General features: G+C 38.2%; 1 protein-coding gene across 3 annotated transcripts; it reads left to right on the top strand.

Annotated features, from left to right (window-relative positions):
* The first annotated feature begins 6,941 nt into the window (after nt 1-6,941).
* Nucleotides 6,942-55,192, top strand: EMB (embigin). 3 transcript variants are annotated; one of them, XM_031003500.3, is made up of 10 exons: nt 6,942-7,012; nt 7,218-7,250; nt 21,952-22,035; nt 40,025-40,211; nt 40,444-40,532; nt 45,560-45,687; nt 47,950-48,226; nt 49,072-49,105; nt 51,481-51,535; nt 52,104-55,192. In XM_031003500.3, the coding sequence occupies exons 3-10, from the start codon at nt 21,987-21,989 to the stop codon at nt 52,119-52,121; spliced, it is 837 nt and encodes a 278-aa protein (XP_030859360.2). In that variant the 5' UTR covers nt 6,942-7,012; nt 7,218-7,250; nt 21,952-21,986; the 3' UTR covers nt 52,122-55,192. The 3 variants fall into 3 exon arrangements, with proteins under 3 accessions (XP_030859360.2, XP_030859361.2, XP_030859358.2); XM_031003501.3 differs by having other exon boundaries at nt 6,944-7,097; XM_031003498.3 differs by lacking the exons at nt 6,942-7,012; nt 7,218-7,250 and adding an exon at nt 8,547-9,149.
* The last annotated feature ends 16,897 nt before the right edge of the window (nt 55,193-72,089 follow it).

Consider the following 72,089-nt stretch of genomic DNA (forward strand, 5'->3'; position numbering starts at 1 on the left):
ATTACCATCCGAGGAATCCTGGGACAGCCTGTAACCAGGTATTTCTCCCACCTCCTCAGTTCTAATTGGGAGAATTTGCTACAGATGGTAAGTATGCTTATCTAATCCTACATGCCCATGCTGCAATATGGAAAGAAAGGGAGTTCCTAACTTCTGGGGGAGCCCCATTAAATACCACAAGGAAATCATGGAGTTATTGCACACAGTGCAAAAACCCAAGGAGGTGGTAGTCTTACACTGCTGAAGCCATCAAAAAGGGGAAGGAGAGGGGAGAGCAGCAGCATAAGCAGCTGGCAGAGGCAGGCAAAGACCAGCAGAAAGGAAAGAGAGAGACAGAAAGTCAGAGACAGAGGAAGAGACAAAGAGGGAGTCAGAAAGAGAGAAAGAGAGAGACAAAGAAGAAGTCAAAGAGAAAGAGAGATGGAAGTAGTAAAGAAAAAACAGTATATCCTATTCCTTTAAAAGCCAGGGTAAATTTTAAACCTATAATTGATAATTGAAGGTCTTCTCCATAACCCTATAACACTCCAAACCACCTTGTTGTCAGTGTAAACAAGGGTGTAGCCCAAAAACACTGAGGCCACTGACAACCCATAGCCTTCCTATCAAAACTGTAGCTTTCCTATAAAAACATCCTTAACCCAGCAGGTTTCCTAATAGGGGATCTAAATCTTAATTAATTACCATACAAAGGTCCTACCAGACCTAGGAAGTACTCCCTTCGAGACGGGATGATAGATGTTTCCTCCCGGGAGATTAAGGGAAAAAGACACAATGGGTATTCAGTAGGTGATAAGGAAACTCTTGTAGAAGCAGAATTAGGAAAATTGCCTAATAATTGGTCTGCTCAAACGTGCCAGTTGTTTGCACTCAGCCAAACCTTAAAGTACTTACAGAATCAGGAAGGAGCCATCTATACCAATTCTAAGTTAATATGGATGGAACGAGTTCTTAGTGTGTGGTAGTAGGATAATACATGTTACACTGTTAACTTTTAGCAAACTGTACTTTTGTTGAAAACTTTGTAAGTTTGGGATTTCAATTATTCTTTGCTATTAATCTCAAAGGATTTCTCAGACAGTTTGCAAAAAATAACAAAATCTATCCTTACTCTACAATCCCAAATAGACTCTGGTAGCAGTGACTCTCCAAAACCGCCGAGGCCTAGACCTCCTCACTGCTGAGAAAGGAGGACTCAGCACTTTCTTAGGGGAAGACTGTTGTTTTTACACTAACCAGTCAGGGATAGTACAAAATGCCGCCTGGCATTTACAGGAAAAGGCATTTTAAATCAGACAATGCCTTTCAAACTCTTATACCAAACTCTGGAGTTGGGCAATGTGGCTTCTCCCATTTCTAGGTCCTGTTTCAGCCATCTTGCTATTACTCACCTTCCGGCCATGTGTTTTTAACCTCCTTGTCAAATTTGTTTCCTCCAGGATCCATGCCATCAAGCTATAGAGGTCTTACAAATGGAACCCTAAATGAGCTCAACTAACAACTTCTACTGAGGACCCCTGGATCAATTCACTGGCCCTTTGGCTGGCCTAGAGAGTTCCCCTCTGGAGGACACTACCACTGCTGGGCCCCTTCTTTCCCTCTATCCAGCAAGAAGTAGTAAAGTGGTCATAGCACAATTCCCACAGCAGTTAGGGTGTCCTATTTAGAGGCGGGATTGACAGATGAAGCCAGCTGGGCTTCTGGGTCAGGTGGGGACTTGGAGAACTCTTCTGTCTAGCTAGTGGGTTGTAAATGCACCAGTCAGCATTCTGTAAAAATGGACCAATCAGTGCTCTGTAAAATGGACCAATCAGCACTCTGTAAAATGGACCAATCAGCAGGACATAGGCGGGGCCAAATAAGGGAATAAAAGCTGGCCACCAGAGCCAGCAGCAGCAACCTGCTTGGGTCCCCTTCCATGCTGTGGAAGCTTTATTCTTTCATTCTTCATAATAAATCTTGCTGCTGCTCACTCTTTGGGTCCACACTACCTTTATGAGCTGTAACACCACAAGGCTCTGTGGTTTCATTCCAGAAGTCAGCGAGACCACAAACCCACCAGAAGGAACAAACTCTGGATATGCCACCTTTAAGGGCTATAACACTCACTGCGAGGTCTGCGGCTTCATTCTTGAAGTCAGTGAGACCAAGAATCCACCAGAAGGAATAAATTCCGGAAACAAACTCAGAATACTCTGATACTATAATTGTAGTGTGCAATCCACTTATAACTCTAATATGAAGCCTCAAAAAGCAAATCTATCAAAAACAATAATAGCTACAGAAACCTGTTAAGAGATAGGTAATATAAAAATATGTAAAGTCAATTAAAATTCAAAATGAGAGAGAAATGAAGTTAAAATGTGGAAGTTTCATTTTTTGTTTGTTTCTATTCTTTGTGATCTAAGATAAATTGTCATCTCTTTAAAATAACTTGTTATATCTACAAGATTTTTTGTAAACCTCATAGTAACCATAATGCAAAAACCTATAATAGATTCACAAAAATTAAAAAGCAGCAAATTAAAACATACTACTACAGAAAATCACTTAACCACAAAAGAAGAGAGTGAGAAAAGAAGAAAAGAAGAGAGGAGTTTCAAAATACCACAAAATAAGCAACATAATGGCAGTAGCAATTCCCTACTTATCAATAATAATACTGGATTTAAATGGACTCAATTTTCCAATTAAAAGGCATAGAGTGGCTGCATGGATAAACAAACAATACCTAACTACATGCTGCCTATAAGAAACCCACTTCACCTCTAAAGATATAGATAGACTGAAAGTGAAGGGGTGAAAAAAGATATTGCATGCAACTGGAAACTAAAAGAGAGTGGGAGTAACTATACTTATATTAGAGGAAATAGACTACAAATGAAAGATTGTAAAAAGAGATAAAGAAGGTTACTACATAATGATAAAAAGGTCAATTCAGCAAGAAAATGTAACCGTTATATACATCTGTGCACCAACACTGATAGATTTATACAAATATAACTATAAAAAACTGATTAAAGTAATTGAACAAAACATTAATAAGGATAATCTATGTCATGGATTGGAAGAATTAATATTGCTAAAATGACAATACTATCCAAAGCAATTTACAGATTTAATGCAATCCTTATTAAAAGACCAATGCCATTATTCACAGAAATAGGACAAATGCTAAAATTTATATGAAACCAGAAAGACCCTGAAGACCCAAAGCAATTCTGAGCAAAATAAGAAAAAAACAAAAAAAGCTGGAGGCATCACATTACCTGACTTCAAAATTTACTGCAGTTATAATAACCAAAGATTCACAATATTAAAGACATGGAATCTATCAAAATGCCCATCAATGGTAGAATGGATAAAGAAAATGTTGTACATATACACCATGGAATACTATGCAGCCATAAAAAGGAACAAGATCATATCCTTTGTAGGGACATAGACAGAGCTGGAAGCTGTTATCCTCAGCAAACGAATGCAGGGACAGAAAACCAAACACCACATATTCTCACCTGAATGAGCTGAATGATGAGACCACATGGACACATACTTGGCCTGTTGGGGGTGGGGTGTTGCAGGAAGGAAAGCATCAGGAAGAATAGCTAATGCATGCTCAGCTTAATACCTAGGTGATGGGATGATCTGTGAAGCAACCACGGTGGCGCACATTTACCTACATAAGAAACCTGAATATTCTGCACATGTACCCTGGAACTTAAAACAAAAATTAAACATTAAAAAAAAAAGCTATAGTAACCAAATTAGCATAGAACTGGCAAGAAAACAGACACATAGACCAATGAAACAGAATAGAGAACCCAGGTATAAATCGATGCATTGACAACCAACTCATCTTCAACAACAGCACCAAGAGCATACAACAGGAAAAGGAGAGTCTGTTTAATAAATGGTGCTGGGAAAACTGGGTAATTACATGTAGAAGGATGAAACTAGACCCCTATATCTCACCATACACAAAAACAAAATTAAAATGGATGAAAGGTTTAAATCTAATACCTGGAACTATGACTATGAAACAATTAGATGAAAACTTTGGGGAAGTGTTCCAGGACGTTAGTTTGAGCAATGACATTTTGTGTAAGACCTCTAAAGCACAGGCAACCAAGAAAGAATAGACAAATGGCATTGAATCAGGCTAAAAAGCTTCTGCACAGCAAAGGAAACAATCAACAATGATTTAAGGTCCTGTATGGGGGATTTGTTAAAGTATAATCAAAATGGAGGCAACAGTATATTCTTAGGTCAACCACTCATAGCCACATAACCAAAATTTAAGCTATCCTGATTTCTCTGAAATGCAATTTCTAATGATTAACAAAAGTTAAGCTTTCCTTTCTTGTTAGTATGATGAAATTTAACCAATTTGTTACAGATAAATAAGTTTATACAACTCTACTTGCCCAAAAAGGAATATGTTTTTAATAGCCAGTCACAGTAGAGGTCAATGCACTTCCTCATTGATGCTTTATAAGCTGCACTGTAACTCTCATGTCAAGTTTCTTACTACTTTTGATTTGAAGTCTTCCGGTTTGTGAACTATTCTTCTGTATGTATAATAAATCTTCATATTCCTTTTTTACTTGACCTGACTTTATTTTTATGGGGTCCTCCATGGCGTTTGGGTTTCTCACAGTGTGGCAGTCTCAGGATAATACTGTAGTACTTTTCACTAGGCAGCTGTCTTCCATGAGCAAGATCTCCAAGAGAAAGGAAGTGGAAGCTCTTGTGGTCTGGAAGAGAAAGCTCACACAATCTCTCTCTCTCTCTTTTTTTTTTTTTTTTTTGAGACAGTCTTGCTCTGTTGCCCTGGCTGGAATGCAGTGGTGCGATGTTGGCTTACCGCAAGCTCTGCCTCCTGGGTTCAAGCAATTCTCCTGACTTAGCTTCCCAAGTACCTGGGATTACAGGCATGCGCCACCATGCCCAGCTAATTTTTTTTTTTTTTTTTTGCATTTTTAGTAGAGACGGGGTTTCACCATATTGGCCAGGCTGGTCTCGAGCTCCTGACCTTGTGATCTGCCTGCCTCAGCCTCCCAAAGTGCTGGAATTACAGGCGTGAGCCACCACGCCTGGCCAGCCCACACAGTATCTCTTCAGCAATATTCAGTCGGTTAGGGGAGTCACAGAGCCCACCCAACTCAAGGGGAGAAAACAAAGGACCCTTATTTCCCCTTTATACGCTTCATGATGAGAGTATCAAAGTGCTTGTTGCAATATTTATTTCACCAAGGAGGAAAAGGTCAATTTGGACCAGAAAGGTCAGAAAAAGATTCCCCCTTCTGGGTATCTCCAATTCTTCTATCCCTGGTTCACCTCAGAGTATTGCAGTTCTGAGAACCAGTGCATTCTGGATTCATTGTAGAACTTTGATTCTCTACTTGACTGTATGTCAGAATCACCAGAGAGCTTGAAAAATCCTGATACCTGGATCTTTTCCTGCAAAACTCTGGTTCATTTGACTTGGGGTTCAGTGTGGGCATTAAGGAGTTTCATCAGCTCTCCATGTAGCTTTAAATGTGATTTTAAGCTGGTTAAAAACCACAGCTTTAAAATGATATGGCCTAGACAGTGCACTGTTAGGTAAATACTTATTCCATAGGCATCAGGGTTAAGTTGATATGCAGAGAAGATCTCTAAAGAGAAAAAAAAAAAAGGTAGGAAACAAATGAAAGTGGAATAAATGAAGGTGTAAATCATTAAGATGAATGGGGGAGGGGATGTCGCTCTATGTATATGGTATAAGTTCTGCTCTTTTAGCTCCACTTAAGCTAAAATTGTGGAATAATGTACAAGACAAAAGTTATGAAGTTAGCATCGAATTTAAGCCAGAATTAAAAATTGTCAGGCACTCTCAGCTTGTTTTCTAGATTCGGTATTGATCTCTGCGAAATTCAGTTTTTTCTTTGCCAAAGGATATTGTGAGGTTTACTGGATATTTTTGACCTAGATGTATAGACCTACATACTTGGACACACGTTGTCTGTTAACCTAAGACTTTGAGTCAAATTTTAATAAGAATAGTTATAAATGTATAGCCCTATGAGTTAGCATTTTTTTAGTTCCAGCTGAAAAAAGAAAAAAGAATTGTCTAGGACATTTTTCTCCCTTCTGGGTATCCCCATTTCTTCTATCCCTGAGTTGCAATCCACTAATATTATTATTTATTTGATGCTCAATTTGTCCCAGATTTGTCCAGTGGGAACCCCTTTAAATGTCCTTAAAGGTAAAAACTGCTAGCATGTTCTACTGAGATAGGGACTAACAATGTCAGACATATGTGGGTGCTTGAATAGTATTTGCTTCAAAAATATTTATTACTAGAAAGCTGCTGTGTTTGGGGTGAGAGGTTAGTAGGGAAGGGGGTTCATAAAGGGAATGCAAAAGCCACGTCCTCTGGAAGTTAAAAGGATCATTTTAAATGATTCTACTGCAAACATTTTTCAAAAGATAAACATGACCCATTTCTCCAATTTGTGTCATGTAATAGTAATAATGATATTTAAATACTCCCACTGATATATCCTTTACAAAGATATATGTCTTATTTAATCAAAAAAACCTTAAAAGAGTCCCTGTACCTAATTTTATTCCAGGACTCAAACTGTGTCAGCATGTCATTCAGTGCCAATCAGACATTGAGATGCATAGGCTATGCTGTCAGTAGTTCTGAACTTTCATAGACATTTCCAATTAGCTCGGAGAGACAACTGGATATTGTGTTTAAGCACCGTGTTTAAGAAAACAGGCACTGGATGGACCAATGCCAAATTTCCTGCTCTGCTGCTTAACTAAGTATGTGTAATTACTTGGGCAATTACTTGGGCAATTACTTAAGCCAAGCCCCAATTTCTTCATCTTGAGCCCAGAAGGTCAAGGCTGCAGTGAGCCGTGAATGTGCCTCCACCCTCCAGCCTGAGCGACAGAGTGAGAATTCCCCAGGAGTGCAGAGGTTCTCAGAACTGCAATACTCTGAGATGAATTTTGAAAGGTGAATCAGGGATAGAAAAAATTATATAGGGAAGGCAGTCAATAAGCTGGTTTTAAAGGATATGGAGCATTTGAAAAAGTGGAATGTACGTAAGGCTGGAAATATCAAATATCTAAATATAGAACAGGAACAGTGATGAAAAGACTTTCAAAATGCTTAGCAAAATGAGAATTATATTTCTTTCTCAACTTTTTTGTTCCAACAGCAAAAGCAACAGTGGGGATCAGCATCAACTTGGGTAAGTAAGTTTTTCTGGTCATAAATAGGCTGATTCAACTGAAAAAAATATTTCTTTAAGAAGGGTGAATTTGTGTCTAAGGATTTTATGAGACGAACTGGGAAAAGTCAGTCAGTTTAGTTTGAGGTGAGAAGTGCTTACTGTTGACACTCTACCTAATTATAGGGAAATGTGTGCAGTTAGTCCTGAGACCAGATGCAGGGTTGAAAGAAAGAGGTGTGATGTAGCAGCCATTGATTAGGCAATTTGGGTTTAGCAAGCCCAGTCAATGCCCTCAGAGGGTCAACGGTGTATAAGATTTAGTCCTTGAAGGCATCTTTTAAAGTTTCATTCAAAAGATTTTAATCATTGTGACCATAATTTTCTGAGAAGAGGCTTTTCTGAGATTTGTCATTTACGGATAAACAGTTGTCTAATTGGTATGTGTGTGTGTGTACATGTGTGCATGCGTGCATTTGTGCATGTGTGCCTATCTAGCCTCTTTTGAACACAATGACTGGCACCTGCTAGATAATATTGTTGCATGAATTGTATTATTCATATTATCTCACTGCCAATTTGAAGAATCTACATTGTTTCCAAAGTTTTGTGCATATAATACTAAACCAGAAACGACGTGTTTTAGTAATACGTATCAATTACAAATTAACCATTCCTGCCTGGAATAAACACAGGTTTTGTTAAATAGCTCAATTTTCAAAATTTGTCTCATGTTATTTCCAATCCTTTTTTTTTTTTAACGCTGATATATTTTGAATTTACGAATGTGAAAGCTGAACTTCAAAAAAATAAAGGGAGAGGAAACACAGCTCGTGAAAAATTTTTAAAATATCTTTTAATGCGTTATAACATCCTGGAGAAAAATCAAATCAATGTGTTTCAATGTTACAATATAGATTTCTCCTCCCCTCCCGGATAAAGCACTAATTTATTTAATTTGGTTCAGAGCACTAAATATTCCAAGCTACAGCCTTGTGGGTAAGAGCATTATCTTAAAGAGTGTTCGGATTTAACAAAGGTCAATGTCTTATGCAGTTTATATAGTATCTACTCTCAGTAGCTTTTGCTTCTTGAGCTCTAGGTGGCTCCTCAGAAGCTGTTAGGCTTAACAAACAAAAATAAAGTAAAATCAGACACGGTATGGGGCCTTGGGACTCTAAAACCTTCATCCGGAGAAAATCAGTTAAGCCCTCAGAGACTAGAAGAGAGAATGTGTGTGATTGGTAGGCAAAGCAAAGAAAGATTAACACAAGTTGTCTGGCAGCTGGATAAAACCTTACACCTGCGCAAAAATAAGCCTCCCTCGTAAGAAAGCCCAAAGATGTCCGGGGTCCGGGAGGAGAAAAGTGTCTCTCATCTGTCCCATCAAAGCAAATTAGTGAAACCTGCCTCAGGTGAAGTGCAAAGGCCAGTCTGTAAGCAGAGTTTCAACCTCTCTCCACGAGATTGGCTAGACATCACCTGCCCAAGCTCTCTCCCGACCTGCTAGAGCCGAGAGGGCGGAGGCCGGAGAGGCTGCAGCCGGAAAGTAGCACCGCACATCCGGGAACGCCAGCAGCCGGCTGAGGGCTGCATAATTGATGGAGGGCCGGGCGCGGTAAGAGCGTCTCTGGGGAGTAGGGCAAGGCGGCCGGGCCCCTCCCATTCCGCCTTTTCTTCAGCGTCCTGCCCGCGGCACTGGCTGCGAGCGCCGGGCCACCTGCGAGTGTGCGCAGGGACTCTGGACACCCGCGGCAGCGAGCTGAGGGAGCAGTCTCCACGAGGACCCAGGCGGACCCTCTGGCGCCATGCGCGCCCTCCCTGGCCTGCTGGAGGCCAGGGCGCGTACGCCCCGGCTGCTCCTCCTCCAGTGCCTTCTCGCTGCCGCGCGCCCAAGCTCGGCGGACGGCAGTGCCCCAGGTGTGATGGGTACAGGGTCCAGGGTAGGGAGGGCGGAGGGTGCGCGAGGCTCGGGTCCCCGCGGGCAGAGGGCATCGCCGGCGCGCTGGGCAAGGGTGGCGGGGAGAGGCGCGGGGATGCTGGTAAGGGCGGGTGGGAGAGTCGGCGGCGGCCTCCCATTGGCTACGTTTGTGTCACCTAAGCTGAACCCTGGAACTGCTGCGGCTCGCGTTCCTGCGCTCTTTGGGGCGAGTCTTGAACAAACAGCGCCCCGAGTCAGGCGCGTAGGTAACAGGGCAGAGTCTGGTTTTTCCTAGGAAGACGGCAGTGGGGTGTGTGGGTGGTTGCAGGGACCAGCTAGCGACTTGGCTTGGGCAAATGTGGCATGAATTTTGAAAGCCACATTTCCCCAAGGCCTACTCCCTTTTCTTGATTCGAGAGTAAGGCTCTAGTATCACCTCCTTCCCTCCTCTTGGCAGGTGGGTTGGCTTTGAGGATTTTTTTTTTTCTTTTTTTTTTGAGACGGAGTTTTACTCTTGTTGCCCAGGCTGGAGTGCAATGGCGTGATCTCGGCTCACCGCAACCTCCTTCTCCCGGGTTCAAGCGATTCTCCTCTGTCAGCCTCCAGAGTAGCTGGGATTACAGGCATGTGCCACCACGCCCGGCTAATTTTATATTTTTAGTAGAGATTGGGCTTCTCCACATTGGTCAGTCTGGTCTCGAACTCCCAACCTCAGGTGATCCGCCCGCTTCGGCCTCCCAAAGTGCTGGGATTACAGGCGTGAGCCACCTCACCTTGCCGAGGATGTTTTTTTAGAGCTGAGTAGGGGAAAAAACATCATAACCAACTAGCCAACCAAAGATCCACAACTTACAGGATAACGTGTGTGTATCTTCATTTTACACCGTGGTCTTTGAAAACAAAATGTGTGTGTGCATGTGTGTGTGTGCATGTGTGAGATTTTTGCTTGTTGTTTTATTAAGACACTTTGACAGAGGGATTACGTGCAAAACATTAACAAAGCCAACACGAAAGTTGCCATTTTACCTTCACCTGTTTATAATTACTTTTCATATTGAAAGGATTCCATCCAACCTATTGCAAGTTTCTGTGTCATAAATGTTAGCAGCCAGTAAGGGTAATAAAAGACCACCTCTCAAGCTGGTAAATATTGGCCACCAGTAACTAAAATTGGGACATTATTCTGCAAAAAGTTTTCAAACTCTCATGGGAATTTATTTTCATGGGCTTGTAATATGTGGAATTTTTGTAACACACCATAGAGAACGAAGGATAATCAAAAGGTAAGACTATTAATTTTTATAAATGCCTTTTAAAATGTCTAGTTGTTAACAACTTGGACAGAACATCTTGGGTTGCTTCGCAAATTTCCTTGTGCCACATCTCTTTTCCATAATACCACTTATAAAGAATTGTCCAGGCCTGTAATCCCAGCACTTTTGGGCACTGAGGTGGGAGGATGGCTGGAATCCAGGAGTTCAAGACCACCCTGGGCAACATAGCAAGGTCCCTTCTTTATTAAAAAAAAAAAAAAATTAAAAGTGCGGTTGTGGTGATGTACACCAGTAGTCCCAGGTGCTTGGGATGCCAAGGCAGAAAGATTGCTTCGGTCCAAAGTTTGAGGCTGCAGTGAGCTATGATGGTGATGGTGCCACTAAGCTCCAGCCTGGGTGACAGTGCAAAACTGTCTCAAAAAAAAAAGAAAGAAAGAAAAAGAAACAGAATCGTCCAGGACATTTTTCCCCCTTCTGGGTATCTCCAATTCTTCTATCCCTGGTTCACCTCGGAGTATTGCAGTTCTGAGAACCAGTGCATTCTGGATTCATTGTAGAACTTTGATTCTCTACTTGACTGTATGTCAGAATCACCAGAGAGCTTGAAAAATCCTGATACTTGGATCTTTTCCTGCAAAACTCTGGTTCATTTGGCTTGGGATTCAGTGTGGACATTAAGGAGTTTCATCAGCTCTCCATGTAGCTTTAAATGTGATTTTAAGCTGGTTAAAAACCACAGCTTTAAAATGATATGGCCTAGACAGTGCACTGTTAGGTAAATACTTATTCCATAGGCCTCAGGGTTAAGTTGATATGCAGAGAAGATCTCTAAAGAGAAAAAAAAAAAAAAAAGGTAGGAAACAAATGAAAGTGGAATAAATGAAGGTGTAAATCATTAAGATGAATGGGGAGGGGATGTCACTCTATGTATATGGTATAAGTTCTGCTTTTTTAGCTCCACGTAAGCTAAAATTGTGGAATAATGTACAAGACAAAAGTTATGAAGTTAGCATCGAATTTAAGCCAGAATTAAAAATTGTCAGGCACTCTCAGCTTGTTTTCTAGATTCGGTATTGATCCCTGCGAAATTCAGTTTTCTCTTTGCCAAAGGATATTGTGAGGTTTACTGGATATTTTTGACCTAGATGTATAGACCTACATACTTGGACACAGGTTGTCTGTTAACCTAAGACTTTGAGTCAAAGTTTAATAATAAGAATAGTTATAAATGTATAGCCCTATGAGTTAGCATTTTTTTAGTTCCAGCTGAAAAAAGAAAAAAAGAATTGTCTAGGACATTTTTCTCCCTTCTGGGTATCCCCAATTCTTCTATCCCTGATTAACCTTTCAAAATTCATCTCAGAGTATTGCAGTTCTGAGAACCTCTGCACTCCTGGGGAATTCTCACTCTGTCGCTCAGGCAGGAGAGCAGAGGCACATTCACGGCTCACTGCAGCCTTGACCTTCTGGGCTCAAGATGAAGAAATTGGGGCTTGGCTTAAGTAATTGCCCAAGTAATTGCCCAAGTAATTACACATACTTAGTTAAGCAGCAGAGCAGGAAATTTGGCATTGGTCCATCCAGTGCCTGTTTTCTTAAACACGGTGCTTAAACACAATATCCAGTTGTCTCTCCGAGCTAATTGGAAATGTCTATGAAAGTTCAGAACTACTGACAGCATAGCCTATGCATCTCAATGTCTGATTGGCACTGAATGACATGCTGACACAGTTTGAGTCCTGGAATAAAATTAGGTACAGGGACTCTTTTAAGGTTTTTTTGATTAAATAAGACATATATCTTTGTAAAGGATATATCAGTGGGAGTATTTAAATATCATTATTACTATTACATGACACAAATTGGAGAAATGGGTCATGTTTATCTTTTGAAAAATGTTTGCAGTAGAATCATTTAAAATGATCCTTTTAACTTCCAGAGGACGTGGCTTTTGCATTCCCTTTATGAACCCCCTTCCCTACTAACCTCTCACCCCAAACACAGCAGCTTTCTAGTAATAAATATTTTTGAAGCAAATACTATTCAAGCACCCACATATGTCTGACATTGTTAGTCCCTATCTCAGTAGAACATGCTAGCAGTTTTTACCTTTAAGGACATTTAAAGGGGTTCCCACTGGACAAATCTGGGACAAATTGAGCATCAAATAAATAATAATATTAGTGGATTGCAACTTATTTAATAATATGGGAATTCATGAGTACCAACTGATGTAAATTTAAAAAGGAGTCAATGAAAAGTTTGATGGGGTACAAAGTATTAAAGATTCAAAGTAACTCTTCAGAATGTGCTTATTAATATCAAGGGAAAAAGTAACTTTATGGTGGAGAAGCTTGGCAGACAGCACTTTGATCAAATGATCAAAGACCAAAATCTGTTTAAATGGAACAGATTAACTATAAGCCTACCTTTATTTATTTATTCATTCATTCATTCATTTAATTTTTGAGACAGGGTCTCACTCTGTCACTCAGGCTGGAGTACCGAGGCACACTCATCGCTCAGGGCAGCCTTGACCTTCTGGGCTCAAGAGATCCTCCCACTTCAGCCTCCCACATGGCTGGGACTACAGGCATATGCCACCACATCTGGCTAATTTTTGTATTTTTTGTAGAGATGGGGTTTCACTACGTTGCCTAGGCTGGCCTTGAACTCCTAGGCTCAAGCGATCTTCCTGCCTCAGCCTCCCAAAGTGTTGGGATTATAGGCGAGAGCTACTGTGCCCAGCCTAAGCCTACTTTTAATAGTGATGTTTCTGATGCATGAACATTTTTACCCTAAATTTATCATCACAAAAAAATTATATGTTTATAACATTTGTTAAGAATTAGGGCAACTGACTCTTCCTCATCTTCTGTCACCCTTGTTCCCTTCCCTCCTCCCTCTCATCTTTCCCTCCATAGGTCCTATAGTTATTTGGTGGGGAAGAGCAAGGAGACATCCTCACTAAGTGGGTGGAGCCCAAGGGGCCCAGATCAGGATATCTGAGGCTGACCCTGGTAAGGATGGCATCAGGCAGGAGGGCAGCCTGGTGTGGAGTATTAGGGCCTGAGCACAGTGAATGGGTGCTCCTGCAGCGGGCAGCTTGACACAGGATCCCAGAGTTGAGCAAGTTAACAAGGCTTTTGTGCAGGAGCAGCAGATGGGTGATGTTTGATCCCAAACAAGATGTGGAGGAAAGTATGTAGGAGGGTCAGACCAGCGATGGAGGTTGGAGCCTGAGTGGGTAAGGAGACATCTCTGTGGGGACAGGTGTGGCAGTGGCAATGACAGTTTAGCAGTATACAGGGTGATTGATCAAATAATTAAATCTAGGAAAGATAATAGGATCTAGGTTTTTCACTAGAGAAGAATGAAATAAAGATAGAGAAAAAGTAGAATGTACCCTGTGGTGTTGGATTGCAGTTGGCAGTATCCATGGGAATCCATGACATTAAATCCCTATCTCTTTACTTAAGTCTATATAGGTATATACCTTTAAACAAGTATATGTGTAAATATATGTATGATGAATACGTATCATGCATATCATATACATAAATGTATATGATATACATTATAAGTTGTATGTGTATATGAATATGTGCACATGTATTCTTAGCAGTGATTTCCAGTAGTGATGAGTATACTTAGCACCCAGATCTTGGGTTCTAAATACCATTCTTTACTAATAGTAACCAAGGCTTCTTGGAGAAATAGCTGATTTCAGGGCTAGTGTGGGAAAGTAGCAGATAAACCTAGAACATCTTGTGCCAGAAAGCAATGGAGTGCTCAAAGGATAATGAGTCATGTCAAAAAGATACAGGAGCCAATATGAAGGGGTTCCCACTGGACAAATGTGGGACAAAATTGAGCATCAAAATAAATAATATTAGTGGATTGTAACCCATTTAATAATATGGGGATTCATGAGTACCAACTGATGCAAATTAAAAAATAAATCAACGAAAACTTTGATGGGGTACAAAGTACTAAAGATTCAAAGTAACTCTTCAGAATATGCTTACTAATATCAAGGGAAAAAGAGTAACTTTATAGTGGAGAAGCTTGGCAGACAGCACTTTGATCAAATGATCAAAGACCAAAAAAATGGTGTGCCATCTGAGACAATCTGGTGAGAAGAGCACAGCATCACTTCTATGATCTTCCTGCCAAAGGTGCCTACCTCACATATAATCATATTACAGCAGAACTGTCTTGGAATTTTAAAAAGTGTCAAGGTTATGGAAAAGTCAGAAGAGACTGTCACAGTTCCAGAGTGAAGCCACATTAGAGAGAAGTGATAGCCAATGGCAATGTGTGATTCTGAGCTGGAACCTTTTGCTACCAAGTGCATTATAGGGACTTTTTTTTGAAACTTAGATGGGGTGTGGGGATGAGATGGTGCTTCATATATATTCATTTCTTGATTTTAATGGTTGTATTGTGATGGTATGGGGAATGTCCTTTGTAGGAAATTGATGGTAATGTTTTAGTGGGACATGAAGCATCAGGTCAGAAACTTACTCTTACATGGTTCAGAGGGGAAAATGTTCTGTTCTTGAATGTTTCTGCTACTTTGAGATTGTTTGAAAAGAAACAAAAATAATTAGTTTACCTGAGAAAGCTTCAGTTTACGTAGGCATTAAACTAAAACAGTAGTTGAGAAATCTGTTAATGTTCTTAGGTATCATTTTCCAAAGGTGTATATGCCCTCCAACAGAAACAAATCACATATGTTGAGGCTGTTTGTTCTAAAGTGTAATCTTTTCACATTAACTTTGTACAGCTGGTCTCACATATTGCACAATATAAGGTGAACGTTAGAAATTAACAACTTATGACATATATGCTGATGTAGGAGAACAAACCTCACAACACTTTGCTAAAAATAAACTCTACTCCTAATAAAAATTGCCGCTATTTAAACATAGAAGATCTCAAATAATGTTAGAATAGAAATTATGAATGTTACTTTTAAAGAGTTGTTACTCTTTTCTTTGAAAATAGCATTTTCCTGGCATTTTTGAAGTTATTGAGGTAATTGTACTAATGTGTCCCCAATCCCAAACCTGAAGCTTTTAATAGCCTTGCAATTATATACTTCTGAGAACCTGAAAGGGAATTTAGATACCTCGTTTGATTGATCTTGAAGCCCAAAGTGCTTTTGTAACTTAGCCAAAAGCAATGAGATAGCTAATAACTATAACTGTTTTCCTGGCTTGCATTTCAGCGTCCATCCAGCATGTGGTTTTTCTTCATAAAAAGTCCTCAAAATAAGCCCCTGGCAGGAGGGTGTTCTTGGGAGGGAAGGGTGGCAAAAAATGTTCACACTTTAAAAATGTCTGCACCTAAACTGTGCAGAACAGGAATTTAGGGCCACAGGGCCATTGGAAGATTATTAAGAATGATCACATTGAAGAATCAGGATTGCTGATGTATCTGTTCAAAATCAAGGTTTTCAACTTTGGTACTGTTGGCATTTTCCGCTGGATAATTCTTTGTCGTGGCAAGCTGTTATCCTAAAATGTTTAGCAGTATCCCTGGCCTCTACATATGTGGTGGGTGAATTGTACACCCCAAAAAGATATGTTTAATCCCTGATCTTTGGTACCTGTGAAAGTGACCTTATTTGGGAGTAGGGTCTTTGCATATGTAATGAACTAAAATAAGGTCATACTAAATTAGAGTAAGCCCTAAACCTAATGACTGTGGTCTTTATAAAAAAAGGAGAAGGAGATTTGAACAGAGACAGAGACATATACAGAGGGAAGATCATCATGTGAAGACAGAGGCAGGTGTTGGACTAATGCAGCTACCACCAGCCAAGGAATGCCAAGGTTGCCAGCAACTCCCAGATGCTAGGCAGAGGCAAGGAAGGATTCTTCACTCAAGAGTTCAGAGGAGGAAAGTCCTGCCAACACCTTGATTTCAGTCTCCTGGCCTCCAGAACTATGAAAGAATACATTTTTGTTGTTTTTGCCACCAAATTTGTAGTCATTTGTTATGACACCTAATTTGTGGTAATTTGTTATGGAAACTTATATAACCTACTAAATAAATGTAGTAATCTTCCCCCAATTGTGACAAGCAAAATGCTTTCAGACATTGCCAAATGTCTCCTGTGGGGCAAAACTACCCTCAGTTGAGAGCCACTGAACAAAATCCCAACTCTTATTGAATAGACTAACAATTGAAACATTTAACAAATCTACAGTCTTTAGAAAGAATAGAAATCTTAGTTATTAACTTTCAGGGTTTTATTTTTTAATGTTTTTATTTGGCATAAGTTACTGTTAAAGTATCTTAGTGACCCATGTAGAGGTGATTTGAAACAGAATTTTTACGTTGCCCTTTGAAATGTATATTATTGCCAAAATTATATATTTTTAAAAAGATCAATTTATTTCCATTCCTATACCATCTGGTTTTTAAAATAGTTTTACAAGACTGGTAAAAGTGTGCATTGTACTTGTCAGTAGGCCTTAAAAAAAAAAAAACCTTGTCTGTAAAGGCTTCTTGTCCAATAGCTTCCATACTATGCAGAAAATATCAAGAGTTCAAGAGTTCTCTGTGGAGTATTATCTGTCTCTGACTTAGAAAGTCTGACTTATAAATGTTCCCATCAGGATTACTATAATTTTTTCGTTTTTTTTTTGGAGACAGAGTCTCACTCTGTCATCCAGGCTGGAGTGCAGTGATGCGATCTCAGCTCACTGCAACCTCCGACTGCTGGGTTCAAGCAATTCTCCTGTCTCAGCCTCCCAAGTTGCTGGGACCACAGGCACATGCCACCATGCCTGGCTAATTTTTTGTATTTTTAGTAGAGACGGGGTTTCACCATGCTGGCCAGGCTGGTCTCGAACTCCTGACCTCATTATCTGCCTGCCTCAGCCTCCCAAAGTGCTGAGATTAGAAGCGTGAGCCACCGCGCCTGGCCCTGATAACTAGAATTTTTTGACAAGCTTTTTTATTTTATTTTATTTTATTTTTTACTTGTTTTTCTTCTTTTTTGGATGAATCTCTCTGGAGTATAATTTCCAGGACTCAGAGATGCCTTATTTCCTTTTTCCTCTTTCTGCTGCATTTATGGACAGGGGATAGGGCTACTCTGCTCCTAAAACCCATAATTCTCCATGTGTTGTGTATAATCAGTATTTTACTTAGTAATTAGGTATTTTAAAGCTAAGTTTTAACCATATCATGGCTTAAGTGGCCTTTACAATTTGGCATGGGATCACATGGTTATATATAATATTGCTTCCATGAAGAAATATATTCTTATTTCCAAATCTGTATTTTATGAATAATATGTAATATTCATTCCTATCAGTGTTTCTGTAATCGGGTTGCACATTTATAATGCTGTATATCAGAATGTTAAAATTAAGTACTGCATGTTGATAGCAATCAGTATAGAGATGAGAAAGATAAAGAATAATATTTATTCTAATAGTAGTTGTTTCTTACACTTCTTTCTTAATGAAGTTCAGACCCTTCCAAGATTTTAACATATAATAAAGGGATTTTGGGGGCTTTAGAGAGAATGTTTATTCTTAATCAGAGATGTAGTTGCATTTATTTCCTGATTTAAAAAAGCAAATCTTAAGACCCAATGCAGTTTTCTAGTGTTACTTATTTTTCTTCCCAACTTACTTCAATTAAATGAAGTCCTCAAAATGAAATATGTGAAAATGTTACCTTAATACCTTTAAGTAGAATTATAGCATGTTTATTTCACTTGAAAGTGTTAATAGAATAAATTATATGCCCTTCTAGCAACACATTTTAAAATATAATATGTGAAAAACATTTAAGTAGAGACCATTTTGCTATTTCACAGAAAATTATAACAGGTGAAAATTAAGATGTTACTCACTTCTTTGATGCAGTAGTCTCATGCCTCAACTGCCCTGCAAAGACAGAAAAAAGTCTTTTAATCTCTTGAGCAACTATTTGATGTTACTGTTTCATGTTGATATTTTTGTCTCTACCTGTAAAAGAATGCTATATGGAAATTTTCCAGCAATGATTAAGAAAGGGTGAGTTTGATAACTTGAGAAATGCATGTTATGATCTTGGCATCATCACTCATATTTATACAACTTTTCTGATCCTCATTTTTTTTCCCTATCAGATGAGGTTTACAGTGGAGACATATTTTCAAAGCACTGAGCTGGGCATATGGCGTTTTGAAACCCTAAGTAACAGTCAGTGACAGAATTTGGATTAAGACCCCAAATTCCTTCCTCTCCATTTTATACTTCTTTTTGTGACTCAGCCTAATCCTTTTAGGGAAGTATTCAAACCACATCTGCCTGAGTCTCCTGCCAATTTCCTTTAAACCCCAATGTTAGCTGAATCAGCCTCCTGCCAGCTGTCCTCCAACTGAAAGCAATAAGGTTTACATTCTCACTTTTTTGGTTAAAGAAATCTTGCCTAAACAAAGAACTTCTTTTACTGTCCTAATACCTTCTGCAAGTTGCCCTGCTTTTCCACTTAAGGCATTTCTGTATATTGCCTCTTTAAGGGACTTTTCCCAAGGCAAAAGCCACACAGCAGTTACACGTGTTCTTTTGCACTTGGCACTTTTTCCGTGGAACCTGAAGCTTGACCAAGGTTAATGCCTTAAAGGGAATATGAAGTTAAGGTACTGGTGGTGTTTGGTTTATGGATGTCTGATTGTATTTTTAATATGTAAGCCAGCAATTGTAAATGGCCTCAATAGCTAGTATATTCTGGAAATACCCAGACTTCCCTACCTCTGGAAACTTGGTGTTTCCTTCCTTTCCTATCCTTCAACTGTCATCAGCTTAGATTCTGCTAAAGCCAAACTTAGACTCATTTTCTCTCCTTGTTCTAACACAGGTCCCTGTTGAGCCCATCCATGACAAGTCCTAGTGATCAGTAAGGGAGAATAGCCCCAGCATTGGAGCTCATCTTCCTGGAATTATCTTCACCCTCCTTCCACCTCCAGGCTCAGGCTTCATACTGTAGCTCATGTGCCAATTTGTATAAAATATACTGGCTATAGTCAGTTATATACTGACTATAACTGTAACTATATATACACTTATATATTAATGCATAGTTATATACTGTGCATTAATGGGTGCTGCTCGAAATTTTAATGACTCTCAATCTCAAATTATGGGCCCAAACCCCTACTATTATGATCCACATAGCCCTTTAAGGACCGAGTTTGCCCAGCTTCATATTCTCCATCAGTACCAAGTGTGCATGAGATACTGTGTATATTCACTTACTTAAGTGGAATAGGAATAAAAATGACAGAAAGCATTTTTTCTTTAGTTTATGTCACTCTTATTGTTACTGATACTGTGAACCATAATAATAAATGATGCTGGAAATCTCAAAAAGGTTATGGGCTTGTTTCAGGGATAAAGAGTATAATAAGAACCCTTAAGATTGTATTCTGCTGTACAGTGGGGTATCCCTGGGGAGGAAAGCAAAGATATCAAAGCTTACGTTTTGCAGGCTTCACAGAACAGATGATATGGTAGAATAGTGGTTTCCTTCTCATCCACCCCCACCTGGCTTCCTGTCCATAAGTGAATACCATCTGCCTTGATCTTCCTGAAATATTTTGTCTTTAATATAACCTCTAAGTATGCTAGCCCCAAGAACGGAAACAAGGAATTTTCATTAGGAAAATAACATTTATGGGAGCCTTTCTTTTAAGCAGTGTGTACATGTGTGTTTGTGTGTGTGTGTGTGTGTGTGTGTGTGTGTGTGTGTGTGTGAGAGAGAGAGAGAGAGAGAAAGAGAGTTGGGGAGGGTGGGAGGGAAGAGGAAGAGAGAAAAGGGGTGAAAAGACAGAGAAGGAGGGTGATGGGAGGAGAGGGAGAATGGGAGAATATGGGTACGAATATGAATGAATGAGTGAATGAATGAATGAATGAATACTAGATGTGACTGGAGGAAAGGTTTTGTATACTTGATAGCCCAGTGAGAAACTCAGGACATATTTTCCTATATAATCATTGTGAGAGGGTGGTCTGATTTAATATGTTATTTAAGGACTTTTTTTCTTTTTTTAAAAATTATAAGTTCTGAGATACATGTGCAGAATGTGCAGGTTTGTTACGTAGGTATACATGTGCCATGGTGGTTTAGAAAGTGCATTAAACTTCTAAAGCTGTTTTAGAAGTGATTAAACCTTTGGAACACAGCCTATTGGAGAGTTAGGTTCTGCTAGGTACATTATTTTACTAGGCGATATTGTAAAAGCAATGTTCTAAAGCTAAAGTAACAAAAGTGATCACTAACTTTGATAACATTTTTCATACATATAAGAAAATGAAAGAACTGGAAATCTAATCTTGTACTAGAAATAACTTTCTGAGCAGATTATTTTTAAAAAGTGTAATAAAAATGGCTCAGGTTTCATTTAAATTGAATGGGATTTAATTTAAATAATGCAGCCAAGTTTACAATAATAAGCCTTTTTTTCCCCCTTCTCTGACTTCTTTGATATATTTGAGTAGTTTCCTGGAAGGTAAGGTCTGGTACTCTAAAATAAAAGGAACAGTAGGCCATGTTGTTGGCCAGGTGTGGTGGCTCATGCCTGTAATCCCAGTACTTCGGGAGGCGGAGGCGGGCGGATCACGAGGTTAAGAGATTGAGACCATCCTGGCCAACATGGTGAAACCCCGTCTCTACTAAAAACACAAAAATTAGCTGGGCGTGGTGGCGGGCGCCTGTAGTCCCAGCTACTCGGGAGGCTGAGGCAGGAGAATTGCTTGAACCGGGGAGGCTGAGGTTGCAGAGATCCGAGACCATGCCCCTGCACTCCAGCCTGGGCAACAGAGTGAGACTCCCATCTCAAAAAAAATAAAAATAACAATAAGAAAAAATAAATAAAGTAACTTCGAGGAGAGTGAGAGAGGTGGAAATAGAAACCTTGTTTCTTTAATGAAAGTTTTCAAAAGGAGAGAGAAGTGACAGAGGCAGAGGAAACTGAAAGTCAGGTGTTAGAGGGCATGCCTCTTGGTAACCGTAGCTAGAAAACAAATAGCAACCCAAACTGGCCCGTCAGCCATTTTATCTTCTCTGTTCCCTGGTGCCCAATGCTATCTATTTTGTTTTTTTAATTCTCTTTATTAAGGTCTGCCTGTCGCTCTTCTTTCATTTTCTCTCTCTGCCTCTTCATATCTTTCCATTTTCTGGCTGTCTCATCTGATTCCTTGGTATCTTCAGTTTATTTATGTTTTGTAAAGAAACTATAATAGTAGAATAAAAATGGAAGGCGTTATTTAAAAAAAGCCATCTGATGTAAGTCAGTAGGGATTTTTAGGTTAAAAAAGAAAAAAAGATCAGAATTTTTTTCACATTTAATAGCCTAATATATCTCTAAATGTCTTTGAAGTATGTAAGACTTTGAGCTTCCTGAAAACACAGTTTTTCATTAATAGTTCACAACAGTGTTTTAGCTGTTTCAAAGTAGTTTTTAGATAGTCATTTACTCTTGATAAGAGTGTGTAATCATGTGTTCTTTCTCTTATAGATTTGCCTTTTACAAGTCCACCTCTCAGAGAAGAAATGATGGCAAATAACTTTTCCTTGGAGAGTCATAACATATCACTCACTGGTAAATGTATCATGTTTCAAATAATGCAATTCGAAAAAAAGGGTTTAAGCAATTTTTCTTAAACAAAGCTACTGCTTTTTGCTTTGTGAAGTGGTAATCCCTGTTCCTGGCCTGGTGGGAAAACATACCAGTAGTGAGCTGGGAATCTAATGTGGTGAGGACGTTTTACTGGGGGCGCACAAAGGAGGAAAATATTCCAGACATGCCAAGGCTAAGAATGGCTCCCCAGAAAATGGATACCAGAGAAAAGGGAGAATCAATTTTGATTTGCAGATACTTTTATGTTTTCATTAATTCTTGCTGGTACATCCATTACATCACTCTAGGTCAAGAAGAGAATTTGTTTATCTGTTGGAAAACCTTTAGCCAGAGAAATTAAAGATGATATCAAATGAGTCACTGTGCTAAGGAGAAGCAAGCAAGGAACTCCAAAATTAAACCCAGCCCTGCTTTCTCTGCTTTTCCTTTCACAGTTTTGGATTCCATGTTTCCAAAGTAATCTTAGTCTTTTAAATTCCTAAGAGTCATTAATCTGTTTTAGGAACAATATTAAAATTGTATAATTAGAATTTAAAACATCACAAACCTATTATTAAATCAATAGTTAGAATTTTCCAAATACACATCTAGTGTTTAACTGTCCTCTAGTCTTATGAACTGTTTCTCTGTTTCTAATATGAATAGAAGGTGTGTGTGCATGTGTGTGTGTGTGTGTGCAGCTGTGTGTTTCCCAATCTGATAACAATGGAATGTTTGCATTGAGCTTTTTGGGGGAGCATTTTTTGACTTTGTGCAGCTTTTGTTTGTTCCCAAATGTCCCCATTCCAATGTATGGAGTTCATTCTTGTAAAAAATAATTATTATAACTTTCCTATGTTCTTTTACTTTTTGCAAGTTCTAGTTGTTGGTTGCCTCTGTTAAGATGAAATGTTTCTTTAAGAGACTCATGTGAGAAAGCAATTTGCACATTCTTTAACCAGCCTGGCAATGTTAGCAGCAGGGCACCGCTTACTCAACCAGTACAGCTGGGGCCTGGAAACGAAACCGTCAATGCTCAGGGCAGGAGCAAAAAATGGACTTTTTAATTGTTATCAGGCTGGTTATTTACTTACTTAACCTGTTTGGAGAGTTTAACTCCTATTCTTTTATTCTAAATAGTGCTATTTAAAGCTGTATTCCCACTGTTACAAAGAGACTAATTGTTTGCAATTATCCATTACTTACCTCTGCTTTGGCTTGATTAAACTTTAGTCTGTCTTTTTTCTTCCTTACAGACCCCTGAAACGTGGCTTGCCCTAAGTATGAGCAAGCATTAAAATGAAGAACATCTTGAGAATTGGCTGACTGCAGCCCGATCATGCTGTCTGTGTACACTGTTTCATTTGCCCAGTTTCCCTAAGAAAGTTCCTGCTTTACTGCTTATCTCTCACCATATTAAAAAAGAGCCTTTCTGTTTACTTTTGGGATGCTTGCAGATCTTAAGTTTGGAGCTTTTCCTCTATTGCAATAGTCTTTTTAAAAAAAATGTCTTCAGTCTGGGCAGGGTGGCTCACATCTGTAATCCCAGCACTTTGAGAGGCCAAGGTGGGTGGATCACTTGAGGTCAGGAGTTCAAGACCAGCCTGGCCAACATGGCAAAACCCTGTCTCTACTACAAATACAAAAATTAGCTGGGGATGGTTGTGGACACCTGTAGTCCCAGCTACTTGGGAGGCTGAGGCAGGAGAATCACTTGAACCCAGGAGTTGGAGGTTTCAGTGAGCCGAAGTTGAGCCACTGCACTCCAGCCTGGGGGACAGAGTGAGACTCTGTCAAATAATAATAATAATATAATAATAATAATAATAATAATAATGTCTTCATTTAACTTTGGATTTGTTTTTGACAAAAGATTTGTCATTGATTTAGAAACATTAGATCTCAGAGTTGGGCACTGAATGGTTACATTTCCATGTAGGTTGTTGCTCTAGTACCTTCCCATCAAAAAGTTTGGTCTTAGAAACTACCTTTGCTGAAATACAGAATTTAAATTTGAAGATATATTTATAATTTTTAGTGTCAATTTAAAATAAAAATATCGAGATGAATCTCTAAACAAAATGTTTTATTTGGTAGAACAGAATTGGAGTTCAGGGCATACGCAGAGAGTGGAATGGTCTTCAGTATGACTGAAAACCAAAGAGAAGTTTAGACGTTTTATTAGAGAGAAATGTTATATATTGTTTTGGAAGAAAACTCATTAGCACTAGCAAAGTTTTTGGGAGCTAATAAGTTCTGACTGGTGAGTGATGGTTGTGGGTAAATTAGTCTTAGAGTCATGGCGGTTTGTTTCAGAAGCTGCTAGGTAAAACTGGTCTTAAAGTTATACCAGGTCATTTCAGCAGCTAGCTTGCAGTATTAGCCCCGGGCAGGTGCTTTGTGTCCCAAGTGTTTTTTTTTTTTTTTTTCCTTTTTTACTGGGTCTCTGGACTCTAATTTAGTTGAAAATGACAAGATAACTCCAATTGCTGATTATCAATTTTTACCTTATGAACCATAGACTTTCTTCTTACTGCTGTTAAGATTTTTAACCTACTATTAGTAAATGGAGTGTTTTCATATTTTCATAACATTGATATGTATCAATATTGATTTTATCATTATTCATTGTTGTCTAGAAACAATACTTATAACATTTCTATGTTGTTACTTATTATTTTCTCTTTCCCTCTGGCCATTGTGGAAGTTAATCTCTCTGTTAGGATAAAATGTATCTTGTAGAGAGATTCAAATACAATACGTTAATTGTAAATTTTGGACCAGAAAGATTTTGGTCTGGCTCTTGACATACATACTTATCCAAAGATTCTCGAGACTGGAAAACATATGGATTCTTGTGCCTGGGAGAATGAAAACATGGCTTTTGATTCATAAAAGCTTACTTATTTAATATTTTTAAAATATTGCTAATTATTAACAAACTCATGATGTTGACTATGTACCATGTTTGTATTTCTAAGTAACTTAATTCTTATAACAGCTCAATGAGGTGGGTACTATTACTATTTGTAATTTGCAGGTGAGGAAAGAGAGGCACAAAGAGGCGAAGTGAACTGACCAGGATCACAGTTCCTGAGTTGGAGCTTATGGTTTTAAATGCAGGCAGCTTGGTGCCCAGTCTGTGCTATTAGCCATTATGCTTTGCAGCCTTTCTTTCTGGGCATAATGCCCAGTTACTTGTTTCTTTTAACAGCATTATTAAATCAAGTATATTTATTTTTAGAAGAATGACATTAGTTTTGAAATGATGTAGTAAACAATGAAAATAAAGCTATTTTCTAGGTTTATTGCTATTTCTAGGTTTATTTAGTAATAAAGCTATTGCTTTAGAAGTTGCATTTGCTGCCTGCAATCCCAGCACTTTGGGAGGCCGAGGCAGGCAGATCACCTGAGGCCAGGAGTTCGAGACCAGCCTGGCCAACATAGCAAAACCCCGTCTCTGCCAAAAATACAAAAATTAGCCAAGTGTGGTGGCGGGCACCTGTATTCCCTTCGACCTGGGAGGCTGAGGCAGGAGAATCACTTGAACCTGGGAGGCGGAGGTTGCAGCGAGCCGAGATTGTGCCACTGCACTCCAGCCTGGGTGACAGAGCAAGAGTCCATCTCCCCTGCCCCCCCAGAAATAAAGAAATTGCACTTGCTTAATCATAAATTTGTGAAAGTAATTGACTTGACTGAAACTAAAAGTATTTTTTCTGCTCTCAGAGGTTTTAAAACAGATCTTTTGGTAATGGACTATTTTTATATCACTGTACTTAATTTTCCAATGTCCATAGTATTTGGAATTCATTGTATTGTTTGTATTACCACAATATATTTTTATTTTTGTTTTTCTCCTCTCTGCGTATTAGTGTTTAGTTGCTCAATCAGTGTGTTATAGTTTAACAGAAGAGATTGAAATAAAAATAAACAGCTGACAGTTTCCTTGACCAACTTGTTAACATTGGAATCACCTCTCCTGTGTTGACCCAATGGCACATTTTATTTACATGTAGAGATGTGAGCAGCTGTCCCACAAGGTCCTTGTGAGCCAAGGAGTTAATATAGGCAGACATTAGAGGTGCAGATGTGCAAATTAAGGCACAGTGTAAGATTCGGGAAGATTAGTCAAGATAAGGAAAAACAACCACATTGTCTAAATCTCGGCCAGCAAGAGGTCTAGGTTAGGACCACTCAGATTCTAGGGGCAGGTGATTGAGAAGATTGAGAAGAAGAAAAGAAGTGAAAATACTTTATTGCAGAAAAGATTCTAGCATGACTCCAATGCTGCAAATGTTAGGATATTTTTTCAGAGGTACTCATCAAACTTGATATGTAGACTGTTGATGCACAGAGAAAAAAACTGAGACCTAACATTCATAGAGAGTCAGAGAAAGCGAAGATGGAAGAGGGATCTACCCATAGCAACACAAGTGGCAGTGGCTGCGATCAACTTTTGTTCTATATCAGTTTTTTTTTTGTTTTTGTTTATATTAACAGAAGTATTGATGTTTGGGGCTGGATGATTCTTGGTTATAGGAGGTTGTTTGCAGAATTGTAGGTTGTTTAACACCATTCCTAGCCATTACCCACTAGATGTGAGTAACACCTGCTAAGTTATGACAGCTGGATATGTCTCCAGATATTGTCAAACATTCCCTGGGGGACAAAATTTTCCCCATTTGAAAATTATCCCCACTGTTCTATACATTAAAAATGAGAGTCCTGCATGTTTCCCATCCCCTTATCTTGGGAATACACATGATTTAATAATCTTTTGATTAACATTTAGTAAAGAATCTCACCATAAAGTTAGATGATGGTGCTGAATCACAGGCACAGGACCTCACACTCTGTAAGTGGGACCTGTCTCTTCCCTCCCTCCTACTGGTGTTCAAATCCTTCCTCTCTCTAAGAATGGAGCCAAGATCCCATCTTCAATAAAGCACATATCAGAGAAGCGCATATGTTCCTGCTTCTCTGATATGTATTTACTGTATTTTTGTTAATTTTTAATTCTGTAAGTAAAAATGAGTTGTTTTGAAAATATTAAACATTATTTTCAGCATTAGAGTAAATTAGAAAATCTGAAAACCCTCCTGCCACACCTACGAGTATCTAAAATACAGTAAACTTTTTTTAAATGTATAGCAATGTACACAAAAGTAAAGAAGTTTCTACTGATCAAAATTGGTGATCAGGGCATGAAACCCGTTAACTGATAATTGTGTTAGGTTTCCTGTGTTTGTTGCCAAGATATTTGAGTTTTAAGAGCTACAAAAATATAAAAAACAAGGCCTTGAGTTCATGCAAGGAGGAGAGTTGGAACTGAAAACCTGCAGAAAACTATCCTTCCTAGGCTGTAAATATAGGGAAAGGTTTGATTTAGGCAAGAAAATCAGCCGACAGCACAAAATGTCAAGTTGGCTTCTTTCTTTTAAAGTTTTGTTAGGCATTTAAACCAAAAGATTCCCAGTGTTTTCTGCCAATTAAAAATAATATGAATAAAAATAATTTTTTTAAACCTGCAAATCCCCAAAGATTTCCCTTATTATTTAAAGACGTGGGCCTGTCCTCAACACAGTTTAAATTGCAAATTTACATTACCTGCATTATACTGTACAGGAGCCTCCGAGCTGAGAAGTAACACAAAAATGACCCTGGCAGGTAGTACTTCCACAGGAAAGCAGTGAAAAACCCTCTGTGGAAGAATGCATTGTCCATCCTGGTGACATAATCCCTGCTGTTACATGTCTCAACATGTCACAAAACAAAAATATAAAAAGCAAGCACACAGTCCCTAACAGAGCTAAGGAGCAGTAGGATTAGACATTCCAGAGCTTCAGATTATAGAAATACTAGGTAGAGAAATAAATATCAAAAACATGAGAATGAATATTATACTGTTTTTTAAAAAGACAAAGCAGGTTCAAAAAATATCCAAATAGAACTTCAGGAGGTGAAATAAAAAATGTGACTGATGAGTTTCAAGTCTCATTGAATTACCCACCATTTCTGTCTCTCTTCTCTTCTCCTCTTTTCCAATGGTATACGCTGTTCAATGTGTTTCTTTCCCATGCTGTGTATGTGTGTGTGTGTGTATGTGTGCATCCATAAAAACTAGTATTGTTTGTTTTCTTTAGTTTTAGTGCTGTTAGTCCATATGTATTCTGAAAATTGATTTTTGTCATTCAACATTAGTTTTTGGAGATCTAGTCATATTGCATATGAATCTAGCTTTTATTTTTTTTAACTTGTATGCACAGTATAAATACACCAGCTTACTTAGACATTTTTTTCCTAATGGACCCTAGTTGGCTAATTTTTTTTTGTTATAAACCATGTAGCAAGGGATACCCTACATATATCTCTCTGGGCATAATTGTGAATGTTTCTCTAGGATAAATACCACAAAGTAGAGTTGCTCAGTTAGAAATTATGTACATCTTTATTTTAACATATACTTCCAGATTGGCCTTCAAAACATCTTGACAGTTGGCCCCTTCCCCTGACCCACATACTAGGCTTATATTTTATTTTTTGAATTAATTTAAATGAGGTAGGCATAAATTTTGGATACTGAATTTTTACTTTTTATAGAAGTTGCGAATATTTTTTCCCACTTTAAACTTTTATGTGGTGTTTTTTAGTTGTGAATATGTTTCATTATATTTCCTCCTATTATTTGCATACTTTTCCACCTTTCACTTTTTAACCCATTTATGATATAGTTTTATGTTTTGTGTGTGAGAAGGAACTAATTGTATGGTTATTATTTTGTACTGTTAGCCAGCGTCTCAACTCTCTTAACTGAATAGTTCTCCTTTTCCTGATAGCTTTGAAATAGCACTCTAATCATATTTCAGTTCCCAAACTCTGTTCTGTTTCTCTACTGTTACATTGTTTTACAAAGTTATTAAAGTACTTCCCAAAGTTAGAAGTACATTTTACTTTGCAACCTGATGCACCAACTGCATGTTCACACACATATGAAACAAAATATTCATCGAATAACACCTACACATAATAGGCTTGTTATACTCTGATAATTTCTCTTTTACTCCAATCCATTAAAAAACAAATCTGTTGATAACTATTAAATTGATTTCCTGATTCACTAATAGATTTTTGCTTGCAGTCTAAAAAGTTTTGCCTATTTCATTAATTTCTTGGTATTTTATGGCATAATTAACATGTTAGTATTATTTTTGAAAACATATCTTTTTATCTGTTCTTTTTAAAAAAACATTTTCTTTCTTGGACTTTCATTCTTTCACATGCACTTCTTTTTTTTAAATTATACTTTAAGTTTTAGGGTACATGTGCACAACGTGCAGATTTGTTACATATGTATACATGTGCCATGTTGGTGTGCTGCACCCATTAACTCGTCATTTAACATTAGGTATATCTCCTAATGCTATCCCTCCCCCCTCCCCCTACCCCACAACGGGCCCTGGTGTGTGATGTTCCCCTTTCTGTGTCCATGTGTTCTCATTGTTCAGTTCCCACCTATGAGTGAGAACATGTGGTGTTTGGTTTTTTGTCCTTGAGATGGTTTGCTGAGAATGATGGTTTCCAGCTTCATCCACGTCCCTACAAAGGACATGAACTCATCCTTTTTTATGGCTGCATAGTATTCCATGGTGTATATGTGCCACATTTTCTTAATCCAGTCTATCATTGTTGGGCATTTGGGTTGGTTCCAAGTCTTTGCTATTGTGAATAGTGCCGAAATAAACATACGTGTGCATGTATCTTTATAGAAGCATGATTGATAATCCTTTGGGTATATACCCAGTAATGGGATGGCTGGGTCAAATGGTATTTCTAGTTCTAGATCCCTGAGGAATCGCCACACCGACTTCCACAATGGTTGAACTAGTTTACAGTCCCACCAACAGTGTAAAAGTGTTCCTATTTCTCCACATCCTCTCCAGCACCTGTTGTTTCTTGACTTTTTAATGATCGCCATTCTAAGTGGTGTGAGATGGTATCTCATTGTGGTTTTGATTTGCATTTCTCTGATGGCCAGTGATGATGAGCATTTTTTCATGTGTCTTTTGGCTGCATAAATGTCTTCTTTTGAGAAGTGTCTATTCATGTCCTTTGCCCACTTTTTGATGGTTGCATTTCTTAAAATTGGGTTCTGTAAAAAATACTCTTGGAATTTGACTGATTCTTCACCCACTCTGTAGATTTATTTTGGGGAAAATTAATGTTTTTATACTATTGCCGTCTGTGATTTAGATCTCATTTGATTTGCAGTATCTGTTGTAGTTAAACTTAATTGTAGATATTTGTGTTTGAGTTATATGTCCCCTGCTAGATTAGTAATTTTAAATCCCCTGTATATCACATATAGCATATAAAAGTGCTAAACAAATTTGTTTTGGCCAATGGATGAGTCAACTGTGTGAGACAAGAACTTCTTATGCATTTCTTGCATATCCCGTAAAGTACTTTCTGCCTAGAATTCCTCATATAAATCATGAGGCAGAATTTTAATATGCTTGAACCTTCAGTCTAAGGGAAAGTGCCTTATCTGTCTAAAGAAGTGATTCATGTTTTAAGTACTATATTCCGGGAGCTACAACCACTTCAACAAAAATTTATTGAAAGCCTGGTTTACAGTGGTGAACATGGCAGACTTCCCTTTCTGCCCTCCTCCCCTGATGTCATACAGTGTATGTTTCAGTGGGAAAGGCAATGGATAAGTAAGTAAACAAATTAATATGAAAGGTGAAACCGGACAGTGCCAAATGCTAGGAAGTATATAAAGGAAGTGTGATAGAGAGAGTCTGTTGTTAGTAGTGTTGTAAGGTTAGAGGAGCCCTTTCTGCAAAGGAGGCATGTGACCTGAGACAATCAGTCACTTGGGGTGTGTACAAAATGCATGTACTGACTCCCTGAGTGTCTGCATGGTTAGCACCTTAGAAGTTGATACCATGAGACATAAACCATTGTAAGACTAAATATCAAGGATGGGCATCAGGGTGTAAACACCTGCAGTTTGGAGAAATTCATTACCAAGGTAGCAGGCCATGCTTTCAGTTTACATTAGGTATTTATGAGCCCTTATCTTGATCTGGTGTGTACTGAGGCTTGTGTTTACCTCTCCTTTGATGAAATCCAGTTACTTTTATTGTATTTTATTTTTTAAATTCTGGGGTACATGTGCCAGATGTACAGGTTTGTTACATAGGTAAACGTGTGCCATGGTGGTTTGCTGCACCTATCAATCCATCACCTAGACAGTAAGCCCAGCATGCATTAGCTCTTTTCCCTAATGCTCTGCACCCCCTGCCCTCCATCGACAAGCCCCTATGTGTGTTGTTCCCCTCCCTGTGTCCATGTGTTCTAATTGTTCAGCTCCCACTTATAAGTGAGAACATGCGGTATTTGGTTTTCTGTTCCTGTGTTAGTTTGCTGAGGATAATGACTTCCAGCTTTGTCCATGTCCCTGCAAAGGACATGATCTTGTTCCTTTTTGTGGCTGCATAGTGTTCCATGGTGTATATGCACCACTTTTCTTTATCCAGTCTATCATTGATGGGCATTTGGGTTAATTCTATGTCTTTGCTGTTGTGAATAGTGCTGCAATGAACATACGTGTGCATGTGTCACTTTTAAATCCTTTGTTCCATGTGATGTAACCATGATGGGGAAAGGAGATGAAGGGATGAAGAGGCCAATCTTGAATGCTTTCAACACCCTCTCCAGTCTTCACTAATTGTAGCAACATTTTTTATCAGTTTTATACAGTTATCTCTGTGTGTGTGTGTGTGTGTGTGTGTGTGTGTGTGTGTGTGTGTGTGTATGTAGGTGGGGGTTCTGTTTAAGTTTTCCTGTGATTTATTTCTGAAACAATTCTGCTACTGAAATAATTTTGAAATCCATTAGAATAATCCATTTCAAAATTTAAATGGTTCTTGTACTGGGGAATCAAATGATATGACATTGTCATTTGCTGTTCCTTTCTTCCATTATATTGAAGTGGATATGTGCAAAATGGTTCAAAATAAATGAAAGCTTTTTATCAAGGTAGAGAAGGCAGAAATTAGATATAAAGATTGGAGGCAAGTTGTTATGGCTTGAGATGATTTTGATTTGTAAATGTAGAAGAGATGGAAAAAATACTAAAGTGTGATTTATAGCTACAAGAACAAAAGGGCAGGACTGGCCATGGAGGGGAGCATACAGGGCCAGGGACTGGCTGATCTGAGTCCTGGACTGCTACCTCAGCCTGGATCTTGTCCCCTGTGTAACCTCAGGTATTGTCTTTCAAATGTGCTGAACTGGTACTATGATTACCACTTTGCAGAATTCATTCTGGGGACCAAATATTATCATATGTTCTAGATATTTGTGAGCTGCCAAGTGACATCAGTGCTATGTAATTTTAATAAAATGGAAGGAGTGCATAGATGAAGTATCTACTGTAAATCTTGATAGGTGTATATGGATTAGGTTAATGATCTCAAGCCCAGAAACAGTCTATAGCCAGTTAAGCAGGAAATAATTTGTTGAATAAAGGATTTTGGCTAGCAGAATTGATGAGAAAACTGGAAATCAAGTTCTGGCAATGCCAAGGACCTCAGGCTGACAGACAGCAAGGATTACTGGAAGAGTCTGCTTAAGATATTTCTGCAGGCACTGGACTCTTGATACTAGGGCCTAGAATAAAGGCACGTAATATATTTTTAGTAAAATTGTTGAACGAATGGGTAAATGAAAAGCATGTGGTAGGTGTTCGGTAAATAAGTGTTAAATGAGTGAGTGAAAGAATAATGAGGCACAATCACTGCTAGACACTTGCCATTGCTATTGTAATCAATTTTCAGTTCTGCCTAGGTCCCTAACTCCCTCCCTCTAACTTTACAGCCATGAGTAGAAGGTTATAATTAAAGTGGCCAAACCCTAGTGCTCAGCTGGGCAGAGAGAAGAAATATCTGTTCTTAGGTTTCCGCAGTGAGTGAGTACTTTGCCTATCACCAAACCTTACACGGATGGGAAGGGTGTTCGGATTCTGGTTGTCCAAAAATATGATCAGTGGTCCCCACTATAGTGTTGGATTAACTTCATATTAATTATTTGGAAACAGTGGCAACAAATGTATTTGGTTACTAAAACAGTGTAACCATTTACTGTAGTTTTCCTGTAATTGATGTAAACAATAGTTGCAGTGTTCTCTATGTTGTAGAAAAATATATTTAATTATTGGATTATTACCCAATGTTATTGTCTCAAATTAAATACTACATTGTTGAAACAAGAGACATGCAATTCTGGAATTCAAACAGAATTGTTTTTGTTTTTCTTTGAAATGATGTTAAATCAGTTTAGAAAGTAGAGAAATAACCATTACATGCCTTAATTTCTGTTACTAATTGAAGTGGAGGAAAACAGTGACTGATAGGAGCTTTGTTTAGTGAAATTCAACTAGCATCTCCTCTTAAATAATTTTAACATATTTTCCAAAATATTGCCAAATCTTTGATGAATTATTTTGGAAAACCTGGCTTCATTTGTGTAGAAGCCATTCATGTTTTCTGGTATTTCTCTTTCTTTTGAGGATGTCTGTGTAAAAAAAATTCTAAAAGTTTGAAAATAGGCTCAGCTCATAAAACACCAGCCACATAGTTCATAGGTCTTGAGGGAGTCTCCAGGGATTACTTGGAGATTTTATATACATATAAAAAAGTATATCAAAGTATATGTACTACATTTTACTCAAGTTGGGTTTATATAATTTCAGGTTTCTCTGTGCACATTGGTGATTTCACATTTTAAGTTCATGGGATTCAGGAAGCACGTGTGTTTTAGGCTGTATCACATTGGTGTGGCACTAATCAGATGGCATGTAAATAACTTGTTGATAGGATCACTTAATAAACCATCATGATTCTTCAATCCATATGAGACTTATTTGGGAGAGAAGTGAAATTACAAGAATCAAGGGATTAGTATTATGTTTTATAAATTTTGGGTATAAACTTTGAGAATTTTATTCTTATTCATAAGTTAACTCCATATGTTTAAGACGCACAACATTAATGATAAAAATAAGATCCATTGTATCATTTTTATATAGGGGTGTTGGCCTCATGTTAGTGTGGCCTTCTGTTTCTGTAAGGATTCTGGATGTTTAATGACATTTTGGGTTGCATCATGAAGCTTTATTGACTTTTATGGTGAAATTGTTACAGGGCAGGTGAATCCGAACATTGGGGTTTAGCCCAAGAAGGTTGGCTCAGGAAAGAATTCAAGAGTGAGCTGGTAGAAAAATCAGCTTTATTGAGGCAGGGTTGTTACAGCTCTGTGACTTCTCCTTCAGAGCGGGGGTACCCCTGGGCAGTGTGTCAAGAGTAGCAGCTCAGGGCCAGTTCTGCAGCCATGTTTATACTACTTTTAATTATGTGCAAATTAAGGGACAGGGTATTCAGAAATTTCTAGAAAACAGAAGGTAACTTCTGGGTCATTGCCATGGAAAGGGATGGTAACTTCTGGGTGTAGCCATGGCAATGGTAAACTGTTATGGTGCTGGTGGGTGTGTCTTATGGAGAGGATCTTTCATTGCCTCTTCCTTGTTTCTGTCAGTCTTCAATCTGGTCCAGAGTCACATTCCACCTCCTACCTCATTATGAATAATGAAAAGTCAGGCTGATAGGGCTCTGTATTTTCTATCTTGGCTTCTGTCAGCGTTGTCCCATCGAATCCGTCGTATATGTCACACTTCACTTAACTGTTTTTAGTAAGGGTTTCTATCTTTAAAGCATGTTTGGAAACACTATCCTATGCAATAAATTTTAATTGGCTTCTTCCATATTTTCTTTTTCTTAATAAAGAACAAAGCTGACTTTTATTTCTAGTGAAATGGTTTACAAGATTGGGTCCTGAATAGACCCAAGAAAATCTAAATGTCATTTCTCTGAAGACTGCAAATTGTTGAAAGGCCCATATACTTTAAAAATGTTACGTATGAAAATAAGAAATTATTTAGACAGGTATAAATTACTATATGGTTTTAAGAAGAGTCTTAAAAATACATTTCAAAAACAACAAATTGTTATCGTTTTAGAAATGCAGATGTCATAGATGTTTTTGCAGCACTCTAAAGCAGCAAAAATGCATTGCAGTTGTGCAGTATTAAGGAAGTTGAAACATTGTTGACTGAGCTCACATTAGTTTGTTGGCTAACCACAAAATATGTAAAAAGGTAGAGCTTTTTGCATGTTTTTGATGCTGTGATTTCTTGACAGGAAGGAAAGCAAATTGCAGAAGCACAGCAAACTGCAGAAGCACCTGCAAAGTATTATAGGAAACAGTGAGACAACGATTAGGGCTTGGAGGATGGCCTACCATTAAGAAAAACTGTGTTGCACTTTAAGTTATGTAAAACTATGTTTAGTTGAAAATGTGTATTTTTAAAATATTTTGATTGCACTCTTCATTTTATCATCGCATTCACATTGGTATATAGCTACACTGTACATTTCTTTAATCTTCTATTAATATTTTCTTTTATTTAAAATCTTGTTTCAACAGTTTGAAGGTGATGAAGTTAATTCCATTGTAATGAGAATTTAATATGTTTAAGAGTTGGTATATTCTGTTGGTTATCACAGTCTGGACTCAGGCATACCTAAATCTGAGATTCAGTGTTGCCTTTGTCTTGATGTGTAATCTTAGACAAAATAGCCTCTCTTTGCCTCATCTCTAAAGTTGGAATTGTAGCAGTGATACTTACCTCATAAAGCTGTTGTGAAGATTAAATTATTTAATCAACATATAACCCTTAGCACCATATATGATAGTTTTTATAATATTCCCCAGTGAGATAATGGTGAGAAGAAGTAAGTGGGCATTTATTAATTGCTATATTATATTACTGTTGGCGTTTCTTATGATAGAACTTTTTACAATCTCATGAAATATTATTGTCCCACCTTACAAATAAGGAAACTGATGTCTAATACAAAGATACTTTGATTTGCACATGCAAGGTATAGAATCAAGGCAGTTAAACAATTTGAGTTTTGCTTAAATTGCTCCAACCAAAGTTGTCCTTTGGTTGGAGCAAGAGAAGCTGGCCAAGAGAAATTAGATAATTTACCTGGTCTTGGTGAAAGATAATGAAGGCCAATAATAGGAGGATTGGATAAAACTGGGCAAATTTGTTTGACATTTTAGCGGTAGAATCAACTAAATACTACTGCATGTGATTCAGTGTTATAGGTCAGCACAAGGGAATATTAATGGATCTCTTGGATATTTTGAGTTTGAAGTTCCCATGGGATATCCAGATTTAGATGCTCCGTAGACACCTGGAGCTGTAAAATAAAAAAAAGACTTCAGTGGAGGTTCTAATTTTGCAAGTAAAGAGCATTAGAGTTAATAGTTGAATCCAACAAAGAAGTGCCAAATTGAGAAGTAAAGAGACCAGAGAGCAAAATCCTGATGGGCACCAACATTTAAAAGGTAGTTGGAATAATTTAGTGTGGCTAGCAAAATGTTTAAAATATACTAGGATAGTGAAATAGAGCACAGTAAAGGGAACTGCAAGGAATAAGGTAGTCTCTGGCAATATATGTATTCTAGAGACATCAAATATTATTTTTCTTTTTGAGCATTAAATTCAATTCAGCAATTTTGCAATTTTACAAGCAGTTATTTCAAGCATGTGCTCACAAAGCACTTTGCACGAGCTGTACTTCACTATCTGCAAACCTTGCATCTGGTCCTTGCTTATGGAAGCATTTCATAAAGTTTCAAATGTAATTAAAAGTGATAGATTTTTTTTTTTTTTTTTTTTTTGCCTGAGACAGGGCCCTACTTTATCACCTTGCCTGGCGTGCAGTGGTGCCACCTTAGCTCACTGCAGCCTCAACTCTCGGGCTCAAGAGATCTTCCCACCTCTGCCTAAGACTAGATGGGAACACAGGCATGCACTACCAAGCCTGGCTAATTTTTTCTTTTTTTTTGTAGAGATGAGGTCTCACCATGTTGGCCAGGCTGGTCTAGAACGCCTGTGCTCAAGCAATCCCACACACCCCAGTCTCCCAAATTACTGGGATTACAGGCATGAACCATTGCACCTGACCATTTTATTTGAGTTGTATTATTTTTCTTTCTACATTTTGGCTCTGCATTCTACATTTCATCATACTATACCATTATTGAGAATGAGAAGAGCTTGAGAAATTTGTTTATATGATACACTGCCGTCTTCCAAACACAACTCCTTCTCTTCCCCTTAAGAGTAATTACCACTATTCTGATTTTTATGCAGTCACTTTCTTGCTTTTCTGTATTGTTTTATTACCCAGGTATGCATCCCTAAATATTACAGTTCAGTTTTGCTTTTCTTTTAATGGTATTTTTTGAGTATCTTATAATCTTCAGGTGCCCCAAACATAGCACCTGACGTCCAATACAAAGACATCTCTCTCCCTTTTAAAATTTATCTATTGAAAAAACCAGGCCAGGTGCGGTGGCTCATGCCTGTAATCTCATCACTTTAGGAGTCCAAGGCAGGCAGATCGCCTGAGGTCAGGAGTTTGAGACTAGCCTGGCCAACATGGTGAAACCCCATCTCTGCTAAAAATACAAAAAAATTAGCCAGGCATGGTGGCAGGTGCCTGTAATCCCAGCTACTTGGGAGGCTGAGGCAGGAGAATCGCTTGAATCCGGGAGGTGAAGGTTGCAGTGAGCTGAGACGGCACCATTGCACTCCAGCCTGGGCAACGAGGCTCCATCTCAAAAAAAAAATAAAAAATAAAAAGAAAGAAAAAGAAAAAACCAGATCATTTATTTGTAAAATTTTCCCAGAATCTGGATTTTGTTGATTACTTTCATGAAATGTAGGTTAATGTGTTCTTCTATAATCCATGTTTCCTGTAAACTGGGAATTGGATCCAGAGACTTAACCAGTTTCAAGAACCTCCTCCAGCACCTTTTTTTAACAAGACTATATCCTAGGTAGTGGGGTATTCTTCCTCAAGAGAGACATAATTCTGTTTTTGAAATTATTGCAGCAGTTGATGCAAAATGCCTAGATCCATGATTCACTAGGGGTTGCAGCATCATTATGGTATATTTGTATGATTTCTTTTTTATTCATTTGCTGGAATTTTTCTATAAAGAGAACGTTTACTTTCTCTACTGTTTGGTTAGCCAGTGATACAGTTAGTGTAGGACAAACAAGGTACATGCTTAATATTTTTTCTTTATTTGCCACTGTTCAAAATTAAAGTTAGTTTTTTTGTGTTTTCCCTAAGTGTGTGTGTGTGTGTGTGTGTGTGTTTGTGCACGCGGGCACGTGTGTATGTATGTGTGTATTGTTGGATAGTTAGTGGTTGGGAACTTGAGGGTTAAACTGAAGAAAGAAAAGACAAGTAGAGGCTCTTACTGCTCTTGCTCTAGTGCACCTTTTTTTTTTTACACCAGTATCCCAGAAATCCCAGATTTCTGGGATACTGGTGTAAAAAAAAAAAAAAGCTTGTACTTACCTGCTGTCTCAGAGGTCCTGAAATCTCAGGCTTTGGAAATGGGATTGGAGTGGAAGGGTGGGGAGTCCTAACCATTCCATATTCCTTGCCAAACTGTCAGGGAGGAACTTTTTCTCTGCAATTCTTTACAATTTCAGGCTCCGTGAATTAAACTGACAAAAGATAGATTGGCAAAACAAAAAGCGTATTTAATAACATATGGACAAAAGTTACCAAAACATGTAGCTCAAAGGGGCAGTTAAAAGTGGGGGCTTATACACCATCTTAGTAGGGTAAGGAGAGGAGGAGAGAAAGGCAGCTTATGGAAAAACGAAATGAGTTTTAGGAAAGATAAATGAGCCCTTTAGGTAACAGGTGGAAGATGTAGTTTTGTGACAGTATCTGTTTAGGTGTGGTGTGAAGATTTCTCATGTTCAGTGATGAGTCCATTCTCCCTATTGCTCCTAGGGAGGGGATTTATGACAATGGAGGTTTTTTGGAGTTCCTTTGAAAGGCTCTGCTTTTAGTCAGAGTAGCTATTTTAGGAACTCAAATGCCTTCTGCTCAAAATAATTTGTATGTTATCCTGGCATATTCTGGACCCCTTCAGTGTGTGTGTGTGTGTGTGTGTGTGTGTGTGTGTGTGTGTGTGTGGTGTGTGTGTGTGTGTATTGTTTTCAAGATAAACACCTCAACTTCCCTAAAGCTTCTCTAAGGGTTAGCTCCTTCTCTTCCCACCTGTAGATGGGAAGAGTAATTGAGAACCTTTCAGACTACTTTTTAGGTACAAGTTTAAAAAATTTGCTAAGAGGGAAGGTCTAATGTTAAGTGTTCTTATGATAATCAATCAATCCAAAATAAATATCTATTTTGAAAGTCAAAAAGATGAACACCTCATGAATTCATACTGATATTGAAATTCAGTCAAAATTCAGAACTACTGGATGCTTATTTAAATTCTCTGTCCTGTACCTATGTCTATATCCAGTCCTTACAGGTTCTGAAGAAGACTAGGAATGGTTAGAATACAATATATCACTCAAATCCATGTTACACACAAAACATTCTCATAATAACTACTAACAACATGATTACTCAAAATTATTGAAACAGGCATTCCATTCTCACCCATGAGTGGGTGTTTGTATTTACAGTTGTGCTGTTTTTACACTGTCAGAGCATATGGCACATGTTATAGGGTACTCTCTACCCTATATTCTGCTCAGTACAGAGCTTAAGGAGATAACTATCACAGCTTTAGGGTTTTTTTAAATTGTGTTAATGTTGAATCAAAACTTTAGGTGTGCATATAAAAGGGAATAAGAAAGGGAACCAACTATGTTGATAGAGGAATAATTCTTCAAATGAATGTTACATTAAGAAATTGTCAATGAAACACTGCTGTTAATAATATAAAAGGTTTTATGTGTTAGATTCCTCTGAATATAACTTTCACATTTTGTCCTCTTTTGTGCTAATAGAACATTCTAGTATGCCAGTAGAAAAAAATATCACTTTAGAAAGGCCTTCTAATGTAAATCTCACATGCCAGTTCACAACATCTGGGGATTTGAATGCAGTAAATGTGACTTGGAAAAAAGATGGTGAACAACTTGAGAATAATTATCTTGTCAGTGCAACAGGAAGCACCTTGTATACCCAATACAGGTGAGTATACAAATTTTAACCTACCTTGCTCACCAAAAGTAGCTTAATTCTAAATATTTTTGCTGACTTGAGCATTCTTTCCTCTGCAACCACTTGAATGTTATGCTAATATTCTAATTTGCGTATTTACAGAATTATTTCTCTTTTTAAATTTTTATTAATGGCTAAGTCTTTTCATTTTCATTAAGGTTTTGAGAACTAAGCCTATATTAATAACTTGAATTATCTTTAGGTTCACCATCATTAATAGCAAACAAATGGGAAGTTATTCTTGTTTCTTTCGAGAGGAAAAGGAACAAAGGGGAACATTTAATTTCAAAGGTCAGTATTAATAACTTGAGGAATAGTTAATAACTTCAGCATTATGTTCTTAGATTTCTCAATCCTGTAATTTTAAAATTATTTTTACAATAATAAACATAATGTAGCTGAAAGAAAGTCATATGCTTTCCAGAGCCACAAGAGGCAGCCTTGAAAATGGTCTTGTATCCCCCAAGTCCACTTCCTTCCTGCTTCTATTCCTCAATTTAAAGCACATGTTTTAGTTCAAAAGGCCAGCCTACCACATTATTTGTGAATTATATCAGTTGCCTGAATTTCTTTATTTATCTCTCTAAATTCATAGCTTTTATAATAGTCCTCCACGTTTCTAAGTTATTGTGGTCCTAGCCTCTGAGAGTGTGGGTTGATGTTCTATATCCATAGCTCCAGGACATGGGATTTTAGGATCCATAAAACTTAAAAATAATATGGAGATGCACAAAGGGTTGCCTACTTTTTATCTCACCAAGTAAGAAGGTTTAAAGATATATACAAGCCACAGAATATTATCCACATTTCTTTTCCTTGGAAACAAACAAATTAAAATATTTTACTGTTACCATCATTAAACCAAAACTCAAGAAGATCTCAATCTTATAATAAAGACTAGTTATTTGAGTTAGATAATTATCATTATGAAAAACCCAGTATTTTGTGGTGCTTAGTGAACCATATTATCATGCTGGTATTTGGGAAATGCAATCTGTCGCCATATTAACTACGTCGGACTCTGCTTTGCACTGATTTCCCAGGAAACATGAAAATTGTTGTAACTTTTCCTAAAACTCCTAAAGCCTGACTGTCTGCTGTGACAGAATGTGGATGCTATTCTCAAGGCTCCGTCAATAGCGGAATGGCTTGCTTCACCATTGCCATGATCTAATGGTTCACTCCTGTGTCCCTCATTGCATCCCTTCTGCACTCACAGAGTCATTTTATTTTTATGTCTTTGTAATTGTTCCAATGTGGTGAATATAATAAATTCTTGTATTTATATATCTTGGTCTCTCCAAAAGCAGAAACTAGTATCATTTTTTGATTATTTTAGTCATGTATATTCTTTCTTAACTTTTTTCCCTCCATTTGCCTTTAACTTGATGAAGGACTAGATAACACCATATACATTTCCTTTCAGTTTCCTTTTCCTTATGCATTTCATTTTTCTCTCCCCTGCCCCATCTGCCCTTCCCCTCCTCTTTCCTTAATCTCTCTTTTCCTTTCCCTTTTTCTGTCCTTTCTTCCCTCCCACCTTTTGAGTTCATTTCCTTCCTTCCCTTCCTTCCTCCTTCCTTCCTTTTTTCCTCCCTTTCTCTTTCTTTTTCTTCCCAATGAGCAAAAAATAATACTAAACACACAAAATTTCAGTGAACATGTTTTATTGAGTTTTTAAAAAATATGTAAAGAAGGCCTACAGATTCTGAGGAAATGCTCACAGAATCTTGTGACTTAAAGTGCTCCCAAGATATTCAACTTTAAACACTTTTTTCTTTTTTTTTCTAAGACATTGTGCTCTGGAAATATATACTAGTCATACCTGCTTTCAATATTGAAGATAACACATTTTTCTCATTAGTTTTGATAATTACTTAAATTATTATGTGGACGTGATCATTCTTGTGTCTAATGTGAAGATTAACAAGCATTTTACTTTTCAACATACCAATACATTGAATTGCAAGTATTCATACGGAAGGCCTCTTGATTCTCCAACTGTTTTGAGATAACTAAGTTGATTTTGGCTGGTGTCAGCAGTGCTGACCCAAGGCCTAGGATTTAAATCAAGGCTTTAAGGAAAGCAAAGAATCACTGAACATTTACTTTTTTTTCTTTTCTAGTTGTCTTGAAGCAGTTTAGGTTAGCTAATTTGTTTTTAATGCCCCTTTAACATTAACGTAACTTTTAAGTATGTATTATATCTTGAAGATATTTATAAAATTAATAAGTTGGGTCCTTTCAAATCTTCCTTGGTAAAATAAAAATTCCCTATAATTCATCTAAATTGAATATTGCTTACAGAAATAATTTTTACTTGAGTAGTATTTAAAGACATCTGTACATTATGGATATTATAGTTATTTAATAGGTCTGAAAGGCTTATAAAATGGTGTGTATTTTTATAAATGTCCTATAATATTATTTCTCCATATGGTTTACTTAATGGTTTTTCCTAAGAAGAATAATTATCTTTTCTTAGAAGACTTACAACTGCATGTAGATGAAAAGCCTGTTTTATTCTCTATTTTAAATTGAACCAAAGATAAATTTTTCCGCCATTGACTACATGAGCCACCTATAGTGCATGAGCCTGAGTCTTCAGAACAATTCATCAGCAAAGTCCCTGCTGCTGTCTTTATGGGTGCTGGTTGATTTACTACTACAAGGTTGTAAAAGGCCCTCAAGATTACTGATTAGTTCAATGCACAAAAACCTGCTGACTTTATGTGTTTCGCTCTTGATCTCAGGACAGAGGAGACAGCAAAAGTGTACACTGGAAGTTTGTGATTGCTAATAAGTTGCTGATTACTTGCCATCCAAGAAAGAGAAAGATGAGTGATGGTCTATAGTGTTTCTCAGTAGTGGATCAAATATTCTGAGTGGTTGCTGAAAGCTTCCATAATATTTATCAATGTTAAAATCTCTTAGTAGAAAGTATGTAGAAATTTAATTGGTAAAGAACAAGAACTTTTTGGAAGTCATGATGAGATTTTGATAGTACCAAATGTAGTGAAGCCTGTCAAAGCTCAACTATCTGTCTTCCCCTGGAAGTATCTAAAAATATAAAGTATGGAAAGGTAGCATAATAGAATCAGCTAGGACTTCAGCCCTGGATCCCAGTGTTGAAGTATAGTTAGCATTCTTTTACTACATGGAGTAATCTTTTTTCCTAATTTGGTGGTATCTAAAAGTCTTTGAACCAATATGACATTTAGGCCAATTTGTTCTAGTTCATGAATATACAAATATAGTCTCCAATTTTACAACTCCAGAGAGCTGTTACTTTCACTGGGTATATCCAAACCCCATCTTCCTAGAAACTAGCCTGAATCAGCAATTTCACCACCTTCAAACCTGGTTTATTCCAACCCTAGCACTCTTATGCATCCTACTTTATGCAAAGTCTTAAAAGGTCAACAGGGCACATTAGAATACTGTCTCACTGTCCTTATATTAATACATATTTCCAAATGTAAGCTGTGGCCCTGAACCCCTGAATAGTTCAAACAAATGTCATGTTCCCTGAGCATAGTGCATTTTATAATTTAAATCCACACTGCTGTTATTAGCCATATATAGCAGAACAAAAGCATGGTTTATGGTATTTTAGTCATTAGTCTAGGGGATAATCAAGAAAACTGAAGAGATGGCAAGAAAACAGAATTTTGGTTTCAGCTTTTCCATGTTGTCACTTAGTCATTGTCAGATACCTGCAATTTACAGCCTGATCTTAATATTTAGTTGGGATGGTTTAATAACATAGTCATGTGTTCCTCATCAAATCTCATAGAATACTCAACTTTCTTGAAAAGCGCCTTGCAGCTTCCATTATGCTTCCCAAGCAGGTAGCTCTTCAAGGAATATCGAAAAGCAGTGTATATTCTGCCAGGTTTTTCCCCAAGAATTACCTTTCTTCCACATTTTATTCTTAGCCTGTGGGTAAATTTTGGTATTTTGAACCTATTTCAACACATATTTTCATGCTAAAGCATGACTCAATTGCCAGAAAGAAACATGTAGAGATTGAGAAATAGGATATCTGAGAGATAAACAACCTGGGAAAGCGGAAACTGTGTCCTTAACTACTGAGTGTCTAATGCAAAGCCTGCACTCCAAAACAGTGTTCGTTTTAAGGTGAGCCTAGCAGGGCTGTAGAGGTCATTGCCCTAGTAATGCACTAATGCATCTTGTGCCTCTTCAGGTGGAACTCAGGAAGTGTGGCTGCTCTTCCTCTCAGGTTGTAGGGAAACTTGTGGCTTCAGCAAAGAATCCCTGTTTTAGCCAAGCTCCAATCTCTGCTTATCTGCAGGTCTTTAGTTGACATGATTTCATCCATTCTTTCCCTACTGGCAAACTAAACATATAAATGAAAAAAGTAAACACACAAACACATGCATGTGCACACACACAAAACCCAAAGAAGCAAAAAACCTGCTAAAATTGAAAAAAGTAAAAGAAAAAAATTAACAAAATAATCTTAGTTGATGAGTCTACATCTTCAATGTAAGTGTACCTTCTATAATACATCTTTCAAGGTCAATCAGAAGGAACTGATTGCACCATGTAGGCTTTTTATTGTACTGTTTATGCTCTTATCTTTTAATATTCTTTACCAAGTTATTACATCCTTAAAACTTATTTTTTTTTCTAAATTCAGTGCTCATTTGTATTCTGTTTCTAATGGAATCTACTTCAAACTTCCTTGACTAGGAAATTTATCATAATGGATATTAGTATATATATATTTTACAAAACCACATGAAAGCATTTTTAAATCTTATTTTCTTTCTTACGCTGTTCTCTTTCTGTTAATTTTCCTTTGTTCCTTGTTCCCACCTTCTCTAACTCTTTGCTGGCTTTTCATAAATTAGTATCAACTAAAGATTTCCTATCCTGGAAATTTTATCTTCTCACTCAAATGCTACCTGAGGTTAAAACTTTGAAGAAAATAATTACTCTAAGGTAGCTTAGTAGGTGGGAAGAAAGAACAGGGGTTTGAAAACATGAAGCCTCTTTCTTACCCAAAACATTTAACTTATCCAAAAAGGAACAATACTTTTGTTGTTAGGCTTAGGCTCAATAATAGAAGACCTTCCATTTCTGTACATTGGAGACAATTATATTGAATCTATCTACTATTATTATTACTACTAACTATACCCTAACTACTATAAATTAGTTTCATTGATATATAACTGAAAGTACTTAAAATAATGTAATGAAAAAATGAAAGGAGACAATATCTGCACATTTAATACATTTCCTTTACCCAAACTCTTTCAGTAACATACATTTCTCTATTTTTTTCTCAGTCCCTGAACTTCATGGGAAAAACAAGCCATTGATCTCTTACGTAGGGGATTCTACTGTCTTGACATGTAAATGTCAAAATTGTTTTCCTTTAAATTGGACTTGGTACAGTAGTAATGGGAGTGTAAAGGTAAGATAGTTCCTTGATTTGAAGAAAACAACAACAACAGAAAACATTTATTTAAAAAATAACAAGATTGTAACAGACTCAGCATTCCTAAGATGATTTATACTTTTGTTATCTTGTTGTTTAGCTTATGTTCATAAAGAGCAGTGACAAACAGTGTTGCCATTTGATGGTTTTTGGCATGTTTACATTATACATATGAAGATACTCTTAACGTTTCATTAGCTGGTAGTTTGTTTTTTAGGTTTAACAATTTAATTACATTCTTTGAAAAGAAATTACATTTTGTGTGTAGTTGCCTAGTTTAGAAATAACCCCATTAGAAAATATTCTTTTTAAAAATCATTCCATGAAATTAACTAGAAAAAATGGTAGACATCTTTTTGGCCTTCTGTCTCCTGAAACATCTGTGATAGAATGCAAAATAATGGCACTATTTGAGAAAATAATGAAAACTTTGTAACTTAATCTTACATCTTAGGTTCTATCAGAAAGTGTCATTGGCCTTTTCAAGCTATCTGAGAGAAGCCAAATACTTTTAATTCCTTTTTTACTAAGAGAAATAGCTATTCAAAGAGCTGATATTAAGAAAAACATGAGTATTTTATAAATAATTTCTGGTTTCCTTTCTTCTCCCCAAATAGCCTCTAATGGCAGGAAAATTTAGGACATTGTCCTTTAGGAGACACCCTTCCTTTGCCCTGGCACTAATAAGCATTACAATTAAAGTCCCGTTAAAGGCAAGCTATAATTGTAGAAGGAACATGTGAGACAGTGTAGATGTTACAATGAAATATTAAATTCCTTCTTAGGCAAAATTGGTGTTATTATAGACTATTGAAGGATGACAGATGATTCAGAAGGGAGTGTGACTTATTCTGTGCTAACAGGTTTAGTTTTTCAATGAAATAGTTCCAACCAAATCCCATAAATGCAGACTGAAGCCATTCCTTCTCCTTTATGTCTTCTGATGGATGATGAGGAAAGGCAGTCATTGTGTATATGTAATTTTTTTTAAAAAGTGTAATTTGTAAAAACAAATGTCAACTATGGTATTTGAAATACACAGCTTTATTTATTGATGTGTATGTGGTACAACAATACGTGAAAAACATTAGCCTTCATCTAATTATATCAGATGTTGAAAATGTCGTTTTAGACGTACCAGTGCTTTTGTCCATTGCTATACTAGTCATTATCCTCTTAATTTGCCTCTAAGCATGAGTCTTATTAGGATGTGAGAAAAGTTTGGGGAACAGGACGCAGGTCAAAACTTGAGCACAAGTGCCTTTTCAGAATGTAGACCAACCATGTGCATCAGAATCAGCTGGGTACTTATTAAAAATATGGTACTTTGATTGATTAGCTCTGACCAATCGGTACCAAACATTCCAGGCAGTGTTGTGCACATGGTGCCAAGTTGCTGTAATTTTTTTTGCACGAATAATATACTCACAGATAGTTATTCCTTTGATAAGCTCTGAGAATATTTGTATGCAGATTATCATCTATTGAACAGCGCGGTTGAGTGATGGAGCAGGAAAAGCATCAGATGGCTTGGGAATAAAATTTAATTTAAATAGATTAAATAAAACAGCCCCAAATAGCTTAATATGGCACCTTGTGAGGCTGTGGAAAACCCAGCAAATCTTAGAAGCCAGCTTATCTGAGTGAGAAAGAAATTCAGATATGAAAAGACAGAAGGTGTGCAGTTTACTTCGGATCCCAGGCTCACAGAGGGTCCCCTCCATTCTATCTACATCAGCTCCAAAGGCCTGAGAGTTTCATCTTCATTTCTAGCCTGGGGAAATCACATTGTCTGAGTGAGTGATTTTCCTTTATAGAAATGATCAGAAATAGTAGCTTCCGGGGTGGTAGTTGTTTGAATATGTGCCTGTGCTTGTGAAGGAAAAAGTACTTTAAAGCACTAGGCAAGGATAGGAATGTGAGACTTAGATGATTGGGATTTTTCTGTTTTTAATTCTTCTATAATATTTAGCCATGATGACCTATTTGCTTCTTTGTGGTTTTAAACATTCACTGCTAAATCCTTATAGCAATGTATATATTTTTTCTTTGTTTGCTCCCTGGGAGATCAAACTCTGATAAGACTTAAGTCTGTTATAGATAACCTCTCAAATTTTAATATGCCTTTCTCTAGTAAGCAATATTGTTGGCATTATCTTATAGCTTTCACTGAAAAACTATATCATGTATCTTTTATGTGCTATGATAGGAATGGATTTTAATGTCTCCTCATATTAGGTTCCTGTTGGTGTTCAAATGAATAAATATGTGATCAATGGAACATATGCTAACGAAACAAAGCTAAAGATCGCACAACTTTTGGAGGAAGATGGGGGATCTTACTGGTGCCGTGCACTATTCCAATTAGGCGAGAGTGAAGAACACATTGAGCTTGTGGTGCTGAGCTATTTGGTGCCCCTCAAACCATTTCTTGTAATAGTGGCTGAGGTGATTCTTTTAGTGGCCACCATTCTGCTTTGTGAAAAGTACACACAAAAGAAAAAGAAGCACTCAGGTGGGATTTCTTTTTTTTGCTTTTTTTTTTTAGAAAGTATTATCAGTTAATTATAAGTATCATTTACTTATGATATGGATTATGATTTGATACATTGCAATGACTTTAGGATTTTTGGGGAAAATCTTCATTTTCTTATTTGGAGCAGTATTTAGGTTTACAACAATGGTGACAGTGAGCTGGAAACATATACCCATGGTCTTCCTGTTTCAATTCCTGAAAAAACTTAGTATTAAAAATGCCTTTTTTCTTTCTCTTCCCCCACCACCCCTCTCTTTTTTTTTTTTTGATGCTACTGGTACCTAAGTACCAATTAGGTGATATGTATTCTGGCACTGGAATATTAGAAAAATCTATGATAGCTTAATATAAAAAGTCTCAAAGAAACAATTTTTCTTTCACTTAAATTATCATTTAAAAAAATATTTTATTAACCATTCCAGAGTTCTCATTAAAGAGAGACCATCCTGTCATTTCCTGTTTTTGCGGCCTGTGCCTGATGGGTTACAGGTTGATAAAGCAGTAATCCTCTAGAAAATTGACCTTACATCCTGTATTCTTTCCTGATTTTATACTAAATTTTTAATGATTTAAATAATGACAAACTAAGCAGTCATGTTTTTGAAAATACCAGGCCACTAAACTATGTTTGATCAGAAATGCAGATAAGGTCTGTAGTGCAGATAAAGGAGGTGTAGGTGTTTAAGGTAGCATGTCTCTCCTTCATTCCAAACAGGAGAAACAGCATAGTACTTACTTACTTAGGAAGAAGGTTTAATTGAGCATATATGTTCCATAAAAATGACCAACCAACTTCATAGTCAAATTCTTCTTTTGTTACACAGATGAGGGGAAAGAATTTGAGCAGATTGAACAGCTGTAAGTATTATTTTTTACAGATTAATTTTCACTTGGGTAAAATACAGGGAAATATAAAATTGAATGAAATGTTTGCAGTTAGGGGGAGAAAAGGCAGAGGAGTATTTTCTGTATATGTCCACGTGGTGGTGGAAAGTGGCTTTCCAAGTCTGCCTACCTGCATGAGAATTCTTCTTCATCACTTACTACCTGCACTTCTCTGTACTTCAGCTTTCTTCTCTACAAAATGGATTTAATAATAGTACTCACCATATGAGGTTGTTGGATGGAATGAATATTATATATGTGTAAATGCATAGCATAGGTTATGGTGCACAGAAGGTGTGCAGTAACCATCAGGAAGTATTTAATATTATTTTTTTAAAGCAATAGTTCTCAAGCCTGGCAATTTTTGATCACTTAAGATTCTCTTTAAAAAAATACAGTTGCTCAGACCTTGCTGAATCTCCTGGATCAGAACCTCTTGGGTTGGGGCTATGGCATCTGTTATTTCTTGAAAACATCTACAAATGGTTTTGATCCTCTGTCTGTTGAAAATCACTGGCCTAGAATTCTATTAGTTATTATTATTCAGAGAACACAGATTGTGCCATAGGTTCTCTTACACAGCCTTTGTTTAGAGTTAAGCATGAGGAGGTCTGGAAATAAAATCACCAGGGATGTAATTTAGTTTGGCAAAGATGGGAGTTCCAAATTCTTCGAAGCCAGAGAACTGAGTACGGAGGCCAGTGACAGAGGTGTCTAATACTGGGATTAAAGCCTGAACAATAGAGCCAAGGGCTGGGGGCCAGGAAAACTTTGAGGCTAGATTAAAGTTGCTGCAAGAAACCTGAGAAGTGGAAGGCCTGAGCAACTATAACTAACACAAAATGGCACTTAAAGTTTATCAGCCAACAGGAGCTCTATGGAGTGAGTGTTACAGGCACGGATAGCAGGAGTGGAGCAGACAGTTGTCATTTAGATGTTTGTAGACATTATTCAAATAATCATGTTCACTCCATTCACATAGACTGCTAAAATAAACCAATATGATATGAGCTTCCAAGTTAAGGGCACAAAATAACTACATCAGAAATCCTATAACACCAGATGGAGAAAAGCAGTGTTGTCTTAGAATCATAGACTCCCATAGTTGGAAGGGAATTGTATCTCTCCCAAGAGAATCCCTTCTCTTTCTGGAGAACATAGACATCTTATTTATGTTGATTTGAACTTTTAATCTTTCCTATTTCCACGTATTGGCGTTTTTGTTGTTCTTAGCATCATATAACAAATGTGACAGTCATTGACATATTTGAAAACAGAACCTTGCTCGGATTCCTGTATTCTCCGAGCTTTGCCTCCCACTGTCTCTAACCATTCTTCTGAGCTCACATTTGGAAGTTGCATTCTGATTTAAAACACACTCTGAAAGGATGGTACCAGAAGAGTGTGGAATGGACCATCACTTCTGAACAATGTAAAATGGATTCAATATATAGTGTAAAAGATGAATTATTTTTCTGAAAATTGGATCAATGTACATCATTTTGCTCATCTTGTATAGCACCATAAGGATCACTGAAGGTGTTTAGTTTTTCTTCAGGTTATTTCACTATCTTTAGATTGTATACAAATATCAAGGGCACTTGAACTCATTCAGAACAATGAGCTTCTTGGTGTCCCTCAAACCATTTCTTGCAATAGTTGCTGAGGTGTTTTCTTAGTGGCCATTATTCTGCTTTTGAAGAGTACACACAAAAGAAAAACAAGCACTCATGTGGGATTTCTTTTTTTTAGAAAATATTAATTATCAGTTAATTGTAAGTAACACTGTCTTATGATATGCATTATGATTTGATAATTGAAGTCTGCCCCCAAGACCTTGAAGGGCAAGGTATTCATTATGCATACTGGTTATTTAGTTTTCGTCAGTCTTTAGAATCTGAGGCCCACATTTGTAGTCCTGCTCTGATAAACTTTGGGTGGAAAAAGAACCATTTTTAACCTCTATTTCAGTGTACTAAGCATACAAATGTATAGCACCAATATCACACATGTTGGCTGACCTCCTAATTGGCTATTACCTTGCATGTTTCCAAAACCACACATAAGTTATGGTCTTTACGCCCAAGTCCTCACTCATGCTTGGGGAGAAGCAATTCTCCCTGTGCATAAAATCAACAAGCCTTTGTCACTATCATTTGTGGTAACAGCTCCTCTTCAAGCAATGCCATAAAATAAATTCAACATTGTAAGTAAAACATTTTTAGGAAGAAAGAATTCTGTCCGTATTGACATTTTACATTTTAACCTGATAGCCATATCAGTGATGTACTGACTTAATTTTATATAATATAAGCATTTAGTAATTTTCTTTTTTGTTTTCTGTACAGGAAATCAGATGATAGCAATGGTATAGAAAATAATGTCCCCAGGCATAGAAAAAATGTAAGTTACTTCTGAATGATATTCCAAATAAAAGGTCAAATTCAATATACATAGGCTATCTATTAACCAGTTACTTTTTTTTAGTTCCATAAAAGATCTGGTCATTTATGATGTGCTCAAATATGCTTGTTAACGCTATTATAGGGGAAAATATACAGTATAGTTATACAAAAATAAATCCTTTTCCACCAGAGGGCACATAGCAACCAATCTAGAAGTAAATCTTTTGCAATGGCTACATATTTTATTTTATCACCATGGACTAGTTTCTTTTACAATTTTTCATGTAGCTTTATTTGTTTTCCTCTAAAATTTTCTGGATTTTCTGTTATTTTAGTTTCATTTATTCCCATATATTTGGGGGTGTAAACTTATGCATATAAGCTAACTTTCTTTGCTGATTAGATTCAAAATTTTTAGTTCATCAACATTAGAATAGGAGCTCTGTTTTGGCAGTAGATTGGATCCCTCACTTCCCAGTATTTTTTGCTTTGCTAAAGTGATAGTAAGTTACTATAAAACAACCAGAACATACTAATTATATTTGATTATGCTTTATTTAACTCAGGAGTCTCTGGGCCAGTGAATACAAAACATCATGTCGAGAATCATTGGAAGATATACAGAGTTCGTATTTCAGCTTTGTTTATCCTTCCTGTTAAGAGCCTCTGAGTTTTTAGTTTTAAAAGGATGAAAAGCTTGTGCAACATGCTCAGCAGGAGCTTCATCAATAATATATGTCAGATCTAAAGGTATATTTTCATTCTGTAATTATGTTACATAAAAGCAATGTAAATCAGAATAAATATGTTAGACCAGAATAAAATTAATTATATTCTGGTCTTCAAAGGACACACAGAACAGATATCAGCAGAGTCACTTAATACTTCATAGAACAAAAATCACTCAAAACCTGTTTATAACCAAAGAATTCATGAAAAAGAAAGCCTTTGCCATTTGTCTTAGAAAGTTATTTTTTTTTTAAAATCATACTAATTATCTATGGAAGTATATGCAACAATTTTTATGTAAAGGTCATCTTTCTGTGATAGTGAAAAAATATGTCTTTACTCAGTTGAAATGAATACTTTCTGCCTTTGTAATGATAGTTATTCTACAATCTCCACAAGAAAAATATACCTTTTATCCGGAAATATTGGTTTAAGGCAAATAAATAAAACTGTGCTTGCTCTAAAGCTCTGCACTACAAAAGCAAATTTTCCAGTCTTTATTCCTCTCATAACCACTGCTTTCCCCACCAGGCTAAAGTGCTTCTTAGTCTTTAAGTGGGGTTTTGAACTTCATAAGGTACACCATTGTTTATGTTTTAGGGTGCAGGTCCATATAGTCGTAATACTTAAAACACTGCTACACTGATGCTTTTGTGGCTCATGGTTTCCTGGTTCTTTGATTTAACACCTGGCTTCCTGGTATCTATGGCTGGTTAAATATCTAAACCTGCATTATTAGTGCTTTACAATAATAATTCCCTTGACTGAAGTCCAGAAATACTAAAGTACTTCTTTTTTATTGCTGTGAATGCCTTAGACTTATCTACCAAAATAGGATACTTCGTTTCTATTGCATATATAACTGAAATATTTTATAAACTCACTGTAATCAAATCTTATAAAATCTGAATCGACATGAAAAGTTGTCAGTGCTTGAATGAATACTAAAATCATGCCACAGGATACTAGATAACATAAATGACCATGATGTGTCCCACTGCTCAAAGAGCAACAACTTTAAGAACAGAAGCAAAGAGTGGTGGTGTGGAACCCAAGATTCTTGGCAACTAGGGGATTTAAAGGTTGGGGAGGAGGAATGCAATGATTTGACAAGAAATACTTTATAAAAATTTGCTCCATGTATTGGCTAAGAAAAATATAATAAAATTTTGGTAGTGAAAATTGTATCACTAATGTTTACCAGTATTACTAGTATGAATAATACCCATAAGGTAGTGACTTGGAAGCTGCTCAATACTTTGTTGCTATAACAAAATGCAATATTTTGTGATAAAGCATCTTAACTACACATATAAGTTTGCTGAACTTGAATACATCCCGGTAATGGCAAACTTCATTTTATTCTTGGTTTTCATTTTATTCTGGTCTCAGGGCCATACATTTATTTTTGTTTAATTATTATTTTGACAACATTACTTGGATAATATCTATATAATGGTAGATAACCAATCAGTTAGCTTAATTAATCTAAACTATTTGAATTCAGGGAAATATTAGTCAAATCTGCTGTTTGACTGAATACAATTCAAAGCAGTATATTTGTGACTTGGAATATAGAACACAAACAAATGTGTAGCCCATCTGCAGTATGCATTCTTCCATTTTACCACCACTAACCATTGAGGCTGATACAATTTTCAAGCAAGAAGCATTGCTTCCCAAAGGTAAAATAATCAGAAATATTTCTATAGCAAATGGAGTTTTTAATTGGCAATACTGTTTATTTTTTTCTAGCAAAGAAAATTTATCTCAGTAACCTTAAATAGGAAAAGTACTCAAAAATTAAAGTTGACTTTTGGCTTTTTGTAGTCTCTCTGGAGGACTTCTAGAAAATTACCACTGCTGGATTTTAATCTGCTTCCGTTAACCAATCTTACAGAGATGATAAATGAATTAACTAATATTGACCAACTATAAATTGACTGCAAATAATAAGCCGCATAAAAGTTGAAGTAGGAAAACTACTCCAAGTTTATATATTAGGCACCTTGGGGAATTCTCTTAGTCTTTCCAGCTAACAAGGATTTTCAGCATAATAAGTAGATTTAATGATGGCATAAAATTCCCAGATACTTTCATATACATTTTTTGCCAAAGTGTAAATCTTCTCCTTTTGCAGTCTTTTTGTTATTATCCCAACATCTAGCTGCTCAGGCCCTAATTTAGAACTCATTCTGATATTTTCTTCTTCTGTATTAATTAATACTTATGGGTCATGAATCCCTGCTCCTTTGACCTTTTTAATAGCTCATGAATCCGCCCCATTGCCTCCCCAACTCTGCCCACACCTGCTGCAACAGCTAATGCCTTGATTTTCCTACCTCAGTCTCCTTTTCTATTAATCCCTCTTTTGCGTGGCTGCCTGAGTCCACTTTCTCAAACACAAACCTCACTATGCAACTTTGGAATCTCTGTAGGCTCACCTTTGCCATTTCTTAATATTGCGTTCACCAAATTGCTAATCTCTATCCAGTCTCTTGAACTAGACTTGGCACATGGAGATTCCGCTCAGAAAGTGCTCTTCACATTTCTACCTGCTTGACTAACCCCAGATTATCTTTCAAGACTTTAATCTGATCTTGTGTCTTAGAGAAGCCCCCATACCTGGTAGAGCATGTACCATCTTACATGCTTAAATAACTCCACATTTATTTGTGTTTATTACTCTGTGTTATAAATATACATTTGTTGGTCTCTCTCTTGGATTATTTTCTTTCTTTGTCCTGTAACTACCACCGAAAGGGTGCAATACAGCTTTCTTGAAATGTGTATTGAACGGATGAATGTATAAATAAAAATTAAATTTTGTAAATTTCTACTTATTCTTAGAAAAACAATCTAAATTGTGACAAATCAGAATTGAAAAAAGTATTCTAATAAAGAAAAACAAGCTTTTATAACTTCAGTATTTGCTTCTTTTACTTTGAAAAACACATAGAATAGTATAAAGCTCCAGTCATATTTTCTGTAATAATGAATTAGTGTCTTGTGAGCAAAATGAGTTCTAATTCGTAAACTATTACACAGATTATGTTTCTTTCAACTTATTTAAATTTCCCTTGTTCTTCATGTTTCATGGACAGTACAAATGCAAACCTTATTTTTATCCTTTATTCTAATAACATAATGCATTGATTCTAAATGTAAAGAATTTTAGGCCGCATGGTGGCTCACACCTATAATCTCAGAACTTTGAGAGGACAAGGAGGATGAATCACATGAGGATAGGAACTTGAGACCAGCCTGGGCAACATAGTAAGACCCTGTCTCTACTAAAAATAAAAAAGAAATTAGCCAGGCATGGTACTTGCCTGTAGTTCCAGCTACTTGGGTGGCTGAGGCGGGAGGATTACTTGAGCCCAGGAGTTTGATGCTGCACTGAGCTATGATTGCCACTGCACTTCAGCCCGGGAGACAGAGGAAGACCCTGTATCTGTTCCCCCTGAAATTTAGTGATTGTATTTCTTTACATCATACTGTAGAGAGTTGATGTTTGTGTTCACTCCACTAACCTCATTCCACTTTCCCCTGCCAGTATACTTCAGAATATCTCAGATCCAATTCAAAATTTAATCTTAAAAGGTATAATTATTTTCACAGTTTCATAGTTTAGTTTTGATCACTGAAAGCATTTCTTTCATTTTGTCTAATTGAACAAATTTATGCAAAGAATTGGGGACTTATTCCTCATTAGTATTGTTCATCTATAGGTGGAAATAAGTTCAAGTATGTGTTGCAGTATTAATTAAAGGCAAAGTGACCTACTTGTACTATATTCTGAATAAATACTTATTGAATGAATGAAAAATAGAAGAATGACTCAATTATTTTAGAATCTTAAGTTATACAGATTTATGTAATGTCTATTTTGATTTTTATTAATTAACCATGAATTTATCCTACTCTAGTATTGAGAAAAAGAAAATGGAACTATAGACCCTTCTTTCATATGATACTTAAGAATGTATCTGCGCTGTATCCAGAAGGTCAGTTACATGCCCTGTTTACCAGTTGAATTCTGCTTCACTAGGGATAATAATAACTGACATTGAGTGCATGGCATATGATGGGCATGGTGCAAATTGCTTTGACATGTTTTGTTCATTTAATCCACACAATGGTCCTATGCTATAAAAACAGTTAATATCTACTTTTTTATAGATGAGGAAACTGCAGCTTAGAGAGATTAGGTAAGCTGCCTAAAGTCACCCTGCCTGTAAGTGTTTAGAGCTGAGATTCACATTCACGGAGTCCTCCTGAAGAACCTAGGATTAACCACCACGTTGAACAGCTTTGGCCTGCAAGTTACATGCTTCTTAGAAAATGAGGCTATTATCTATAATCTGTATTTTTTAATATCAATTTTATTCCTTTCAACTGGTCAGTTATATCATAAATTCCACGGAATTTTTACGGAATCCATGCTTTGCCACTCTTGTATCCCTATAGTGGTGCTGGGGAATCAAGACACATTTATTTGCCTTAGCACTCTTTCTTTCTTTCTTTTTTTTTTTTTTTGTAATTTTACTTATAAATTGGGAGGGTGGCCATAAAATTTATCATCCAACCACTGAAAGTGAAAGAAGGTGCTATTTATGATTTCCCCAGGACAACAGGCAGAAAATAGTCTCTGGTTGTACATTTAGCCTGCAGAGAGAATTTAAGTACATTATGGATAGTCTGCCATAGACACAGCAGTAGCATCTGCAACAAGTAAATGATAAACAAAAATCAACTTTCAGGGAAATAGCCATTTTTAGTAAACATAGGGAAATAGCCATTTTAAGTAAATGTCAGGAGAGTCTCACTATAAACTGCCTATAATGAGACAGTTTAGTAAGATTAAAGTTTTATTAATTTCCAAAAGCATCTAATAGGTTGAGATTTATTGGCATTCAAAAGTATGATTCACAGATTGTAAGAGAAGCTGGCAAAGAAAGTCATGTTTTTGCTGGCCTATGGAATGCACTGGAGAATTCTTTGGGCTTGCATATCTTCTGATTCATGTGTCATAATAATAATGTCTGTGTGATTCTCAGTGAATCATGAATGTGTGATTGTGCTTTTATAATAAAATTTTCTTATGAAGTCAGTGAAAATAATTCATGAATAACGTTGTCAAAATTACTTTTAATCACAAGATTAACCTGCAACAACTATGTATATTATTTTTATGTGTTGGCTTATTATGTTCAAAAACTTTGTTTATGAAAACTGATTTTGCTATTTAATTTTTAATTTACTTTAGAAAATAATGTAGCACAATATTAGATTTATTACATGTGTAACTTAATACTATTTAATGCTGCAAAATCATAGCACGTGTTTATAACTATCCCATTTTATTAACTGTCTTTGTACTTTTAAAGAAAGAAATATGATCATAATCTTTAGTTTTATTTAAATCAAGGATCATGGATTTATTTTGACATACTTTCTGATAATTATAATGTTTTCCTTTGTAAGCATATGTGCCTAAATTCTCATTGAGGGCTTTCTGTACTGTGTAAATAGCACAGAAAATGTCTATATAGGAATGTTTAAAAAATATTTTCTGTTGCATGTAACTCAAAAGATACATCTAATATGCAATTAAATTGAATAAAATAGTACTTAGTGAATTAAAAATTTAAGTATTGAAAAACATTGTCATGCTTTTTATTTTTAATAGTGGTTTAAAAGAGAATATAAAGGCACTAAACAGAAAACACTAGTTTTTTTTCTTTGTGTATACTCACAAGTAATTTAAATCATGTTGAACAATATGTCCTTCTCAAGCCCAGTGAAAAAGTGCACCTAGAGCTGGGACTCTAGTTTAACACATCGAACCAAAAGTCTTTCAGAAAGGAATTTTCAAAGTGTCCCAAAATATATTTGAACAATTTAAAAGGCAGCAGCAAACTTCATAAAAATAGATATTTTAAGTCAAAATGATGCAGAGAACAAATTTTCTTGTTGTTCTGGGTAAATTTTTTTCATTATATTTTAAGTTCTGGGGTACATATGCAGAATGTGCAGGTTTGTTACGTAGGTATACACGTGCCATGGTGGTTTGCTGCACCCATCAACCTATCATATACGTTGGGTATTTCTGCTAATGCTATCTGTCCCCTAGCTCCCACTCCACAACAGGCCCCAGTGTGTGATATTCCCCTCCCTGTGTCCATATGTTCTCATTGTTCAATTCCCACTTATGAGTGAGAACATGCCGGTGTTTGGTTTTCTGTTCTTGTGATAGTTTGCTGAGAATGATGGTTTCCAGTGTCATCCATGTCCCTGCAAATGATATAAACTCATCCATTTTTATGGCTGTATAGTATTCTATGGTGTATATGTGCCACATTTTCTTTATCCAGTCTATCATTGATGGGCATTTAGGTTGCTTCCAAGTCTTTGTTATTCTGAGCAGTGCCACAATAAACATACGTGTGCATGTGTCTTTATAGTAGAATGACTTACAATCCTTTGGGTATATACCCAGTAATGGCATTGCTGGGCCAAATGCTATTTCTAGTTCTAGATCCCTGAGGAATCGCCACACTGTCTTCCACAACTAATTTACACTCCCCCAACAGTTTAAAAGCATTCCTGTTTCTCCACATCCTCTCCAGAATCTGTTGTTTCCTGACTTTTTAATGATCACCATTCTAACTGACGTGAGGTGGTATCTCATTGTGGTTTTGATTTGCATTTCTCTGATGACCAGTGATGATGAGCATTTTTTTAATGTGTCTGTTGGCTGCATAAATGTCTTCTTTTCTTGTAAATTTATTGAAATTCTTTGTGGATCCTGGATATTAGCCTTTTGCCAGATAGATTGCAAAAATTTTCTCCCATTCTGTAGGTTGCCTGTTCACTCTGATAATAGTTTCTTTTGCTGTGAAGAAGCTCTTTAGTTTAATTAGATCCCATTTGTCAATTTTGGCTTTTGTTGCCATTGCTTTTGGTGTTTTAGTCATGAAATCTTTGCCCATGCCTATGTCCTGAATGGTATTGCCTAGGTTTTCTTCTAGGGCTTTTATGGTTTTAGGTCTAACATATAAGTCCTTAATCCATTTTGAATTAATTTTTGTGTAAGATGTAAGGAAGGAATCCAGTTTCAGCTTTCTACATATGGCTAGCCAGTTTTCCCAGAACCATTTATTAAATAGGGAATCCTTTCCCCAGTGCTTGTTTTTGTCAGGTTTGTCAAAGATCAGATGATTGTAGATATGTGGCATTATTTCTGAGGCCTCTGTTCTGTTCCATTGGTATATCTGTTTTGGTACCAGTCCCATGCTGTTTTGGTTACTGTAGCCTTGTAGTATAGTTTGAAGTCAAGTAGCATGATGCCTCCAGCTTTGTTCTTTTTGCTTAGGATTGGCTTGGCTCTGTGGGCTCTTTTTTGATTTCATATGAAATTTAAAGTAGTTTTTTCCAATTCTGTGAGAAAGTCAGTGGTAGCTTGATGGAGACAGCATTGAATGTCTCAATTACCTTGGGCAGTATGGCCATTCTCATGATATTGATTCTTCCTATCCATGAAAATGGAATGTTTTTCCATTTGTTTGTGTCCACTCTTATTTCCTTGAGCAGTGGTTTGTAGTTCTCCTTGAAGAGGTCCTTCACATCCCTTATAAGTTGGATTCTTAGGTATTTCATTCCCTTTGTAGCAATTGTGAATGGGAGCTCACTCATGATTTGGCTCTCTGTTGGTCTGTAATTAGTGTATAGGAATGCTTGTGATTTTTGCACATTGATTTTGTATCCTCAGCCTTTGCTGAAGTTGCTTATCAGCTTAAGGAGATTTTGGGCTGAGACAATAGGGCTTTCTAAATATACAATCATGTAATCTGCAAACAGAGACAATTCGACTTCCTCTTTTCCTAATTGAATACCCTTTTTTCTTTCTCTTGCCTGATTGCCGTGGCCAGATCTTCCAATACTATGTTGAATAGGAGTGGTGAGAGAGGGCATTCTTTTCTTGTGCCAGTTTTCAAAGGGAATGCTTCCAGTTTTTGCCCATTCAGTATGATCTTGGCTGTGGGTTTGCATAAATAGCTCTTATTATTTATAGATATGTTCCATCAGTACCTAGTTTATTGAGAGTTTTTAGCATGAAGGGGTGTTGAATTTTGTTGAAGACCTTTTCTGCATCTATTGAGATAATCACGTGGTTTTTATCATTGATTCTGTTTATGTGATGGATTATGTTTATTAATTTGCATATATTGAACCAGCCTTGCATCCCAGGGATGAAGCCGAGTTGATTGTGGTGCTTTTTGATGTGCTGCTGGATTCGGTTTGTCAGTATTTTATCAAGGATTTTCGCATAGATGTTCATCGGGGATATTGGCCTGAAATTTTCTTTTTTGTTGTGTCTCTGCCAGGTTTTGGTATCAGGATTATGCTGGCCTCATAAAATGAGTTAGGGAGGATTCTTTCTTTTTCTGTTGTTTGGAATAGTTTCAGAAGGAATGGTACCAGTTCCTCTTTGTACCTCTGGTAGAATTTGGCTGTGAATCTGTCTGGTCCTGGGCTTTTTTTGGTTGGTAAGCTATTAATTATTGTGTCAATTTCAGAACCTGTTATTGGTCTATTCAGAGATTCAACTTCTTCCTGGTTTAGTCTTGGGAGGGTGTATGTGTCAAGGAATTTATCCATTTCTTCTAGATTTTCTAGTTTATTTACATAGAGGGGTGTATAGTATTCTCTGATGGTAGCTTGTATTTCTTTGGGATTGGTGGTGGTATCCCCTTTATCATTTTCTATTGCATCTATTTGATTCTTCTCTCTTTTCTTCTTTATTAGTCTTGCTAGCAGTCTATCAATTTTGTTGATCTTTTCAAAAAACCAGCTCCTGGATTCATTGCCTTTTTTTGAAGGGTTTTTCTTTTCTCTCCTTCAGTTCTGCTCTGATCTTAGTTATTTCTCGTCTTCTGCTAGCTTTTGAGTTTGTTTGCTCTTGGTCCTCTAGTTCTTTTAATTGTGATGTTAGGGTGTCAATTTTAGATCTTTCCTGCTTTCTCTTTTGGGCATTTAGTGCTATAAATTTCCCTCTCCACACTGCTTTAAATGTGTCCCAGAGGTTCTGGGACGTTGTGTCTTTGTTGTCGTTGGTTTCAAAGAACATACTTATTTCTGCCTTCATTTTGTTATTTATCCAGTAGTCATTCAGGAGTAGGTTGTACAGTTTCCACGTAATTGTGGGGTTTTGTGTGAGTTTCTTAATCCTGAGTTCTAGTTTGATTGCACTGTGGTCTGAGAGACTGTTTGTTATGATTTCTGTTATTTTGCATTTGCTGAGGAGTGTTTAACTTCCAATTTTGTGGTCAATTTTAGAATAATTGCAATGTAGTGTTGAGAAGAATGTATATTCTGTTGATTTGGGTGGAGAGTTCTGTAGATATCTATTAGGTCAGCTTGGTCCAGAGCTTGGTTGAAGTCCTGGATATCCTTGTTAATTTTCTGTCTCATTGATCTGTCTAATATTGACAGTGGGGTGTTAAAGTCTCCCACTATTAATGTGTGGGAGTCTAAGTCTCTTTGTAGGTCTCTGAGAACTTGCTTTATGAATCTGAATACCCCTGTATTGGGTGCATATATATTTAGGATAGTTAGCTTTTCTTGTTGCATTGATCCCTTTACCATTATGTAATACCCTTCTTTGTCTCTTTTGATCTTTGTTGGTTGGCTTAAAGTCTGTTTTATTGAGACTAAGATTGCAACCTCTGCTTTCCATTTGCTTGGTAAATATTCCTCCATCCCTTGATTTTGAGCCTATGTGTGTCTCTGCATGTGAGATGGCTCTCCTGAATACAGCACACCAATGGGTCTTGACTCTATCCAGTTTGTCAGTCTGTGTCTTTTAATTGGGTCATTTAGCCCATTTACACTGTTAGTGTTGTTATGTGTGAATTTGATCCTGCCATTATGATGCTAGCTGGTTATTTTGCCTGTTAGTTGATGCAGTTTCTTTTTTTTTTTTTATTTTTTTATTTTTTATTGATCATTCTTGGGTGTTTCTCGCAGAGGGGGATTTGGCAGGGTCACAGGACAATAGTGGAGGGAAGGTCAGCAGATAAACAAGTGAACAAAGTTCTCTGGTTTTCCCAGGCAGAGGACCCTGCGGCCTTCCGCAGTGTTTGTGTCCCTGGGTACTTGAGATTAGGGAGTGGTGATGACTCTTAACGAGCATGATGCCTTCAAGCATCTGTTTAACAAAGCACATCTTGCACCGCCCTTAATCCATTCAACCCTGAGTGGATACAGCACATGTTTCAGAGAGCACAGGGTTGGGGGTAAGGTCACAGATCAACAGGATCCCAAGGCAGAAGAATTTTTCTTAGTACAGAACAAAATGAAAAGTCTCCCATGTCTACCTCTTTCTGCACAGACACGGCAACCATCCGGTTTCTCAATCTTTTCCCCACCTTTCCCCCCTTTCTATTCCACAAAACCGCCATTGTCATCATGGCCCGTTCTCAATGAGCTGTTGGGTACACCTCCCAGATGGGGTGGTGGCCGGGCAGAGGGGCTCCTCACTTCCCAGTAGGGGCGGCCGGGCAGAGGCGCCCCTCACCTCCCGGACGGGGCGGCTGGCCAGGCGGGGGGCTGTCCCCCGCACCTCCCTCCCGGACGGGGCGGCTGGCCGGGCGGGGGCTGACCCCCCCACCTCCCTCCCGGACGGGGCGGCTGGCCGGGCAGGGGGCTGACCACCCCCACCTCCCTCCCGGACGGGGCGGCTGGCCGGGCGGGGGGCTGACACCCCCACCTCCCTCCCGGAGGGGGCGGCCGGCCGGGCAGAGGGGCTCCTCACTTCCCAGTAGGGGCGGCCGGGCAGAGGTGCCCCTCACTTCCCCAACGGGGCGGCTGGCCGGGCGGGGGGCTGACTCCCCCACCTCCCTCCCGGACGGGGCGGCTGGCCGGGCAGAGGGGCTCCTCACTTCCCAGTAGGGGCGGCCGGGCAGAGGCGCCCTTCACCTCCCGGACGGGGCAGCTGGCCAGGCGGGGGGCTAACACCCCCACCTCCCTCCCGGACAGGGCAGCTGGCCGGGCGGGGGGCTGACCCCCCACCTCCCTTCCGGACGGGGCAGCTGGCCGGGCGGGGGGCTGACCCCCTCACCTCCCTCCCGGACGGGGTGGCTGGCCGGGCGGGGGACTGACCCCCCCACCTCCCTCCCAGACAGAGCGGCTGGCCGGGCAGAGGGGCTCCTCACTTCCCAGTAGGGGCGGCCGGGCAGAGGCGCCCCTCACCTCCCGGACGGGGCGGCTGGCCAGGCGGGGGGTTGTCCCCCCCACCTCCCTCCCGGACGGGGAGGCTGGCCAGGCGGGGGGCTGACCCCCCCACCTCCCTCCCAGATGGGGCGGCTGGCCGGGCGGGGGCTGACACCCCCACCTCCCTCCCGGATGGGGCGGCTGGCCGGGCGGGGGGCTGACCACCCCCACCTCCCTCCCGGACGGGGCGGCTGGCCAGGTGGGGTGCTAACCCCCCAACCTCCCTCCCGGATGGGGCAGCTGGCCGGGCGGGGGGCTGACCCCCCCACCTCCCTTCCGGACAGGGCGGCTGGCCGGGTGGGGGGCTGACCCCCCACCTCCCTCCCGGACGGAGCGGCTGGCCGGGCAGAGGGGCTCCTCACTTCCCAGTAGGGGCGGCCGGGCAGAGGCGCCCCTCACCTCCCAGACAGGGTGGCTGGCCGGGCGGGGGGCTGACCCCCCCACCTCCCTCCCGGACGAGGTGGGTGCCAGGCGGAACGCTCCTCACTTCCCAGACTGGGGTGGCTGCTGGGCGGAGGGGCTCCTCACTTCTCAGACGGGGCGGCTGCCGGGCGGAGGGGCTCCTCACTTCTCAGACGGGCGGTTGCCAGGCAGAGGGTCTCCTTACTTCTCAGACGGGGCAGCGGGGCAGAGATGCTTCTCACATCCCGGATGGGGTGGCAGGGCAGAGGTGCTCCCCTCATCTCAGACGATGGGCGGCCGAGCAGAGACGCTCCTCACTTCCCAGATGTGATGGCGGCCGGGAAGAGGCGCTCCTCACTTCCTAGATGGGATGGTGGCCGGGCAGAGATGCTCCTCATTTTCCAGACTGGGCAGCCAGGCAGAGGGGCTCCTCACATCCCAGATGATGGGCGGCCAGGCGGAGATGCTCCTCACTTCCCAGATGGGGTGGCGGCCGGGCAGAGGCTGCAATCTCGGCACTTTGGGAGGCCAAGGCAGGTGGCTGGGAGGTGGTTGTTGCGAGCCGAGGTCATGCCACTGCACTCCTGCATGGGCGCCATTGAGCACTGAGTTAACGAGACTCTGTCTGCAATCCCGGCACCTTGGGAGGCTGAGGCTGGCAGATCACTCACGGTTAGGAGCTGGAGACCAGCCCGGCCTACACAGCGAAACCCCGTCTCCACCAAAAAAATACGAAAACCAGTCAGGCGTGGCGGCACACGCCTGCAATCACAGGCACTCGGTGGGCTGAGGCAGGAGAATCAGGCAGGGAGGTTGCAGTGAGCTGAGATGGCAGCAGTACCGTGCAGCTTCGGCTTGGCATCAGAGGGAGACCGTGGAAAGAGAGGGAGAGGGAGACTGTGGGGAGAGGGAGAGGGAGAGGGAGAGGGAGAGCGAGAGCGAGAGTGAGAGTGATGCAGTTTCTTCATAGCATCGGTGGTCTTTACAATTTGGTATGTTTTTCCAGTGGCTGGATCAGTTGTTCCTTTCCATGTTTAGTGCTTCCTTCAGGAGCTCATGTAAGGCAGGCCTGGTGGTGACAAAATCTCTCAGCATTTGCTTGTCTATAAAGGATTTTATTTCTGCTTCACTTATGAAGCTTAGTTTAGCTGGATATGAAATTCTGGATTGAAATTCTTTTCTTTAAGAATGTTGAATATTGGTCCCCACTCTCTTCTGGCTTGTAGGGTTTCTGCTGAGAGATCTGCTGTTGGTGTGATGGGCTTCCGTTTGTGGGTAACCCAACCTTTCTCTCTGCTGGCCTCAATATTTTTTCCTTCATTTCAATCTTGGTAAATCTGACAATTATGGGTCTTGGGGTTGCTCTTCTCGAGGATTATCTTTGTTGTGTTGTCTGTATTTCCTGAATTTTAATGTTGACCTGTCTTGCTAGGTTGGGGAAGTTCTCCTGGATGATATCCTGAAGAGTATTTTCCAACTTGGTTCCATTCTCCCCATCACTTTCAGGTACAACAATCAAACGTAGATTTCGTCTTTTCACGTAGTCCCAAGAAGTGGAGACTTTGTTCTTTTCTTTTCAGTGTGTTTAATCTTGTCATCTCACTGTATTTCATTGAATTGATCTTCAATTTCTGTTATCCTTTCTTCCACTTGATCAGTTCGGCTATTGATACTTGTGTATGCTCCATGAAATTCTCATACTGTGTTTTTCATCTCCTTCAGGTCATTTATGTTCTTCTCTAAACTGTTAATTTTAGTTAGCAATTCATCTAACCTTTTTTCAAGGTTCTTAGCTTCCTTGCATTGGGTTAGAACATGCTCCTTTAGCTCGGAGTTTGTTATTACTCACCTTCTGAAGCCTACTTCTATTAATTCGTCAAACTCATTCTTCATCCAGTTTTGTTCTTTGCTGGTGAGGAGTTGTTATCCTTTGAAGGAGAAGAGGCATTCAGATTTTTGGAATATTCAGCCGTTTTGTCCTTCCCGGATTTATCTACCTTTGGTCTTTGAAGCCGGATGGTGTCTCTGAGTGGATGTCCTTTTTGTTAATGTTAATACTATTCCTTTCTGTTTGTTAGTTTTCCTTCTAACAGTCAGGCCCCTCTGCGGCAGGTCTGGAGTCTGCTCAAGGTCCACTCCAGACCCTGTTTGCCTGGGTATCACCGGTGCAGGCTGCAGAAAAGCAAAGATTGCTAACTGTTCCTTCCTCTGGAAGCTTCATCCCACAGGGGCACCCACCAGATGCCAGCCAGAGCTCTCCTGTATGAGGTGTCTGTCGACCCCTACTGGGAAATGTCTCCCAATCAGGATACACAGGGGTCAGGGACCCACTTGAGGAGGCAGTCTTTCCCTTATCAGAGGTTGAACACTGTGTTGGTAGATCTGCTGCTCTCTTCAGAGCTACCAGGCAGGGACGTTTAAGTCAGCTGAAGCTGTGCCTACAACCGCCCATTCCCAGAGTTGCTCTGTCCCAGGGAGGTGGGGGTTTTATCTATAAGTCGCTGACTGGGGGCTGCTGCCTTTTTTTTCAGAGAGGGAATCTAGAGGATGCAGTCTGGCCTCAGAGGCCTTGCTGAGCTGTGGTGGGCTCCACCCAGTTTGAACTTCCTGGTGGCTTTGTTTACACTGTGGGGGAAAACTGCTTACTCAAGCCTCAGCAATGGTGGATGCCCCTACCCCCACCAAGGTGGAGTGTCCCAGGTGGAGCTCAGACTGTTGTGTTGTGCTGGCCGCGAGACTTTCAAGCCAGCGGATCTTAGCTTGCTGTGCTCCGTGGGGGTGGGACTCGTGGAGCCAGAGCACTTGGCTCCCTGGCTTCAGCCCCCTTGCCAGGAGAGTGAACGGTTCTGTCTCGCTGGATTTCCAGGTGCCACTGGGGTGTGAGAAATAAACTCCTGTGGCTAGCTCGGAGTCTGCCTAAATGGCCACCCAGTTTTGTGCTGGAAACCCAGGGGCCCTGGTGGTGTAGGCACCATAGGGAATCTCCTGGTCTGCGGGTTGCGAAGACTGTGGGAATAGTGCAGTATCTGGGCCAGAGTGCTCGGTACAGTCCCTAATGGCTTCCCTTGGCTAGGAGAGGGGGTTCCCCGACACCTTGCACTTCCCGGGTGGGGCATCACCTCACCAATGCAAATATACTTAACATTACTAAACTGTACACTTAAAAATAGTTCATCTTAACCATGGGAAATTTTATGGTTTTTAAAATTATAATTTAAAAAGTGGTAGGATAAAAAATCCTATAAATTTTTCAGAAGAAAAATAAAATAAGATCTAGGGCTTGATAAAGAGTGCTTGACATCAAAAAAGCCATAAAAATAAGATTCATAAATTACACTTCATCAAAACTTAAACTTTTACCCTGAAGGACTTTGTTAAGAGGATGAAAAGACAATCTACACACTGGGAGAAAATATTTGGGAACCGTATATCTTACAGATGATTCATTTAGAATATTTAAAGAACTCTCAAAACTCAACAATAACAACAAAACAAAAATTCTAGCTAGAAAATGAGCAAGAGACATGAACAGGCCAAAGAGGATATATAGATGGCAAATAAGCACGTGCAAAGATGTTCATCACTAGCGATTAAAAACTGCAAATGAAGGCCACAATGAATATCACTACATACATATGAGAATAGCTTAAAACTACTGACAATACCAAATGTTGGTAAGCATACACAGAAATTATCTCTCTCATACATTGTTTGTGGAAATGTACAGACACTCTGAAAAGTAGTTCAGCAGTTTCTTTTTCTTTTTCTTTTTTCTTCTTAATTTATTTTTGAGGCAGAGTCTTGCTTTTTCACCCAGGCTAAAGTGCAGTGGCACGATCTCGGCTCAGTGCAACCTCTGCCTCCCTGGTTCAAGCAATTCTGCTACCTCAGCCTCCCTAGTAGCGGGGATTACAGGCGCCTGCCACCATGCCTGAGTAATTTTTGTATTTTTAGTAGAGATGGAGTTCACCATGTTGGCCAGGCTGGTCTCGAACTCCTGCTCTCAGGTGATCCACCCGCCTCGGCTTCCCAGAGTACTGAGATTACAGGCATAAGCCACTGCGCCCAGCCTTGGCAGTTTCTTAAAGGACTAAACATATACTTAAATGGCCAATAAATCTCATTCCTGGGCATTTATCTCAGAGGAATGAAAACTTATGTCCACACAAAGAATTGTACATGATTGTTCATAACGGCTTTATTTATAAGAGCTTAAAGCTGTAAGTAAACAAAATATCTTAAAGTAGGAGGATATTTAAACAAACTGTGGTACATCCATATCTTGGAATATTGCTCTGTAATAAAGAATGAATTGTTGATACATGCAACAATTTGGATGGATTTCAAGGACGTTATGCTAAGTGAAAAAAAAGCCCATGTCAAAAGATCTGAGTCCATTATATGATGTCCTTGAAAGGACAAAATTACTGAGATGGAAAACAAATTAGTGGTTACCACGGGTTAGGAATGCTGGGGGGGCAGGGAAGTGGGAGTAGATGTGACTATAAAGAGGTAATAATAGGGAGTTCTTTGTGGGAATGGTTTAGTTTTGTATCTTGGTGGTTGTGTGAATCTACATATGTGATAAAAGACATAGAACTAATACATATACATTATAACAAATGTCAGTTTCCTTCTTTTGATATTGTACTATAATTACTTAAGATATAAGCATGGGGAGAAACTGAATTAGGTGAAAATGAGACCTCTCTGTAATATCTTTGCAACTGTCTATGAATCTAATTTTTTTCAAAACAAAATATTTTAAAATGTTTGAATCAATTCATTAGTCTAAGCACTAAATGGTTAGTATTAGAAAAGAATATGGATTTTTTTTACTTCTTTATTATTGGTTTAGGTAGAAAATCAACCTAAACTATCAACTCAAACTATTGGCATAAAAGCAAAGTACAGAGTCAGTTACAAGCCCACGTTCTCAGATGTCTTACCAGATAGTCCTTGGAAGAAAAAGAAAAAAAAAAGTCTTTCTTATTCGTATTTAAATGACAGTACAGGTTTTAAAATGTCCTTTCATCATTGAATGATTGACAATATTTATGTATAAACTTGATAAAGATCAGAGAATAATCTTTGTTTTGTGTTACTGTAGCTACATAAGAGAAAGAAATTATATATATTAAATCTCTCATTGTATCTAGCCATAGCTAAAATAACTGCTTTATAGTGGTAAAAAAAGATTATTTTATTTTGGAAATAAGTACATTTTCAAGTTTGAATCAAAACCTTTCACACTTACTAAAATATATCTGTACACACAAAACCCCAGAGTAAATATTCATATTCATGTCACCTCCCTATAATAACTACATTTACTCATATTTCTTTCTGTGAATAGGGGTTCTGGAGCCATTATAGTAGCTAAAATGTGGTGCAGGAGATAAGAGTGTTTAATCAAGGTTCACAATGGTTTGCAATGGCAGGAGACAGTTTGTGGCTAGAGATAACATTCAGCAGCACGTGTTTATGAGTGAGATGGACACCTGTCTGGTAGTACCATGAGCCAGCCTGTGTGCTTTGCTGAGGCAGGTAGTGCTGAAAGCATTAAAATTGTGCAGTGAAAAAATGTTATGCTTCTAAAACTTTTGAGATTCTGAAAACAATTATCAAATGATACTCTAATTCTGCATTACGTTCTGAAGTCTCCTGAATTGGGGTAAACAAAAACCTTTAGCCTAAATATAAAATATGGTAATTTAAAACATAAACATAAGTATGTTTATCTAAAGAGAAACCAAAGTTAGTTTTTAATTTTTAGTTTTTTTTAATTGTGGTAGAAACACTGAACTTGAGATTTACCTTCTTAACAAATTTTTAAGTGCACAATACAGTATTGTGAAGTATAGGCACAATGTTGTACACCAGATCTCTTTTTTTTTTTTTTTTTTTTTTTTTTTTGAGACAGGGTCTTGCTCTGTTGCCCAGGCTGGAGTGCAGTGGAGTGAACAGTACTCACTGCAGGCTCAATCTCCCCAGCTCAAGCAATCCTCTCACTTCGGCCTCTTGAGTAGTTTGGACCACAGTTGCATGCCACCACATCTGGCTAATTTTTACAATATTTTGTAGAGACAGAGTCTCACCTTATTTGTCTTTATATCTTATTTGTCTTACATAAGTGAAACTTTGGTCAACAACTTCCCATTTACCCTTCCCGCAGCTCCTAGTGACCACCATTTTACTTCTATGAGATTGACTTAACGTTAGATAGCTCAGATAAGTGGCGTCATACAGCATTTGTTCTGGCTATCTCACTTAGCACAATATCCTTCAGGTTTATCCATGTTCTTACATATGGTAGAATATTTTAAGAGCTAAATAATATTTCACTGTATGTATATATCACATTTTCTTTATCCATTCATCTACTGAGGGACATTTAGATTGTTTTGAAATCTTGGGTGTTGCTAATAATGCTGCAGTGAACATAAGAATGCAGAAATTCCTTTGAGTTCCTGATTTCAATTCTATTGGATATATACCCAGAAGTGGGGTTGCTGGATCATATAGTTATTCTATTTTTACTTTTGTGAGGAACCTCCATATTGCTTTCCATAGTGGCTGCATCAACTATTCCCATCAACAGTGGATAAGAGTTCCAAGTTTTCCACATCCTCAACAGCACTTGTTTTTTAAGAGTCATCCTAAAGGTGTGAGGTGATTGACATTTCCCTGATGACTAGTGATGTTGAATTTTTTTTTTTTTTTTTTTTTTTTTTTTAGACAGGGTCTCACTGTGCCACCCAGCTGGAGTATAATGGTGCAAACACAGCTTGCTGCAGCCTCAATCTCCTGGACTTGAGTGATCCTCCTGCCTCAGCTGCCTGGGTAACTGGGACTACAGGCATGTACCACCATGCTTGGCTAATTGTTAAGTGTTTTGTAGAGACAGGGTCTCACTATGTTGCCCAGACTGGTCTCGAACTCCTGGGCTCAAGTGATCCTCTCACCTCAGCTTTCCAAAGTGTTGGATTATAGGTGTAAGCCACTGAGCCCAGTTTGAATGCTTTTTTATATATTTTTTGGCCATTTGTATGTCATCTTTGGAGAAATGTCTATTCAAATCCTTTGCCCATTAAAATTATTTTTTGATAATGAGTTGTAGAAGTTCTTATATATTTGGAGATTAACACATTATTGGATATGTGGTTTGCAAATATTTTAACCCATTCTATAGGCTGCCTTTTCACTCTGTTGATTGGTTCTTTTGCTATGCAGAAGCTATTTAGTCTAAAGGAGTTTCACTTGTTCATTTTTGTTGTTATTGCCTGGGCTTTTGTCTTATACAGGAAATCATTGTCAAGACCAACATCCAGAAGCTTTCCCCCTATGTGTACTAAGAGTTTTACAGTTTGGGGTCTTCCATTTAAGTCTTTATTTTGAGGTGATTTTTATATATGGTGTGAGATGAGAGTCCAATTTATTCTTCCACATGTGAGTATCTGGTTTTCCTAACACTATTTGTGGAAGAGACTGTTTTACCCCATTGTGTATTCTTGGCACCCTTTTTGAAGATCGGTTGGTTGTATATGCATGATTTTATTTCTGGGCTCTCTATTCTGTTCCATTGATCTATATTTCTGTTTTAACTTCAGTAAAGAAATATAATTAATTCAGCTGGAATTTTGATGGGGATCGCATTGAATGTGTTGAACACTTTGGGTAGTATGGACAAGTTAACACTATTGATTCTTCCAACTCATGAGCATTGGGTAACTTCATTTTTTGTGTGTGTCACATTTATTTTATTACCATTTATAGTATGTAGTTTAATTTCATGGTGCTCAGAAAAGATACTTGGTTTAATTTCAACCTTAAGTTTGTTAAAACTTGTTTTGTGACCTAATATGTGACATATCCTGTAGAATATTCCGTGTTTACTTGAGAAGAATGCAGATTCTGCCACTAGTGAGAGGAATGTTTATTACAGATCTCTGAGGTAAATTTGGCCTGTAGCATTGTTCAAGTCTGTTGTTTTCTTATCTTTGAGTTCACTAATTCTCTCTCTCTTTTTTTTTTTTGAAGAGGTGTTGAATTTTATTGAAAGCCTTTTCTGCATCTATTGAGATTAAAATGTGGTTTCTGTCTTTAGTTATCTGTATGTGATGAATCACGTTTATTGATTTGGG

Source organism: Gorilla gorilla, chromosome 19, assembly GCF_029281585.2.
Source record: "Gorilla gorilla gorilla isolate KB3781 chromosome 19, NHGRI_mGorGor1-v2.1_pri, whole genome shotgun sequence".
In the NCBI taxonomy this organism is placed as follows: Eukaryota; Metazoa; Chordata; class Mammalia; order Primates; family Hominidae; genus Gorilla; species Gorilla gorilla.

Coding starts and splice junctions, on each gene's coding strand:
- EMB (XM_031003498.3), top strand. CDS start 9,038: ATGCGCGCCCTCCCTGGCCTGCTGGAGGCCAGGGCGCGTACGCCCCGG. Junction 9,150..21,951: donor GGCGGACGGCAGTGCCCCAG/GTGTGATGGGTA, acceptor TTTCTCTTATAG/ATTTGCCTTTTACAAGTCCA. Junction 45,688..47,949: donor GTAGTAATGGGAGTGTAAAG/GTAAGATAGTTC, acceptor TCCTCATATTAG/GTTCCTGTTGGTGTTCAAAT.